Source organism: Trichosurus vulpecula, chromosome 3 (genome assembly GCF_011100635.1).
Source record: "Trichosurus vulpecula isolate mTriVul1 chromosome 3, mTriVul1.pri, whole genome shotgun sequence".
Classification (NCBI taxonomy): Eukaryota; Metazoa; Chordata; class Mammalia; order Diprotodontia; family Phalangeridae; genus Trichosurus; species Trichosurus vulpecula.
In genome coordinates, this window is record NC_050575.1 from 50,328,779 (window position 1) to 50,390,907 (window position 62,129).

At 41.4% G+C, this 62,129-nt stretch overlaps 2 protein-coding genes and 1 pseudogene across 2 annotated transcripts; 2 read left to right on the forward strand and 1 right to left on the reverse strand.

Annotated features, from left to right (window-relative positions):
• LOC118840680 overlaps positions 1 to 883 on the forward strand; it is a 1,432-nt pseudogene extending 549 nt beyond the window's left edge.
• Positions 884 to 23,739: 22,856 nt separating this feature from the next.
• Positions 23,740 to 38,362, forward strand: DELE1 (DAP3 binding cell death enhancer 1). The gene is made up of 13 exons (XM_036750544.1): positions 23,740 to 24,113; positions 24,741 to 24,855; positions 24,969 to 25,086; positions 26,840 to 26,984; positions 29,481 to 29,642; positions 29,853 to 29,926; positions 30,052 to 30,148; positions 33,955 to 34,097; positions 34,307 to 34,465; positions 34,551 to 34,643; positions 36,389 to 36,545; positions 37,542 to 37,781; positions 38,064 to 38,362. The coding sequence occupies exons 1-12, from the start codon at positions 24,083 to 24,085 to the stop codon at positions 37,778 to 37,780; spliced, it is 1,533 nt and encodes a 510-aa protein (XP_036606439.1). The 5' UTR covers positions 23,740 to 24,082; the 3' UTR covers position 37,781; positions 38,064 to 38,362.
• Positions 38,363 to 43,621: 5,259 nt separating this feature from the next.
• PCDH12 (protocadherin 12) lies at positions 43,622 to 58,077 on the reverse strand. Its single transcript, XM_036752062.1, has 5 exons — positions 58,049 to 58,077; positions 54,882 to 57,894; positions 52,333 to 52,430; positions 50,744 to 50,895; positions 43,622 to 45,107 (listed from the first exon to the last, which is right to left on the reverse strand). Exons 2-5 carry the CDS (start codon positions 57,747 to 57,749, stop codon positions 44,665 to 44,667), a joined length of 3,561 nt encoding a protein of 1,186 aa, XP_036607957.1. The 5' UTR covers positions 57,750 to 57,894; positions 58,049 to 58,077; the 3' UTR covers positions 43,622 to 44,664.
• Positions 58,078 to 62,129: the final 4,052 nt, after the last annotated feature.

Below are 62,129 nucleotides of genomic sequence, written 5' to 3' on the forward strand. Positions count from 1 at the left end.
TATGTTATTGGCAGCTGAATCAAGCACATTCCAATTTCTGGGAGAGATATAACATATTTTATTCAGCAGTTATTGACAGAACGAGAAGTAGGAATTCCTCCTGAACAATCCCTGGAAACAGCTAAGGCAGTAAAGGAACGTTACAGTTATGTCTGCCCAGATTTAGTCAAAGAATTTAACAAGTATGATACAGATGGGTCAAAGTGGATTAAACAGTATACTGGAATCAATGCAATCTCAAAAAAAGAATTTTCCATTGACGTTGGTTATGAACGGTTCCTGGGTCCAGAAATCTTCTTTCACCCAGAGTTTGCTAATCCAGATTTCACACAACCTATCTCAGAAGTAGTAGATGAAGTAATTCAGAATTGTCCCATTGATGTCAGATGTCCTCTCTACAAGAATATTGTCCTCTCTGGAGGTTCAACTATGTTCAGGGATTTTGGACGTCGACTACAACGGGATTTGAAAAGAACTGTTGATGCAAGGTTGAAGCTAAGTGAAGAATTAAGTGGTGGTAGACTGAAGCCCAAGCCTATTGATGTGCAAGTCATTACACACCACATGCAGCGATATGCGGTATGGTTTGGGGGATCAATGCTGGCTTCCACACCTGAGTTCTACCAAGTATGCCACACCAAAAAGGATTATGAAGAAATTGGACCTAGTATTTGCCGCCACAACCCAGTGTTTGGAGTCATGTCTTAAAATTGACTTCATAGTTATAACAGTTAGGGAAGTGGGGAAGAGCTCATCTTTCTGATTACCTGTTTTGTCTGGATGGCTGATATTAAGATAGCAAACTGACTTGACAAGAAAAAGACCAAACATAGTTCAACAGGAATATTTTAATAAATGTATCAACATACGAATGTAGAAGAAAGCCAAAATGATTAAAAGTGTTTTTCTTTAGATAGTATTTGAATCTGTGTGTAACAAAAAGAAGTGGGTTTTAGTTCTTTCTGTGACTGGATATTTTGTATATTAATGGATTATCCAAGATTTGATGGAATTTAATGGTATGTAGATAGCTCTATAATGCTTGAATTGTATACTACAAGTGTACAATGCAAGAGCTTGTTTATATTTCATACTTTTTTATACTTTGAGGAAAAAAATGTCAAAGAAAAACTGTCGTATTTGAGGAAAAGAGAGACCAACCCTAAGGTAAATTAAAAAAAAAAAACGGCCTCATGACACTTGCTTATACGCTCATGTTATTCTAGTTATTAAGATTTTCAACCATTCAAAAAAAATCTGGTTGTCTTTGCAAGTGCTTTTTGGAACTAAAGCTAGTATCTTGGATTAACTGATGCCTGCTAGTGCTTTCTGAATACTCTCATTCTGTTTCTTGCTTTAAAAAGAAAGTAAAGACAAGATTGTTGGAGCAAAAAAAAAATTAGATTGGAGCAAGTGGAAGCTAGTAATTTTATGAGAAATCAAGATATTATAAAACAGAACCAAAGGAATGTGAAAATGGAAGATAATGTCAAATACCTCATTGAAAAAACCACTGACCTGGAAAATAGATCCAGGAGAGATAGTTTAAAAATTATTGGACTACCTGAAAGCCATGATCAAAAAAAGAGCCTAGATATCATCTTTCAAGAAATTATCAAGGAGAACTGCCCTGATGTTCTAGAGCCACAGGGCAAAATAGAAATTGAAAGAATCCATCGATCGCCTCCTCAAATAGATCCCAAAAAGAAATCTCCCAGGAATATTGTCACCAAATTCCAGAGCTCCCAGATCAAGGAGAAAATACTGTAAGCAGCCAGAAAGAAACAATTTGAGTATTGTGGAAACCCAATCAGAATAACCCAAGATCTGGCAGCCTCTACATTAAGAGATCAAAGGGCTTGGAATACGATATTCTGGAGGTCAATAGAGCTAGGATTAAAACCTAGAATCACCTACCCAGCAAAACTGAGTATCATGCTCCAAGGCAAAATATGGATTTTCAATAAAATAGAGGACTTTCAAGCTTTCTCAGTGAAAAGACCAGAACTGAATAGAAAATTTGACTTTCAAACACAAGAATCAAGAGAAGCATGAAAAGGTAATCAAGAAAAAGAACAAGAAAAAGAAATTGCAAGGGACTTACTAAAGGTGAACTGTTTTGTTGACATTCTTATATGGAAAGATGATGTGTATGATTCATGAGACCTCAGTATTAGGGTAGCTGAAGGGAATATGCATACATATATGTTTATGTATATATATGGGTGAATGTGTATGTATGTATATATCTATGTGTGTATGTATATATATATATATATATATATATATATATAGAGAGAGAGAGAGAGAGAGAGAGAGAGAGGGAGAGAGCGGACACAGGGTGAGTTGAAGATGAAGGGAAGATATCTAAAAGAAATAAAATCAAATTAAGGGATGAGAGAGGAACATACTGAGAGAAGGAGATAAGGAGAGATGGAATGGGATGGATTATCTCCCATAAAGGTGGCAAGAGGAAGCAGTTCTGTGGGAGGAGGGGAGAGGGCGGATGAGGGGGGAATGAGTGAACATTGCTCTCATCAGATTTGGCCTAAGGAGGGAATACCATACATACCCAATTGGGAATCTTACCCCACAGGAAAGAAGAGGGAAGAAGATAAAAAAAATGGGATGATGGAGGGGAGGGCAGATGGGAGTGGAGGTAGTCAAAAACAAATGCTTTGGAAAGGGGACAGGGTCAAGGGAGAAAATTCAATAAAGGGGGATGGGTTGGGAAGCAGCAAAATATAATTAGTCTTTCACAACATGAGTATTGTGGAAGGGTTATACATAATGATACACATGTGGCCTATGTTGAATTGCTTGGCTTCTTAGGGAGGGTGGGTGGGAAGGGAAGAGGGGAGAGAATTTGGAACTCAAAGTTTTAAAAACAGATGTTCAAAAACAAACAAAAATGTTTTTGCATGCAACAAGAAAATAAGATACACAGGCAATGGGGCGTAAAAATTTATCTTGCCCTACAAGAAAGGAAGGGGAAAGGGGATGGGAGGGGAGTGGGGTGACAGAGGGGAGCGCTGACTGGGGAACAGGGCAACCAGAATATACGCCATCTTGGAGTGGGGGGGAGGGTAGAAATGGGGAGAAAATTTGTAATCCAAACTCTTGTGAAAATCAATGCTGAAAACTAAATATGTTAAATAAATTTAAAAATAAAAAAAAAATTAAAAATAAATAAATAAAAATAAAAAAAATCTAGGGTGCCTGTCAAACTTTAGTGACCTTCTTTCATTATCTATCACAAATGATGAAGTAGGTATTTGCCCCTGAATTTCCCATCAGTCACTGTTCTTTCCTCTTGGTAAGAAACATGTCCAGAACAAGTTTCACTCATCATTTCCCCCATTGTTACCTAGGTTTTTAGTTTTAATTAAAAAAAAAAGAAAAGAAAACATAAAACAAAAGACATCATTGGCAATTTTGGAGAGAGTAATTCCAGTTGTATGGTAAAGTTGGAAGCCATACTAAAAAGAGCGAGAGGAAAGGAAGTGGAACCACCTACAGCTTCCTCAAGAAGGGAGGAGAGATCAGGTTACTAATAGCTAAATTTTTGAGTATAAGGAGATAAAGGCAGTAGGGAAGCAGCCTATGGAGAGGGAGAGATGGAAGATAAGTGAGAGAGTAAAAATAATAGAGGGGACAATTTGCTGGAGAAGACAGGATAGAATGCTAGTGCTTTGGTTTGGTAAGGAGACAGGCCACCTCTTTATGTGAGATAAGGATGAAGGGGAAGATAATGGCAGAAGGCATCTGAGTCCCACAAAATGGAATCAGGTAGTAAAATGGATTAGAAAACAGAATCCAACATGTTGTTTACAAGAGACACATTTGAAACAGAAAGACACAGAGTTAAAATAAAGGGCTGGAGCAGAATCTCTTATGCTTCAGCTGAAGTAAAAAAAAAAAGGCAGGAGTAGCAATCATGATCTCAGATAAAGCAAAATTTAAAAAATAGGTCTAATTAAAAGATAATTAAGGAGACTATATTTTGTTAAAAGGTACCATAGACAAAGAAGTAATGTCAAAAATTTTTACAATAAGTTTATCCAGTACATTCTCCTCAAATACCCTGAATGTAGAACCTGAGTACAGAACTGGGTCAAATTCATAAAAATAATGGCCATTCTCCAAATGATAAATTGTCAAAAGATACAAACAGGCAGTTTTCAGAAAAAGAAATCAAATAGTCACATTAAAAAATGCTCTAAATCACTATTGATTAGAGAACGGCAAATTAAAATAACTCTGTAACACCTCACACCTATCAGAAATGACAAATGCTGGAGGGATGAGGGAGAAATTGTTACACCAATGAACTGCTGGTGATGTAGTGAACTCATCCAAACATTCTGGAGAAAAATTTGGAACTATACCCAAAGGGCTATAAAATTGTACATATTCTTTGACCCAGCAATACAAATACTAGGTCTGTATCCTAAAGAGATCAAAGAAAAAGGGAGATGACCTAAATGTACAATGTACCTATATGTACAAAAAATATTTATAGCAGCTCTTTTCTAATTCCAAAGAAATGGAAATCAAGGGGATTCTCATCAATTGGGGAAAGACTGAAAAGTTGTGGCATATGATTGTGGAGTACTTTTGCGCTACAAGAAATGATGAGAGGAATGGTTTCAAACAAACATGGCAAGACCTATATAAACTGATGCAAAGTGAAGTGAGAAGAACATCATTGTGCACAATAACGGAAATGTTATAACGATAATAAGCTGCAAAAGACATGGCTACCCTGATCAATACAATGATTCAAGACAATTCCAAAGGACTCATGGCAAAAAAAAATGTTATCCATTTCCAGAGAGAGAACTGATGAACTCTGAGTGCAAATTGAAGTATAATTTTCTCACTTTATTTTTCTTGCTTTAAAAAATATGGCTAAAACTATAAAAAATTTTTACAAACTGTTTCTTCTCTCACAATATGACTAATATGGAAATATGTTTTACATGATTGCACATATATGCCCTACATCAAATTTCTTACCATCTCAGGGAGGGGAGAGGGAAAGGAGAGAGGGGGAAAATTTGGAACTCAAAATTTTATTTAAAATGGATGTTAGAAACTGTCTTTACCTGTATTGGAAAAAATACTATTTTTAAAAATATGGCTAATACAGAAATATGTTTTGAATGATTTCACATATATAACTGATATCATATTGTTTACCTTCTCAGTGGGTGGGGTAGGGAATGGGAGGGAGACAGACAATTTAAAACTCAAAATTTTAAAAAGAAAAGAATATTAAAATAAACATTTTTCTAAAAGGAAGGCATCTGGGCAATGTGAAATGAGGAGGGAAGAAAAGGAAACTCTTGGCGAATGACATCAACTTTTTCAGTGAAATATGAGACAAGTTTCTCAACTGAAAGAGTGTGGGTAGGGGGATCCATGGGGAAGTTGGAGGATGGATAAAAAAAGTTTGGAAAAGCTGCTGTAGTGATGAGAATACATGGGATAGTGAATTGCTTAGGAAGATATAAAAGGATTGCCTCATGGAAATAAGGGCCTACTTGAGATTATATAATAAAAGTTTGTAATTGATCCAGTCAGCATAGCTTTGTGATTTTCTCCATCTCCGTTCAGCAACATGAAGCTAAAGCAGCAGATAGTGCAAATAATACAAGGCTGAGACTTGGTAGAGCAAGATTAGTGATCAGAAAAGGGAGCAAGTGACTCTGAAAGAAGAGGAGATAGTAGAGTTGAACTGATTCATCAAGCAGTCAAGATGGCTGGAGAAAGAATCGAGGGGTAGAAGCATCAGAGGTCAAGTGTGGCAGCAGTGGTGCAATTATATGATGAAGTAATTGACACAAAAAGACAAAGACATGGGGCTAGGTGAGTTATATAGTTAGGCTATAGATGGATTTTAATGGAGTTACTGACAGTATTTTATACAGGTTAATTGCTGAGTCATCTTGACTTCAAAGAAGAATACAATAAAGCTTTGGTTAAGTTTTTTATCTCCTTGTCCCTGGGAGAGAGACACTATTTTTCCTCAAGGATAACCAAATTGAAACATTTATGTTCTCTCCCATATGGATAACCAGACTGAAACATTTCTGTCATCTCCCATATAGATAATCAGCTACGAAGGCGGGTTTTCTTTGCCACGTCTTCTTATCCTGAAACTGGCCTTTGCCATGCATAGACCCATTCTCAATTGACCTTGCTGTGCAAAGATCTAAGAGACTTGCTTCACAGAGGTCTAATGAGGCCTAAACAGGATATAGCTGGCTCTCCACAGTCAAGGAAAGGTCAAAGAACATGGTTTGGAGGGGTGGAATGACAACAGGTCATGGTCAGATAAAGGAATTTTAGAATTCACGAACGTGGAACAACACAATGAATATATTCTTCTTAATTAAAATAACGCTGAAGAAGATTGCCATTACCACCTGCTTTGTGCTACATTGTAAGGACCATTGGGATTTTCCATCCTACTTGCAGCTGAAAACTACCTGTGTTGTCTCCCTAGAATGTGAGCTGCTTGGCCTTACTATTCTATTTGCATCCCCAGCACTTAGTAATCTCTTCCTAAATGCTTTTTCATTCATTCGTTGATCTATATATCTAGCTCTAGTCTCCAATCCCACATCACTCACTGCCTGTTGGACAGTTCAAATTGTAAACTGCTCAAACCAATATGTCCAAAACAAAATTCATATTTTCCCACCCAGCATTCCCCCAAACTTCTCTATTACTGTCAAGGGCAACACTTTCTTCTCATTTACTCAGTTTTAAAACCTCTTGTTCATCATCCTTTCCTCACTCACACTTACCCATCCCACATATCCAGGAAGCTACCAAATCCTGTCATTTCTTTATCCACTACATGCCTCACATATGTCCCCTCCTCCCAGTCACACTACCACCACCCTGTTTTGGGCTCTCATTTCTACTCCCTGCCTTTCCCCACTTCAAACCATCCTCCATGGAGCTGCCCAAGTGATTTTCCTAAACCATAGCCTTAATTGTGTCACCCCTTTTGTCAATAAACATTTCAAATTCCTCCATTTGATAGTTAACTTTCTTCATATCCTGACTCCTCTCTACCTTTCCAATCTGTTTATATCTTACTCCCCTTATCAAACTCTTCCATTCAGCCATGCTGAATGCTTGCTTCTCTATACCCACAGTACTCTAATACCCCCATTTCTACACTTTGCCCTGCTATCCTCCATGCTTAGAATGTATTCCCTCAGGCATCTTGGAATCCCTGGGTTTTCCTTCAAGATGCAACTCAAGTACCACTGTTAACATGAAGTCTTTTCCTGCTCTCCCCATGCCACTGTAGCCCTTCCAAGAGCTAATTGTGTTTTTGTATGTATATACACACATATGTACATACACATACATACACATATACATACAGATATATGCATATATGTGTGTGTATGTATATCTATATATAGGCATATATATAGATATATAGACATATACCTATATAGCCTAGTAACATATGGTGAACCTGCAAGACCAATTTACCATTACTTATGCTAACTAGCGCAGTGGAAACATTAATGACAATACACTTCTCAAAGCTAGTAATCAAACTTTATTAAACAAATATATGCAAACATCAATTTATATTGTATATCTCTTAGACAATAAAAACATTAACCTTGCTAGGAACAAGCCACCATTCTTATTTCCTAGGGTTTTCCAGTAAGCATGTCTCACACTGATACTCAATGATAAGGCTATTTACCAAATTTTCCCATTGGTGGTTTGTCTATCCTTTTAGGGGGTTCCATACGTTTACTAGTTGTTTATGAATACATGTGTTATTTACCAACCTATACCCTAATTATGTTTATCTTAATATGGAAAAAACGAATTATATAAAACAAACATCAAAACGTTTCATCACTAAATAGTGGCGCAGCACAAAATGGAGTCAGTTATGTCAAGGCAACAAACTTATTCTAATTATAATAATACTTATATACTTCTATGTCATCCTCCCACTTAGAATGCAAGCTCCTTGAGGTGCAAGGAACAGTAAGTAATCCACGTGAGTACAGACAGCATAGGCAGCTAGGCTGCACAGCGGTTAAGGCCCTAGACATTTGTCAAGAAGACCTAGTTCAAATGCAACCTCTGACACTTACTAGCTGGGTAATCCTGGGCAAGTCACTTAATCTTTGTCTGCCTCAGTTTCCTTGTCTGTGAAATGGGGATCATACTAGTATCTACCTCCCAGAATTGATGCAAAGATAAAATGAGATAGTACTTGTAAATCACTTTATAAATGTTGGTTATTGTATAGTTATAGCTATTGCTTAATAGCAAGTTTGCTGAAACCTAAAGGGTGTGCAGGGGAATAATGAGAAATCAGTTTGGAAAAACAGGTTGAAGTTAGATCAGGAAGGGCTTTAAATGGCTATTAGAGGAATTCGTTTTTTAATCCTAGGAGCAAGAAAGAGACACTACAGTTTCCTAAGCATAGCAGTAACAAGATCAAACCTGTGTTTCACTCAGTCAACAAATGTGAAAGGGATTATGCTAAGCACAGTGGGCACAAAAAGAAGTATAGACATCCCTATTCTCCTGAAATTTGCAACCAATTTGAGGTAATAGGCAGTGTCAAATTACAGATAAGTATCATAGGAGGTCGGGGATGGTGGTGGATTACGGTGGTCAAGGAAGGGTATCCCTTAAGTGAGAATTTAGCTGCATATTGAAGGGTGAGTAAGAATCAGGTGTAAGAGATTGTAGAGAAGGGAAATTATGTGAGCAAAACTGTTATGGGAACAGTGTATATCTGGGTACAATGAGTTAGAGTTCTTGGAGAATTTGTATAAGGAAGTAGGGAGAAAAATGTTAAAAAGGATACAAGTCACCTGGGTTGCAAAATAACGCAAGTGAAGGCCCAAAGGCTCAAAGGCAAGACATGCAAAGTTCTTTTTCTTCCTTTCTCCTTTTCCCTTCCTTCCTTCCTTCCTTCCTTCCTTTCCCTTCCCTCTCCCTCCTTCCCTCTCTCTTTCCCTTCTTTGTTCTCTTCCTCCCTCCTTCCTTCCTGCCTGCCTGCCTGCCTTCGTTTCTTCTTTCCTTCCTTTCTTCTTTGTTTCCTTCCTTTAACTAGGTTTCCCAATCTTGCCTAGGCTGGAAGTACAGGGGCCACTCACAGGTCCATTTTTCCAGCTTGCTCCAGTTCAGCCTTCCTTAGGCAGCCTGCTGGCCCTCCACTCCCAGGGACTCACCCTGTCAGTGCCAGACAGAGTGCGTATCCCCAACCACGTTAAGTCCTCCTGTAACTCAGAACTCCAGAACTCAAGCTATCCTCAGCCCCTGCCTCCCCAGCAGCAGGGACTACAGCCAATTGCCACCATACCAGGCTGCAAGGTTTTGTGTTTTTCAAGCAACATAAGCTGCAGCAAAACACAGTATCCTTCTGCAGCTCAAGGAAACATCTTGGATTCAGCCAGAATACTCATGCTATGTAACTTTTATAAAGGTTATTTGTGTTTAGTGGGTCTACCTGAAATCCATCACCCAGAATTACATCTTCCAAACGGTCTACCCTCAAATTTGTTTATACTAAATAATAATTGTCCCAGAAAAAAATCATAGCTGATATTTATATAGCACTTCAAAGTTTGGAAAACACTCCATGATCTATTATCTCTTTTGAGCAGCACAACAATTTAGCAAGATAAATGCTATAGATATCTACATTTTACAAATGAGCAAATTGAGGTTGAAAAAAGTTAAATGACTTGCCCATGGTCAAACAGATAACAAAGATTCTACCCCAAGTCTCTGTTGACTTCAGGACTAACACTCTTCCTATCACTCTGCCTCTCATAAATCACCATTACTTCTCCATACTTTTAAAACCTCTTACAATACAGTACCATACAGCAGAATATTGGTCCTTCATTACCTGAAATGAGTCATGAAGACAGACCAGATGACTTCCCCCCAAATATAACTACCTCACAGCAGGCCAGGGCCAGTAAATCCTAAAGCCAGGTGTTAAACCTATATGAAAATTACCTCCTACACTATAAAAGGCATTCACTATTTATGAGGCAGTTTGGGGTCCCGCCTTCTCTACTACTCAACATTCCAGAAAGGAGGAAAGGGAATAATAATGCTACTCCTCACAGAGTAGTGGATAGAGTCCTAGATTTTGAGTCAAGAAGAACTGGGTCCAAACCCCTCCCTCCCCTCCTGCCCCCCACTCCATTAGCAGTGTGACTATAAATCCAGCTCTAAATCTCTAATTATATATAGCCCTAGCCCTATCAGGGCTTCACCACTCCCCCTCTTCTGACACTCCTAATTCCGGGTTTGCTTGTGTATCTAAATGTTGACTACACTCTGGCTCTAGAGGCTTCTTTCTCCATTTACTCAACACATATTTACCAAGCTTTTACTCCATGCACACATTGTGCTGGGGCTAAGGGAAATAAAAACTAAAACGTCTCAGCCATGTAGAGTGTAGGCCTCTCAGAATTGGTAGGAACCTGAGAACATTCAAGTCACTATGTCCTTTACTCAAGAGAGTGCTGCTAAATGTTAAACTAGCTCTTCCCCCCAAAATGGATTTTTTTTGCTTTTTTGTTTTGGGCATTTCTATAGGCAGTCTAGAGAGTATATATCCAGAGAAAATAGTACCACCATATCCTTGTTGCTTATCATTGCTGTGTTAAGTCAAAGGAAACTTCCTTTTGTAAAATGTTCAATCAATTGTGTGTCTCATTTCTGAGCTGAGTGTTGTCAGAGCCACCTCCTACACCAACTTCTTCAACCCTACGCTACCCATGTTCTACTTTAACCACTTTCTACTTTAACCCCTTCTACTGTGCCCTCTGGAATCCCCTTTCCATAGGAAATGAACTTCCCTTCATTCTACACCTCTTCCTCTCGTATACTTTCCATCTACTTGCTTTTAGTGAGATCTGGCTTCCCCTAAATAACACTTCATGCCTGGCCATTCTTTGCAGTATTGGCTGTACCTTAACATGAACTGCCAACACTCTGGCTCTGAGGGGGATTTGGAATATTCCTTGCTACCCACTCTCACTACCTGACTCTACCTTTTCTGCTATCACTCAGCACTCAGTCACTCCTACTTTGGAATTCACCCTATGAAAATTTTCCATTCTATTCCAGTCCTGGTGACTGTTATATACTGGCCCCCAGGTCATTGTCTCCTCTACCAAGGAGTTCAGGTCCTAGCCCAGTGTTTTCCTCTCCTCCCTAACTCCTGTCCTTATTGTAGGAGGCTTTAAAACCGATGCTCCTGTAAATTCCCTATGCTCTCAATTTCTCAATCTCCTCAAATTCCGTGATCAATTACTACATTCCATCTCCACCATGCATAGGACTTGTCATATTGTGGATCTCACAATTACCTGCTATTGTCCTACTTCTTTGATCAAAAACAGTGACATTCTTCTAACCTGTTATCATTCCATCTTTCCCTATGCTTCACCCTTCCTAAATTTATTTTGTGTCATGCTTATCATGGTCTCCAACATTTCCACCTCTTAATACTTTCTCAGGTCATTACGTCTGCCTTGATTCCACTTTTTCCCCCTTCCCCATCCCAATCCTGTGGTTAACCAATTCAACTCTATACTCCTTTACTCTCTAATATTTTGCAGCTCATTCCTTGCTAAATCTAGTCCTGGACTACTTTCACCATTCATTTCTGCTTCTACTCATGTGCTGCTGAATAAAAATGGAGGAACTCACATAACCATGTTAATTGAATACACTCTAGGTTTATAATTATTTAACTTCAGTTGGGTCCTCACTGCAGCAAAGCATTCCCTTTATTCCTCCATAATTTCCTTTTACTCCCCACAGAAGCAATTCTAACCTTTCTCTTTTCTCCTTAAGCCTCCCACACCTCCTCCTCACTCCACGCTCTCACTTGAGAATGACTTCCTTTACTGGGAAAGTTAAGGCTATTTTCCATGAGCTCCCCAATCTTCTCTTCCCTTCATTTCAACCCCCCCTTGACATCATCTCCCACTCTCTCTCCCTATTAACAAGAGACCTAGTCTCTCAATAATAAAACATCCCTTCTCCTTGCCACCTTTGATTGAATTCCTGTTGGTTTTCAACAGCAAATTGCTCCATCAATCATTCCCTCACTATCTCTAATCTTAAAATTCTTCCTATTTAACGGTTCCTTCCCTACTGCCTTCATACATGACCAAGTTTTCCCACCATTAAAAAAAATCCCTCCTCATTAGCCTCTACTATCCACTCAAACTTTCATTCTATATCTCTCTTTCCTTTCTCAGGCAATTTCCTTGATAAAGCTGTCTCTACTCATTGCTTCTACTTACTCTTCTCTCAACCTCTTCTTAGTCCCCTATAACCAGGCTTTTGCCTCATCACTCAGCTGAGATTCTCTCAAAGTCACCAATCATCTCTTAATAACTCTCATAGTCTTCTCTCAATCCTTATCCTTTCTGACCTCTGCTGCATCTGACACTATTTACCACATGCTCTTTCTAAATATTCTCTCCTCTCTGGGTTTCTGTGACTCTACTCCCTTTACTCCTGATTCTTTGCTTGTTTGACTACTCTTCAGTTGCTCATTCATCATATCTATCATGCACCTTAATTGTAGGTGCTTCAGGTTCTGTTCTAAGCATTTTTTTCTCTTCTCTCTCTACATTCTCTTGGTGACCTATAAGCTCCCATGGGTTTGATTATCATCTCTGTGCCAATGACTCACAGATCCAGCCTCAGTTTCTCTCATTTAATCCTGCAACACTAACTGCCTATTGGACATTTACAATTGAGTGTCTCATAGAAATCTTAAAAGCAATATGCCCAAAATAGAATTCATTATCTACCATTTCTCTCACCCTGCCCTTCTTTCAAATTTCCCTATTTCTGTTGAAGGTACCATTAGTCTTCTATCTCCTAGGTTTGTAATCTTGGCATTATCCTCAATGATTTCACATATCCTCATTTCACATATCCTATCAATTGCTAAATCTTGTTTCTACTTCCTTAACATCACTCACATCTGACTTCTCTTTATTCACATAACCATGACCTTGGTTCATGCCCTGATAAGCTCTCATCTAGACTATGCAATGGCCTTCCTGACACAAGCCTCTCTTCATTTCAAACCAACTCCTACACAACTGCAAAAGTGCTTTTCTTTACTCAAAAAACGTTTCCCCTGTTCAATCAATTCCAGTGATTCCCTATTGCTTTTAAAATCAACTATAAACTCTCCTGTTTATAAACAGAAACTGATTCCAAGATATCTTTCCAGACTTATTATACATTACTTTCTTTCCTTAAGCTATGATCCAGGCAAAATGGTCCTTTCTCTGTTCTTCACACATAGCATTCCATCTCCTATCTTCCAACTCCATGCATTCATACTGCCATCCTTCATGCCTGGAATGCAGACCCTCCTCACCTCTACCTCACAGAATCCCTCTGTTCCTTTAAGTTAAATCTTTTACATCCATCACCTTCTACATGAAGCCTACTTTCCCCAGTAATTAATACCATCTCTCCCACTATCTTGTATTTAACTACCTTCTACTTATTAATATTTATTATCTTTAGTTTTTTATTTATTCATTTATACTTACCACCAAGTGACCAAAGTCTATGGAACTGTCAAATGGCTTAATGTCAGAAATAGATACGGTTTTATTAATGGAAATGACACCAAAGAAGATGCATCACCCTCTGCCTTGCTACTGTATCTTAAGGACCACTAAACTTTTCCATCTGTCTTAAAGCTGAAATCTCCTATGTATGATGTCATCATATTAGAATGTGAGTTCTTTGGGACCAGGGACTGTCTTGCTTTTCTAGCTGCATTCTCAGTAATTTGTAGTTGTTGTTTAGTCATTTCAGTCATGTCTGACATTCTGTGACCATATTTGGGGTTTTCTTGGCAAAGTTTCTGGAGTGGTTTGCCTTTTCCTTCTCCAGCTCATTTTTACAGATGAGGTAAACTGAGGCAAGCAGGGTTAAATGACTTGTCCAGAGTCACACAGCTAGTAAGCATCTGAGGTTGAATTTGAATTCATGAAGATGAGTCTTCTTGACTCTAGGCTGAGAGCTTTATCCACTATGCCACCTAGCTGCCATTCTCAGTATTTAATAAATATTTAATATTCATTCTTTTACTTACCTTTATTCTGTATATATGGATACATAAATACTTGTCTCCCATTAGAATATCTAAGAGTAGAGATTATGTGATTTTTTTTTGTATTTGTATCACTAGCATGTGATTGGTAACAAAGTAAGCCTTAATAAATGATTGTTGATTGAAACTTTTCATGATCCAAGATGCATTCCTCTAAACATTCCAGTTTATCAATGTTCTTTCGAAATGTAGCCATCAAAGCTGAACACAGTACTTCAAATGTGGTCAGACTAGAGTCAAATGAGACTGTCACCTCCTAATACCTCTCTTAATGCAATTTAAGATTATGTTAGCTTTCTGGGCTGCTATAGAACATTGCTGACAAATATTGAGTTTGCAAGCCACAAAAATCCTCAGGTCTTTTTTCAGAAGAACTGTTACCTAATATGCTTCCCTCATATCATGTACTTGTGGGATTAATTTCTTTTTAGCCTGTATAAGACTTTACATTTATTCTACTTTTTCTTGTTCTGAACTTAAATACCAAATAAAATGAAGATTTCCACATACATCATAGAACAGGAAGGAACTTTCTACTAACCTGTGAATCTCTATTGTGTAGAGCTTTTCAAATATAAAATCAATTTAACATGTAACTTTCAAAATTGCTCTGCTTTTCTGTGATTCCTTTTGACTTACCTTCTATTCTCTTCCATTTGGGGGGAGTATCCTAATGATAGGCCCTTCTCACTTCCCATTCATCCCCCAACTGAAAAGAGAAGTAAAACCTTTGAAACAAAAATACACAGGCAAGAGAATTTCCACATTGTCCATATCCAAAAATGTATGCCTCACTCTGAATCTATGAATCTTGAAACCATCACCACTGTTTCAGGAGATGGCTAGCATTCTTCATCACTGATATTTTGGAATTCTTAAGTCTTTCAAAATGATTTTGCTCACTCTATTCTGCATCAGTTCACACAAAACTTCCTACAATTCTCTGAAACTATATTTTTCATATTCCACTACAGTAATATATCATAATTTGTTCAGCATTTCCCAACCGATAATCTGTTCTTAAGTTTTTTCAAGTTATTATGCTCACCCCACTCTGGATCAGTTCATACAAGTCTTCCCAGGATTTTCTGAAACTGTCCCTTTCATCATTTCTTATAGCACAACAGTATTCCATTTCACTCATATACCGAAATTTGTTCAACCATTACCCAATTGATGGGGATTAATCTTCAATTTTTTGTCACTAAAAAAAGAGATGCTATAAATATTTTTGTAACCATGACTCCTTTCCCTCCTTCTTTGATCTCCAGGAATATCGCCTAGTGTATCAAAGGGCACGCACAGGTTAGTGGCTTCTTGGGCAAAGTTTAAATTGCTTTTCACAATGGCTAGACCAATTCACAGTCAAGTCCTCAAGCATTTATTAAGCACTGCCAGGCACTATGCTAAGTGCTAAGGATACATAGAAAGATAAAAGTCCCTTCTCTCAAGGAATGTATTAATCTAATGGGAAGATGACACGGAAACAGCTATATACAAACAAAATATATTACAAAATAAATTAATGACAGTTTCAGAGAGAAGGGACTAGCATTAAGGAGGACTGGGAAAGGCTTCTTGCAGAAGGTGGGATTTTGGCTCATATTTGAAGCAAGCCAGAGAAGCCAGGGTAGCTAGGAGGTGGAGATGAGGAGGGAAAACATTCTAGTCATGAGGGACTGCCAATGAAAATGCATGGAGGCAGGAGATGGAGTATAGTGTGTGCTCATTCAGGTGTTTGAAACATCAAGGAAGCCAGTGTTACTGGATTGTAGAGTACATGCAAGTGTAAGAGTGGAAAGGTAGGAAAGAGACCATGTTGTGAAGGGCTTTAAAAGCCAGGGTATTTTATGTTCGATCCTAGAAATAAGGGAGCCACTGGAGTTTACTGAATGGGGTTGCGGGGGGGGTTGACATGGAAAGACCTGAGCTTTAGGATGATCACTTTGACAGCTAATGGAGGATGGACTAGAATTCAAATAGACTGAAGTACCTGGATATGAGACAGATCTACCAACATTAGATTGCATTAATCTAGATATTCTCCCACAGGTCCTCTAATATTTGTCATTTTACTTTTTTTTTTCACCTTTGCCAATCAGTGGGTGTGAGCTGGAACCTCAGTTTACTTTAATTTGCTTTTCTCTGATTTTTAGTGATTTTATTACCTTGAATTTCATCCTTTGAAAATTTTATTCACATCCTTGCACTATTTATCAATTTTTTTTATAAATATGAATTAGTTCCATATGTATTTTGGAAATGAGACCATTATCCAAGAATCTCCCTGAAAAGATTTTCTCCCAGCTAACTTTATTGGTTTTACTTATGCAAAACCTTTTAACCATTAAGCAATCAAAACCATCTAAAATCTCTTTTCTGATGCTCTCTACCCCTTGCTCAATCATATACTGTTTCCCTACTCATAGAATAGAAAGGTAATTTCTTCCCTGCTCCTCTAATTTGTTCCTGATGTGACCTTTTACATTTAAGTCATTTACTCACTTGGGGTTATCTTGCTTGATACATCATGTGAGGTGTTAGTCCATATCTAATTTCTGCCAATCCCTATCAGATTTTATATTATTTGATTTGCCCAACAATCTAATCTGTCAAGATCTTTTTAAATCTTGTCATACAAAATCTTAGGACTCAGCTTTGAGTCATGTGCGAGTTCAAAGACCATGCCATCTCTGTTTTTATCTAAGTTACTGATAAAAGTGTTCAACAGCTCAGAGTCCAGTATAAATCTCTTTGGCAACTTCACTTGTAGCTTCCTCCACGGTGACATCAAATCATTCTGACTACTGTTTGTGTCCAGCTATTCAACCAATTCTGAATCCAGTTAGCCCATATTTCTGCCTCTTTTCCATAAGAATTTTACCAAATGCTTTCCTTAAAATCTAAGTAAACTATATCTACAGCATCCCTCTGAATCATGTAAATTTTATATTTGGAAGCATGGACTTCAACAGACATCTAGTGAAACTAAATTGCACAGTTTCAAAGATTCCTTTGAAAACCTTCCAGCTTATCTACCAGCTTAGTAGTCTTGCCCCCAAATAAACAAATAAATAGGGTTAGTTTGATGTGACCTGTTTGATAAAGTCAAGCTTACTTTTGATGATCACTACTTCCTTTTCTAAATATTGACTAACTACCTCTTTAATAATATCTTCTAGAACTGTGCCACAAATTGAAGTTAAACTCAATGGATTATAGTTTGCAGACTTTACTTCTCTGTTTTGAAACTCTGAAATTTGTCATTCTCTAACCTTGTAATAACCTATTCCATTCTCCAACTCTCTCAGATGTTACTGACAGTATTTTAGCAATCATATTTGTCAGTTTTTTCAGTAACCTAAGGTCAAGGTCAGGTGATTTGTATTCATCAAGGGCAGCTGCCGAGCACTCTCTTACCATTTGTTGATCTTGGATTATCAGCAGTCTATTAGCTATTTTTGTTTTGTTTTGTCCTTTTCAGTCCAAAGATCATTCTCTTCGGCAGAGAAAACAGAAGCTAAATTAAAGCTTTAGCTCAGTCATGTTCATCCCATGCACCCTGAGTAGCAATTCTAGCTCTTATTATATTTTCCACCAAATACCTTAAATTTTTTTTCCCCTTAATCTTAGGTTTTCTTGCCCACTTCAGCTTATTCTGAGCTTTCGCACTCTCGACATTATTCTCAATAAGACCATGCCATACTCTTGTATTTGTCCTGCAACTTGCCCTTGCTTCTGCCTTCTTTACTTTGTTTTAATCTAAATTGGTGGACGTATTCACACAAGGTGTCTTTCTACAAAGGGAAGAAGGTCCAAAAAAGAAGGGTGGAGACATTGCCACAGCTTTTATAGACTACATAGAAAAAAACCTTCCCTACAGAAGTTAGTCCTTCCTAACGCTCAGTTATTGTTTTATTTGTTTTCATCAGCCAAGATCTGCTTTCTCACCTTCTCACTCTAATACTCCCCCACCCCCAATCCAGTTGAGAACACATGAAAAACAAAACCCATTACAAACGTATAATCAATCAAAACAAATTTCCACATTACCCAGGTCAAAAAAAATTTGTCTTACTCTGCATTTCAAGTCCTTCACCTCTCTCTTAAGAGGAGGGAAACATGCTTCTTCAATAGCATTTTGGAGTCCTGGTTGGTCATTATGCTAGTAAGAGTTCAGCACAATAGTATTCTGTCACATTTATATACCATATCTTATTCATATATTCCAAAATTTATAAGCATCCATTCAGATTCCCATCCTTTGCTGCCTCCAAAAGAATTGTATTTCTGTATATCTTTAGTGTTTTGCTTAGGACTAATCCCTCCCTTAATCTACACTTCCTCCAATTTCTCCTCTCCCTCCTATTTTCCTGTTTAGTGAAATGTATTTCTGTACCCAACAATGTGTGGTATATGTGTATACTTCTTCTTTTAACCAGTTCATATAAGAGTGTGGTTGAAGTGGTAGTCACTTCCTTTCATCACCTTCTTTTTGGATAGATGCCTACTTGTGCACCCTAATTATAATTTTCCCTATCCTTCCTTTGTCTCTCCTGCTTCCACTGTATGGCTCTTCCCTTCTTTTTCCATTCTTTCTTTTTTGAGGCGGGAAGTGAGGCAATCTGGGTTAAGTGACTTGCACAAGGTCACACAGCTAGTAAGCTGAGGTCATATTTGAACTCAGATCCTCCTAACTCCAGGGCTGGGTGTTCTATTCACTGAACCACATAGCTGCCCCTCTTTTCTTAAGATCATTAAGACATAACTGAAACTCTACCAGGCATTGTCTGATCTGACTACTTCTAAATATCCTAATGATAGTAGAGTTCAGAGGGAGCAGTATCATTTCGCCATATTTGAATGTAAGCAGTTTATTCTTGTTTAATTCTTCATCATCATTCATCTATGCTTACCATTTTATGTTTCCCTTCATTCCTCAGTTTGAACTTAAAAGTTTCCCTACAGTTCTGGTCTTTTCATCAGGAATGCTTGGAAATCCTCTATTTCATTAAAGGTCCATTTCCCCCCATGTCATTGTAAGCAGTTTTGCTGGACAAGTTATTAGCTACTATAAGCCCCTATAATTTGGCTTCTGGAATATCAAATTCCAAATTCTCCACTCCTTTATAGTAGTGGCTGCTATGTTTATAATTCTTACTATAGGTCTTCAGTACTTGATTTCTTTCTGACAGTGTATGTATATATACACATATACATATATATAAGTATATACACACATATATATGTCTATGTATATATGTATGTGTATTATCATTGGTCACCATTTGTATGTGCATGTGTATACACATACATACACACACACACTGTGACCACTGGATTCTTTCTATTTAGATTTTACCCTTAGGTTCTAAGAGATCTTGGCAGTTTTCTTTTAAGATTTCTTGAAATACGATACCTAGATGGAAGAGGGGTGGGAGGGAAGGAGAAATCTGGAGCTCAAATTTTAAAAAAATGAATGTTAAATTTTTTTACATATAATTGGGAAATATTTAACAAAATAAATACAAATATTTTTTAAAAAATGAAGTCTAGCCTCTTTTTTGGTCATGGCATTCAGATAGTCCAGTGATTTTTAGAATTTTTTCTCATGGTCTGTTTTTCAGAACAGTTGTTTTTGCTATGAGATCCCTTATACTTTCTTTTGTTTGGTCAGCCTTTTGATTTCATTTTAATATTTCTTGTTGCTTCATGGCAACATTGGCTTCCATTTGGTCCACTCTGATTGTCAAGGAGTTTGTTGCTTGGACAAGGTTTGGTACCCCTTGTGCCAAACTATTTTGTTTCCTATATCTTTCTTCCATAGTTATTTCTTTTCCAATTTTTTCCTGAAATACTTTCATTCCCCTTATAAAAACGCTTATCTCTTGCTTCATTTTTTTAAGGTTGAGTTTGTGCCCCAGTGATGTTTTTTTCTGAGGTATTACTTGTAGATGTTTTGGAGTTATTCTGTTCTGTTTGTGTCTTGTGTGTCTCTGCTCATTATAACAGGACACTTTTTTTGTTTGCCCATTTTTCCAATCTACTTCCTAACTTTGCACTTCATTTTAGGGTCTGGACTTCACCTCACTTCTGGAGGGAAGGTCTGAGCTGGTTCTGTTTCTGCTTTCTTGGGAGTATTGAGTGTTGTGTTGGATTTCAGGAATAGGCTAAGGCCCTACAAGCGTTCAGTGCTCCTTAAGTTGTCTGGTCCAGGGCAAAGTCTGATTACGGTAACCTTGGTGGTCTGAGCTCCCCAAGTTACTGACCTGGGTTTGGTTCTGTTTTTACACTAGATTAAACTTCTCCCCTCTCAGCTAACTGGAAAACATTTGATTCAGAGTGGCAGAATTATAGGTTCCCCTTTGTTCTGGGATTCCTGCCCTGATCATTTCTCTGTAGGCTGGGCTAGATGTTGGAAATGGGGTCACTTGAAGTCTGAGCCACACTGCTTGCTACTAGCTTCTGAACTTTCTCCTTTCTCTGTATACTTCTTAGGCTCTTCCTATCTAGGAACACCACCTCCCTCCACAGGACTCTTCAGTCCAACTTGAATCTGTGACCCAGAACTAGGTAGTAGACAAAAAAGCTGCCAGTTGGCACCTGTCCCTGGCACAGTGCTCCTGCATGGGTCTGGAACCTTGTCTTCCCCTCATGTACAACCTTTCCCTGGGCACTGGGATGCTTGAATGCAACATGCTCAGTGTAGCCCTATCTCCTTATGGCGAGATGGCCTGGACAAATGATTCACTCTTTTTCTGCATCTCCCCAAACAAGGTTTAGTGCAATTTTTGGAGGAGTTTGTCTGGGGGAGTTCACTGTACTACTTCCTAACACTCCAACATCTTTGCTCCCCCACACTAATAATTTGCAATTCTTTTGAGAATTGTTTGTTGCTATTTTTGAGGAATAGCTCTTGATCCTATCTGTGTATTTAATTCCTCACATATCTTGAATATCAGACCCTTATCAGAAATACTTGATACAAAAGTGTTTTCTCCCAATCATTTCCTTTTTCTATCCTAGTTGTACTGATCTTGCTCACAAAAGCTTTTTAATTTCATGACATCAAAATTATCCATTTTCTCTTTTATATCCTTTAAGCCTTGTTTAAAAATTTACCCTCCAGTTAAGTTGTAAAATATTATCTCCATCTACTTTCCTCTAATTTTTATGTGACCTTTTATATTTAAGTTGATCATCCATTTGGAACTCTTGTTATATAGCATCAAATACCAGTGTAAATCCATCTTTTACCAAACTGCTTTCCAGTTTGCCCAGCTGTTATCAAATAGTTCTTCCCCAAATAATTTATGTTCTTAGGTTACTGAACACTGCTGGGCTATTGAGTTCAATTATTTCTGATTCTTGCTTTGTCTAGCCTGTTTCACTGATCTACTTCTCTATTTTTTGACCATTGACAAAGCAATTTTTATGATAACTACTCTGCAACATAATTTAAGGTCTGGAATTTTTTTTTTTTATTTTCTAGACCTTTTGTTCCTCCAAATGAATTCGGTTTATTATTTCACCTAGCCACATCCCTCTTTCTTCCGCACCTGGTAGTTTGATTGGTTAAGACCATTAAATTATAAATTCAAATTTTAATTCTTGAGAGCTTCCCATCCATTACAGAGAAGCCATGTACCACACCTTGAAGATATTCCAGCAGATCTCAAGCTACCTCTTTTCTTGTGCCAGTAGTGACTATCAGAATTTTATTTCCTGGTATCCTAACATATGCCTTCCTCTTTTAGATTGATTTCATTTACTCTTCATATGCCTATGTAATTAGTTATTTTCATGTCTCCTCCATTACAATGTGTATACTCCTTGAGGGCAGAAATTTTTTTTCTATCTTAAGCACTTAGCACAGTGCCTGGCACCCTAGTGGCACTAAATAAATTTGTTGAATGACTGAATTTTGTAGAACCTTTGAAATCTATACTCCAAAAAACTACAATGTCTTGTCGGACAATTCTCAACAGTTCTTTTCTTGTCTATCACAAAATTTAAGATAGGAAATTTTGGGCTCTTTGTTGTACTTATTCTATAAGAAGAATCTTTCCGATCCCTAACAATGTTTCCAACATTTCCAATGCAGCAAATTGTTTCTCACTATTGGTTAAAAGCAAATCCAGAATAGAACTTCCCATTTGTTCTTCTCCTATATAGAGTTTGAGGTTCCAGTGGGCCACCCAAGTGAAGATGCCCAGCAACAAGGAGGAAGAGATTCAGAACTGGGGGTTCAAGTGTAGCATTAGTAGTAAATACATAGATTTGGTAGTCATATGAAAAGAGGCAATAGATGAACAGAAGGAGCTGATATGATGCACAGGAGAGGGAGCGTTTAAATGGAATAGAGGGTGAGAGCAAAGCAATGAAGATCAGAATTACAGAGCGGAGGACTATGAAACAATCAAAGAAAGCAGGGGAGGGCAGTGTCGCTGAAGGCTAGGGAGAAAAAGTATCCAGAAGTGGGGAAGAGGGTAGGGATCAGAAGGGTAAATACTGAAAGGGCATTACCTCACTCTAAGAGAGGACATGAAAAGGCTTTAGCCTAAAAGGGCCAGGGTTTCCCATTGCATCCTGGGCCATCTCCATTAGTCCTGATGAATATCAGGCCACTGGACCCAGATGGTTCTGGAGGAGAAAGTGAGACTGGTGACCTTGCACAGCCCTCCCTCATTCAAATCAAAGTCAACTCCAAGTCATTTCATCAGTTCCCCGATGCCATGGTCCTCTTCGAAAACTATGAACAAACACAGCAACAAAATGGACAGAGAAGTAAAAAAGTGCCAAAACAGAAAAAGTCACCAGATTTAGACACCTACACAACTCAATTCAGCAAGTGTTTGTTTAATGATCATATTCAGAAGGGAAATTAAAAATTAGATTAAAAATAGTAGTTGCTCCTCTCAGAGCTTAGTTAGTAGGGGAAAACATTAAAACGTATGCTTATATTACACTGTATTTGCAGAGTAACTACAACAGAGATGCAAAACGAAGTGTTTTCTTAGCTGCTCAGGAGAAGATTCTTACTGTCAAATAAACCAGGGAAAGTTTTCTGGAGAAGATGGCATTCGAATTAAGCTTGACAGATAATTAGGAATTCAAGGAGCGAAGGTGAAAGGAGACCATTCCAGATACACGCACGATTACCAGAAAAACTGGAGCTTTGTAAATACATACGAAAAGCACGACGTGCTGCTGAGAGAGAGATCCGTTACAGCTTTGGATGGGGGGCGGGGAAAGAAGATAAAGGGAGGCGTCTTTTTCCCAACTGACTTGCTCCTACTGACCTCGGAGAAAACAAAGGAAGTTTCCTAGAGGAGATGGCATTTGGATTGGGCTTGAAAATATAAACTGGAATTAAGGTCTGGGAGAAAAGTAACTACAATCATTAGGACTCTGACTTAGGACTAGAGACTCTAACATTGAGCACGAGACTCCTCACGGGACCTGCTACTTCATCTGTAACTTCAATCGTTCCCATGACCACGCCCCCGTCCGCTCGGCTCTATTAAATCAAGGCCCTTCTTCCCACCACCCGACTGGGTTGTCGGCGACACTACTTTACCCAGTCCCTTCGACAACCCCTCCTCTCTGCAGAAGAGACGGAGGTGGAGGGAGAATGTTGCCTGGGGAATGAAACTAAGGCTGAGGCCTCCTAAACTAGACCTGGCCCAGAATCACCTCTGAAACTGGCCTGGTGCCCTCCCCACTTTCCCTTCCTCTCTGTGGAGCCCTTCCTTCCGGTCGGGCTTCCACGCCCTGATTGGCTGGCTGCGCCACTTCCGGCTGTTCTCCTGCCCCGGGAGGCGCCACGATTATGCTGCTATTTCTGCGTATCGACTGTGTTCTCTCCGCACCCCGCTTTGTGGTTGTGACAACATGTGGCGACTCCCAGGGATGCTGGGCCGAGGTGAGGGGACTCCGAGCAGAAGCAGGGATCTTATCTCCGTCATGTCGCGGAGGCCGAACAGCCGTAGGACGAGTCAGAATGGAAAACGTGGCGAAAGGCCGAGAGGGCTCCCGCCATGATGGAACGGGCGGGGCCTTAAGGAAGGGGCGGGGATAGCCGCGTAGGGGTGGAGTTAAGCTGGGATATGCATTTACCTTTGTGACCTTGGGCAAGTCACTTGACTTTTTTTCTCACTACACCATTTTGTAAATTTTAAATACACTGTGATGTTATCATTATCATTAGTGAGCATAGCCAAGCATCAGTCAACCAAATGAGATATTTGCAAAACCTGTGCATAATGGAGGGGAAGCTTTCAAGAATTAAATTTTGATTTTCCAGTTTAGTGGTCTTAAGTAATCAAACCTAAGTGTCAAGAAAGACAAGATGGAGGGAGGCTAGGTCTAGGAAAGAAAGCTAGTGAATCAAGAAGAGATCGTTAGGCCTTTGGGGTTTGGGGTCACTTTTCCCAGCTCTCTTAGGGTACCACTGCTGCTGCCCTTCCCTTGTGTCATTCAGGAGCCAGGGACCAGTGGAAGCAGGGGGTTATCCTTGAGTTGCTGACTGTCCACATCTCCCTCTTCTTAGCCCTACAGCACCTGCCTAAGCACAGCCTTCGTGGTGTGACTCCTGGGGCTCCCAGCCAGGAAGAACCACAAATCACTTGGTCATCACAGTCCATCCCTGTGCCCATCCGTAATAAGTAAGTATAAGAGCTTCTTCCAAGGAACCTACCACTCAGCCCCCTACCCTTCCCAGGACCCTACTCCCACCTGCCTAACAGACTGTGAAGGTTTCCTTTTGATTTCTGTTTAGGCATGAGCCCCTTGCCCTGGGTGTGGGCAGTGGTCCAAGGTACCAAAGCTGGAAAAATGCATTCCAGTGGATCTCAAGCTGCCTGTCCGGTCACAGAATGTGGGATGCTGTCTCATGGGTATGCCTTCCCTGAATCTGTCCAGGATGTATCTAGGGTCTAGGTTTTGAGATACAGCCAAGAGATGAAATGATGGGGTCATCATTATGAGTAGACAAGTAGTAGTTTATCATCTGGATCAAAGGAAATAATGCATGTAAAGCACTTTGCAAACCTTAAAGCATTTTATAATATAATAGAAGTAGTCACTATTAGACTAAGTAATTGGGGGTAGGGAGGAGCAGTTTTTGAGATAGTTGTTAAAGTGACTCACCACCTTCATCTTCTACGCCAGTTCAGTTTTATTCTTCCTCTCCTTTCTTTTTATTATTGGCACTTAATACTTGCAGATTGATTAGCCTAGGTGCTAGACATTCCAAGAAGTTTTTAAAAGCCTATCCCCAAGGGGACTTTGAGTCTAGTTTGGGAAACTAACCCTAAACATAAAAACAATAATTAATAACACAAGATAGTATATGCTGAGTGGTACAAATCAGTACTACAAGAGTTCTTCCCCTATCAGAAGAAGAAAATTTTAAAGGGAATGACTCTGATCTCCCTTGTATCCTGACAGTGCCTAGCCAGTACTGGTACGTCCTTAATAAACATGTATTGATTTCAAGACTTTATGCCTAATGAAGTAAAAAGGTTGTTTGAATAGCGTGTCTGGCCTCTAGGGTCTATGACAACAATGTGGAATGAATTAGGTACATGTGCAGAAAACACATTCTTCAGCTGGAGATAAGAGAAGTCCCCTGGCTTCATAGACATAGTAGAGAGTAAAGTTGTGTCAGGTGATGTTTGAGCCCAATCTTAAGCAAAGACACATCTATTCCCCTTCCTTCCACCTCCCTCAACCAAGGCCCTAGTGTTGAGCCTGAGGCCATTCACTTCAATCCTTTATTGAGTTCCTGCTCCATGCAATGCATTATCCAATGTCAGGGGTTCTTGACCTGCTCTATTTCACGGGTTCTAGAAACTTGGAAGGGGAAGTCAAAAATACATGATTATTTTCGTTTACCTCTAACTGAAATTTAGTATTTCCTTCAATTATGAATGTAGGCAACAAATATTATACTGAGGACTCCAGAAGGCTTTACCAGACTGCCAAGAGCTCCATGATGCAAAACAAGATGAAGAAGCCCCGTCCTAGAAGATGTCCCTATTACTTTTGTAATCCAGGCCAGAGTCCATCCACATCAATTCCATTTTCTGAAACTCCCCTGTGGGCTGTATCTGCTTGCAACAGCAACTCCTCTCTCCTGTAGTCCATTTCTCTCTAGGAAGTTGGAGCCCCAGGGACTCATGAATAGTATCTCCCTTTGAGGAATAAGATGGGTTAGGAAACTTATTCACCCACCTACCCACCCTTTTTTTCCTTCAGTTAAGCAAGGTTAGTACTGCGCTCAGGGTTACAGAGCAAGCCAGTATTATAGCTGGCACTGGAACCCTAACACAAAGCCCAGCACTCTGTTCACTAATTTAAGCAATCAAGGACAGGAGCCTTATGCGTAAACCGACAGGGAGAATGTGTCTGGCCTTCAAGGCACAGGAGTAGCTGCCTTATTTCCTTACATTTTCGAAAGTTGTCTCAACTGTTATTGAGTCACATCTGTCATGTAAAGATATTTGTAAGGAAGTCATCCTTCAGGGTTGTCCTAACAGGAAATCATGATCTGTCACAGTAACCTAGATTACACAGGGGCCAGTTTATTCCTCTTATTGCTTGTACCCAGTTGGGTTTCTGACAGGGTTTTTTTTTTTTCTTTCTCAGGGAACCCTGGCCATCCTGGCCCTGCAACTGGCCAAGCAAATCCAATTTCAGGCCTCATTACCTGGTTTCCAGAGACAAGAACAGTGCTGTTGGCATGGTCACCTGGACCAGATCCGTTTCTCGCCTTTGCTGTGCCAAGACTTATGTAAGTTATCTCTTGGACAGGCAGAAGGAGTGGTTCTGGAGTTCCTCTTGGCCAGGATGTAGCTATAGGACACACCCCAGGAAAAGAGCCATCAGCTCGTCCTCATTAGGAGGTCAGAAATGAGGTCAGAGGAAAGTGAATGTGGTAAAGTTATATCCGCCCAGGGCGTAGGACAGTTCCACCCTTGGAAGTTCTTCTATCCTGCCCAGCCAAGAGAGGGAGCTGAACAGAGGATACTGACAGCCTCCTTTGTTTTGTTGCTGTTTTAAAAGATTTCTTTATATTAAAGTTTATTTTTTTCAATCATCAAGCATTTATTTTTTTCTACCTCCTGCCTCCCACCCCCAAGAAAACAAAACCTCCATAATGTAGACATCGTCATGCAAAATAAATTTCCGCAGTGTCTATGTATCTTATTCTGCATATTAGCCTATAACTTCTCTGTTACAAGGTGGACAGCATTCTCAACCACCGATTCTTTGGAGTCTCAATAGATCATTGTATTGATTAGAGTTCTTAAGTTTTTCAAAATTGTTTGTTTTTATGATGTTAATATTATAGTATGCCTGGCCTTCTTTGGAAAATAGCTTTCTATCAACTCCCAGGGCTTCCCAATTTTTTTTGCTTTATTTTATGGCACACTTATTTTTAGTTTTTCACACCACAATAGTTGGTGTGGGACAAACCCAGTGTTTCTTAGGTCAGGAACAGAAATCAGCCCTCTTCTGCCCCCACCATTTCAATCCTCAGCCGGTGGCCCCTATACCTTAAGGAGTATCCCTTACAATCAGATTATAGTTAGGCAAATAATTTGAATGGTCCTCTGGAATTTGTTGTAATTAGATCTGACTTAGAGTTGAAATGATAAGGGATGAGCTCCCTGAGGGAACAAGTGTGTGAGAAAAAGCCACGGGTCCCATCCAGTGTTTTAGTCAAGAAGCAGGTGCAGTGGTGCGTCCTGTCCCCCTTCTCCCTCCCCCCCACCCACTACCCTCCATCTTAGCTCTCTTGTTTGGTCTATATTCTTCTTGAAGGTCCAGTACAAACAGAGGAAGTAGGAAGCCCTTAACCCACAACCTTCCAGCCAGTGCTCCCTCCCCTTTCCCTGCCTAGCTGCACATTGAACCCCTCCCCTTTGGGAGGAAGTCTGTAGTCTCCACTGCACGTCAGGCCTCCAGGCCACTCCTTGCTTCTCACTGGTGATCACCTAGGTCTCTTCATATATCCCTTCACACCCCTCTCCAGCTTGCCAAACATGGCCACTCACACTGCTTGGATAAATGGGAGAGTCACCGACTACAATCTCTTATAGGTGGAAGGCCACCATTTGATCTTAGTAACATCTGACCTCCCACTATGCTCTGAGGTCTACTAGACCTTACCGTCTGCCCCTCCACTGTGTTTCTTAGACCCTAGGCATTGCCATCTGCCCTGCCAGTACACTCTAAGAATCCCCAGGCCTTACTGTTTGCCCTGTAGCAACCCCTTAGTACTCTTCCATTCATTTGTAACAGAACACTCATACATGTGTTTTCTCTCCCAGTTAGAATGTGAGCTCCTTGAGAGGGCTGATTGGCTCTCTTTTCTATTTGTATCCTTAATGCTTAGCATATAGTAAGCTCTTAATAAATTCATTTTCATTCAGAGGGAGCCTTTTGGGCCCATTCACAGATAATGATTTTAACATGACAAGTTGGAAAGTGAGGAGAAGGAGGGAAATGGTAGGTTCCCAAAACTATAGACTAGTCAACTTCACAGCAATCTTTAGCAAAATTCTAGAACAGTCTGTGAGCATTTAAAAACTAAATAAATAATCATCACATCTGTCAGTATGGGTTCACTAAAAAAAAGTCATGCCAAACTAACCTGATTTCTTTTTTCATAAGTTTACTAAATAAGGGGAATGCCAAAAAATGTTTATTTTGAATTCTTCAAAACAGGTAGCCTTGTCCCTCATGATCTGTGGAGACCTCAGAGAAATGTGGACTAGGTATAATTGAATGGATTCAGAACTTTGAACAGTTGTACCCAAAGAACATTTATTAATGGACATATGTCTTTCTGCATGGTTGGGGGAAAGGTTTCTCTGTTAGTGTGAACGAGGAAATGGACTTTCTCTATATGACTCTGGAGTGTAGAACTAGTATTAGATACAAGTTATGGACAGACGGGTTTGGGCTCAGTATTAGGAAGTGTTCTGACAGCTATCCAAAAATGATCAACAGGGATATGATAGAAAGGATTCCTGCCTTGGGAGGACAATTTGCATAAATAGCCTCTAAGACCCCTTCCAATGGTGATTTCTTAGGAGGAGACAGAGAAGGAGCGGTCAGAGATAGGAAGTACCAGGAGAGCCTAGGCATCATAGAGTCATCAGAATACAAGGTTAAATTCTGCCCAAGTATCCTTAAAACACAATGAAAAGCTGCAGTCCAGCCCTGGGCAGGACTTTACACATGTTTTATGCCTTACCACTTTTTCCCTGGCATTTCCTAGGGTTGAAGAAAAACATTCTTCCTACAAGTAATTCCCCAGCCCCCTGCCGTACTTGCCTGAAGGAACCCACAGAAGAGCAAAAAGGACAGGACCATCAGGCTGAGAGCCTTGCTTCCCATAGCTCCACGAGGACAGCCAGACTTAGGGGTCCCTGTGAAGCAGGTAATGAACTAGTGTCTCTTGGGGTCAGTCAAAAGAGATTAGAGAGTTGGGAAAGTCTGCGCTGGTGAATGTTTGCTGCTGAATGCCCCAGGACAGGGCAGCGGGCATCCCTTTGTAACAGTATGCTTCCTGGACTCTGGGAGACAGGGTGGATCAGAGCAAAGGACTTGTTCCCTTTGCTGTATAGCTGTGTGTCTGGTGTTTCCCCAGAACCTGTTGGCATTGCTTTTTTGGATGCGACTGGAGCAGGCCAGTGTCACGCCACCGGAGAGAGACTGGTATTGGTGAGATGTTGCCACTCAGAGGCTTATATTTGTCCCCTGAACAGGGATTTGGGGCATTCTCAGGGCCTGGGGAGAGATCTGTCTTGACTGTCTCAAACTGACCCTTCTGGCTGTTTGTTGCTCAGGAGCAGGAGAAAACAGAGCCTCTTTCCTTAGAGGAAGCCATGTTGTCCTTGCAGCAGCAGTTCCAGCTCAGTGTTTCCATCGCGCTCAATTTCCTGGGTAACTGATTGCCACCCTGGGATGAGGTGGGGATATTGAAAAAGGGAGAGGACACAGAAGGTAATTGAATGGTTTTTTGGTGTAACAGAAATGTTGAAACTCTGAATAGGGGAGTAAATTCCCTGGTACAAGTCATAGAAAAGCAGGGGCCATGGAGTGGAACTACATACAACCTCCAGAAGTACTCAGAGAGCCTGTGCCCACACCTAAAACAGACAAGTCGGTGAACCCTGCCCTAAAGTGACTAAACATGGATCGTAGTCTCAGAATCCCTAGGAAACCAAGGAGCCATCCTGTTCAATGGGGTTAAATCCGTAGATAAAGCATTGGGATAGAGGCTGCCTCTTCCTTCCTGTCTTGTCCCCTTCTCCCCCCAACTCCCTTCTTTGTGCCTGAAAAGGGTGGGCTTTTATCAATCCTGCCAAAAGAGCTTAGAATAAGTAGGATAGTAGCTGGAGTTAAATTGGTAGTTAAAATGAATCTGGCTTTTACATCATCACCTCTGAGTGATTCGAGTGGAGGCTAATCTCTTTAGATCATAACATGAAACTGTTAAGTAACAGTGGCAGGCATTATATGATTAAGTGCCAAAAAGCAATGGCACAGATGGGAAAGACTAGGAATTCAGAGAAGAATTGAGTGGAAATTGTTTAGAGAAATTGAGACTTGAGCTGAGCTATAGTTGAAGAAGAAAGAAAAAGCATCCCAGGCATTCATCAGCATGAATAAGAGTTTGCCTTTGGAAGGACTGTGGTCTGTTCCTTCTTTGCTTTCTCTCTTTTTTTTTTTAATTTTTTTTTATTTAGTTTTCAGCATTGATTTTCACAAGAGTTTGAATTACAAATTTTCTCCCCATTTCTACCCTCCCCCCCATTCCAAGATGGCGTATATTCTGGTTGCCCTGTTCCCCAGTCAGCCCTCCCTTCTGTCACCCCATTCCCCTCCCATCCACTTTTCCCTTCCTTTCTTGTAGGGCAAGATAAATTTCTATGCCCCATTGCCTGTGTATCTTATTTTCTAGTTGCATGCAAAAACTTTTTTTTTTGTTTTTGAACATCTGTTTTTAAAACTTTGAGTTCCAAATTCTCTCCACTCTTCCCTTCCCACCCACCCTCCCTAAGAAGTCAAGCAATTCAACATAGGCCACATGCATATCATTATGTATAACGCTTCCACAATGCTCATGTTGTGAAAAACTAACTATATTTTGCTCCTTCCTAACTTATCCCCCTTTATTGAATTTTCTCCCTTGACCCTGTCCCCTTTCGAAAGTGTTTGTTTTTGATTACCTCCACCCCCATCTGCCCTCCCTTCTATCATCCCCCCCTTTTTTTCATCTTCTTCCTCCTTTTTTCCTGTGGGGTAAGATACCCAAATGAGTATGTATGGTATTCCCTCCTCAGGTCAAATTTGATGAGAGCAAGATTCACTCATTCCTCCTCACCTGCCTTCTCTTCCCCTCCTACAGAACTGCTTTTTCTTGCCACTTTTATGCGAGATAATTTACCCCATTCTATCTCTCCCTATCTCCCTCTCTCAATATATTCCTCTCTCATCCCTTAATTTGATTTTATTTCTTTTAGATATCTTCCCTTCATCTTCAACTCACCCTGTATCCGCTCTCTCCCTCTCTCTCTCTCTCTCTCTATATATACACATACATATATACATACATACACATTCACTTATACATATATATACATAAACACACACACACACACACACACACATATATATATATGTGTATGTATATGTATATGCACATTCCCTTCAGCTACCCTAATACTGAGGTCTCATGAATCATACACATCATCTTTCCATGTAGGAATGTAAACAAAACAGTTCAACTTTAGTAAGTCCCTTGCAATTTCTTTTTCTTGTTCTTTTTCTTGATTACCTTTTCATGCTTCTCTTGATTCTTGTGTTTGAAAGTCAAATTTTCTATTCAGCTCTAGTCTTTTCACTGAGAAAGCTTGAAAGTCCTCTATTTTATTAAAAGTCCAAATTTTGCCTTGGAGCATGATACTCACTTTTGCTGGGTAGGTGATTCTAGGTTTTAATCCTAGCTCCATTGACCCCCGGAATATCGTATTCCAAGCCCTTTGATCTCTTAATGTAGAAGCTGCCAGATCTTGGGTTATTCTGATTGGGTTTCCACAATACTCAAATTGTTTCTTTCTGGCTGCTTGCAGTATTTTCTCCTTGATCTGGGAGCTCTGGAATTTGGCGACAATATTCCTGGGAGATTTCTTTTTGGGATCTATTTGAGGAGGCGATCGGTGGATTCTTTCAATTTCTATTTTGCCCTGTGGCTCTAAAATATCAGGGCAGTTCTCCTTGATAATTTCTTGAAAGATGATGTCTAGGCTCTTTTTTTGATCATGGCTTTCGGGTAATCCAATAATTTTAAAATTATCTCTCCTGGATCTATTTTCCGGGTCAGTGGTTTTTCCAATGAGATATTTGACATTGTCTTCCATTTTTTCATTCCTTTGGTTCTGTTTGATAATATCTTGATTTCTCATCAAGTCACTAGCTTCCACTTGCTCCAGTCTAATTTTTAAGGTAGTATTTTCTTCAGTGGTCTTTTGGACCTCCTTTTCCATTTGGCTAGTTCTGCTTTTCAAGGCATTCTTCTCCTCATTGGCTTTTTGGAGCTCTTTTGCCATTTGAGTTAGTCTGTTTTTTAAGGTGTTGTTTTCTTCAGTATATTTTTCAATATTTTTTGGGGTCTCCTTTAGCAAGTCATTGACTTGCTTTTCATGGTTTTCTCGCATCCTTCTCATTTCTCTTCCCAATTTTTCCTCTACTTCTCTAACTTACTTTTCCAAATCCTTATTGAGCTCTTCCATGGCCTGAGACCAGTTCATGTTTTTCTTGGAGGCTTTTGTTGTAGGCTCTTTGACTTTGTTGACTTCTTCTGGCTGTATGTTTTGGTCTTCTTTGTCACCAAAGAAAGATTCCAGAGTCTGAGACTGAATCTGGGTGCATTTTCACTGCCTGGCCATATTCCCAGCCAACTAACTTGACCCTTGAGTTTTTCAGCAGGGTATGACTGCTTGTAGAGTTAAGAGAACTATGTTCCACACCTGGGGGGATGTGCCAGGTCTGCCACACCAGCACTCCTCCTTCCCTAAGAACCCCCAACCTGGACTGGACTTAGATCTTCAGCAGGCTCTTCACTCCTGCTCTGATCCGTCACTTAATTCCTCCCACCAGGTGGGCCTGGGGCTGGAAGTAACTGCAGCTGTAGTTCTGTAGCTGCCCCACTTCCGCTACCCCCGGGGCAGTGGCCTAACCGGGAACTCCTACTCCGGCAGCTTTTACCACTAACCTTCTCTGTTGTCTTTGGTGTTTGTGGGTTGAGAAGTCTGGTAACTGTTGCAGCTCACTGATTCAGGGTGCTAGGGCACGCTCCGCCTGGCTCCTGATCTGGTTGGTCCGTGCAGCGCATGCTGGGCTCCGCTCCCAGCTCCATGCGGGATAGACCTCACCCAGAGGCCATCCAGGCTGTCCTGCACTGGAGCCCTGCTTCCCTCTGCTATTTTCTGGGTTCTGCAGTTCTAGAATTGGTTCAGAGCCGTTTTTTATCGGTTTTTGGAGGGGCTCGGCCGGGAGCTCACGCTAGTCCCTGCTTTCCAGCCACCATCTTGGCTCTGCCCCACTCTTTACTTTCTCTTACACTTTTAGGATCAGGAGTAAGGAAGGGACCTATCATCAGGCAGTTTGTGCTCTGGGCCCATGGGGTCTTTGGCAAATGTTGTGGGAATTTCACAGTGTCCTTTCTGCTCTATGATCTCTGATAGGGACTGAAAATATAAGAAGTGGCAATTGTGAAGCAGCATACTCTTACTTCCAGAATGCTGCAGACCGGGGCTATAGCAAAGCTCAGTTCAATGTGGGCCTGTGTCATGAGCATGGAAAAGGGACCCAGAAAGATATCAACAAGGTAAGTGAAGCCTTCTGATTGATCCCCACTCCCCCTCTGTGCCAAGTTGCTAAGAGGGATCAAAGCTGGGTGGAAAAGTCTGATCTCACTATGGGGAACAGCTCTGACACAGCTGAAAATAAAGAACAGCCCAGGGAGAGTCTCTCACCCAATAACAAGGGAGCCTTCCAGAGATGAAACTGAATGTGGTGCCTGTCCATTTGTGCCAGGCAGTTTTTTATTACCAGCTTGCTGCCCAGAAGGGCCACCAAATGGCTCAGTACCGCTATGCCAGGTCCTTGCTGAGTGACCAGACCCCAGCAAAGGCAGCTGATAAGCAGAGAGCAGTGGCCATGTTGAAGCAAGCAGCTGATGCCGGCCTGAAAGAGGTGAGGCTCCTGTCTGAAGGTGAGGGGATCCCTGAGGGCAAGTAGGGCAGGGATTGAGATGTCCCCTCTCCTGGCTCTGCCTTAGGCTCAAGCCTATCTGGGGGTGCTGTTTACCAAGGAACCATTCCAGGATGAACGAAAAGCTGTGAAGTACCTCTTGCTTGCAGCCAGTAATGGGGTAAGCAGGGAGTGACAAAGGGGCCTGGGAGGGCAGGAGAAGGAAGGGCAAGGGGGAGTGGGAAAGAGCACTGGCAGTCAGGGCCAAGCTTCAGGGACACCCAGTGAATCAGCTTGTCCTGCAGTCTCCCCATGCCCAAGGCTCTTTTTTCCTTCATTTCTTGGTCAGCAGCCAGGCGCTTTGCCCTCATTCTTAGGCAAGAGAATTTTTTTCAGTTTCATTTTGTGAAGGCATTTTAGGTTACCAACCGCTATCTCCTTCTGTTCCTGTCTTTGCTCTCAAAGAACCATACGAAACCTCCTCTAGGTTGAAATGGACTTGAATTTTAATGTGCAAGTGTGAGGAGCCTCTCTGGCTGTGTAAGTTAGGAAGAAACACCAAGAAGACGGACTGACAGGGAGCTGTTTGTCACCTCGGCCAATCACAGTGCAGCGAGAGCCTCTTATGTAACCATGGCAGCAGTGCTCAAGGCTAGGACTCTCCTAACAGGTCCTTGGTATTGGTCCAGGCATCTATTCTACGATATAACAGAGTCTCAGGGGACATTATTTGACTCAGAAGATATTTAAGTACCTTTAAGAAGGTATGCAGAACCAAATATTGAGTATTTATTGTGTGGCTAGAAGATAGAGTGGTGTTTTGTAAGTACTTTGTTTTTTCGTCTGGTTAGGCATTCATTGGCTAGAAAAGTCTCAATAAGGAAGCTCCTCCCAAAGCCAATATGCCACTGTCCTGTAACTTGAAGAATGGTCATAGAGAATTGCTTAGGGACAGTGGGAGGGTAAGTTCAATAGCATATTGGGGCTTTAATGAGCAAGTATCCATGGTCACACAGTATGGGTCAAAGATAGGACCTAAACCCCCATGCCATCTTTCAATACTCTACACTGCCTTTCATATAGCACATATTATAAAATATATATTATAAAATAGACTCCATTGGTGGCCTAAATAGAGGGAAGGGGAAGCTAGATGATATAGTGTATGGATTGCTGAAGACCAAAATTCAAATCTTGCCTCAGATACTAAGTAGTTGTGTGACCCTAGGCAAAGCCTTTAACCATCCTCCGTTTCTTCATCTGTAAAATGGGGATAATAATAGTATCCACCTCATGGGATTCTTATGAACATCAAGTGAAATGGCTTGCCTAGAGTGCTTCGGAAGCCGTAAAGTACTATGTAAGGCTAGTTAGTAAATTAGGTGAGTTTAGGAGAGGTTTTTTTTTTTTTTCAAACGTTAATTCTTATAAAATTGACGTCATGCAACATTAGAGGAGCTTTCATTTCCAGCATCCTACCTATAAGCCCCACAGTACCTCTTAGAATGTTTAGAGTGTTCACCCATAATCTGTGTGTGTTCAATTCATTCCCTATCAAAATAAACATAGCTGGCTGACTTTCTTCTCCAGATTTTCCATGATTCAGGTTGGCTGCTTTATCCTTCATTCCCTTTTCTATTCAGTAAGCACAGTTCTGGTGGGGGATGCTCCACAATCCACAGGCATTCAGTACCTCTCTGGGTAACCTCTGGCTCCGTCTTCTTTGGGCTGGGCTAGCTCTAATCTCAGATTCTCCTTGATAATCTGATTTCTTTTTGTGGTGATGGTTCATTGATGGTGTCAGTGCTGGGGCTTGGTTTTGGCTTTATACAACATGGGTGAAAGGTGCTGGCTCCCAAACCCTTTGTTCTCTTCTGTTTTAATATGACCTGCGTCTACGGTCTTGTGTATGTGTGTCTTTTTTAGGATTCTCAGAGCAAGTACCACATGGGGATTTGCTATGAAAAAGGCTTTGGAGTCCAGAAGAACCTAGGAGAGGCCATGAGATATTACCAGCAGTCAGCTGCTCTAGGGAATGAGCCAGCTCAGGAGAGGCTGAAGATGCTCTTAGCACAACTGGAAGGTACACTTATGCCCTTCTGCATGTCTCACCCACAATTCCTTAAAGGAACTAGGGTGAATCATTGGATCCAGCCCACATGGCATGCTCAGAATGACAGATGCTTCCCTTTCCCAAAAAACAGCTATCCCTATACAAAGGCAGTTATCCCTAATGGTGGAGAAGATAGTGGCCACTAGTAGTTCCTTCTTTCTGTCAGTTTTTTTTTACTATTTTACTTCATACCTCATACTTTGATAGTATTGCAGGTTTTCCATATGTAGACATAGTTCACTTGATTTCTATAATCCCTACAAGGAATTATCCTATTTTTCCAAACAAAGGATGCTGTAGGTTGTAGGTCTGAGGTCACTTACCTAGTCAGTGACAGAGTCGGGACTGGAATACTGATCTTCTGACTCTAATCCAGTAATCTTTCCACTATACTGCTCAGTGTTCCAGTCCATGGTGGGAAAGCTGGACACCGTGTTAGGATTTGCTGTTGCACCCTGTATCTTCCTTCTCTGAGTGTAGTGGAGAATTATAGAGTGGAATGTCATTGATAAGGCATCCTCTTAAGTGTCAGGAGGATTGGGGGTAGAATTGGTATGCTGGGGGAAGTACATCTGTGTTATGTCCCTTAGGGTTCCACACATTAGGTGGTATTGTGGCTAGAGCACTAGGCTTCAAGTCAGAAGACCCTAGTTTGAGTCTTGCCTCAGACACTTACTAGTAGCATTACCTTGGACAGTGAGGTTACACCTCAGTTTCTTCGGCCTCTAAGGTCCTTTCCAACCCCAAATCTATGATGCCGTGATTCTTTTTTGTACTTTATAGTCTTAGTTGCCTGTAGTACCAAGAGGTTACTCAACCATTATGTGTCAGAAGTAGGTCTTGAACCCAGGTATTCCTGCCTCTGAGGCCCCATCTACTGTGCCACACTGCCTCTCAAAAAAACAAAAACAAAAAACCCCAAGATCCTATTCATTCAATGATAGTTCTTATCTCTCTTCGTCACAGCTTTTGGGCACAATAATTCAACACTTAAAGGTTTGAGGTCCTTCTCTAGCCCTTCTGTTTGTACTCTGAATACAGCCCTGAATGGGGCTACCCACCTTCCCCATGCTTGGAGCACAGGAAGCCTTGGACTTCTTAGCAGAATTGATCATCTGGGATCCATCCCTGCAGCATCTAGTGTGACAGAACCCCCGAGTCCACACCCTTTGGAGATGCATCTAGTAAAACTGGGATTTGGATAAGGTAAGAACATAGTTATAGAGAAGCCTCCAAGAGGATAACCTTGGGGTGGTTTGAGGGGATAGCAACCATAATATAAAATAACCTTTTGCTCTCTTGTGAGGAAATTGTAATTGAGGATAGTACTCTCTGGTATGGGCTGGTTCGAGGTTTACTCCAGAGAGTTGGGAGTGATTCCCACCAACTATTTTCAGAGCTTGGCAAAGTAATGTATATAGAATCTTTTCCAATCCTAGAACAATAAAGATTCACTTCTGTTGGGCTTGTGTTTTTTTGTTTTGAAAGAGGATTTCCAATCACAGCTGCACCCTGAACATATGTATCTGTTTGGCCCCACAACCATCACTTAGTCCCAAAGATGGAAGCTGTGGGGATCCTTCACTAGCCTTGGGCCCAAAGGAGTTGGTGTGCCCAATCAGATCCTTCTGTGAAGACCCTGAAGAATCTCTATTTTTCCATGGGAAGAGGAAGACTGAGTGTGAGTTCTGTGAACAAGAGAGAGTGGTTTTCCATGGCCTCACTTGGGACCTTATATAACATTAAAATCTCTAATATTTAATAAAATCAGCCAATTAATACCAAAACTAGGTTTTCTTATCATTTCATCCCCTTTGAATGTGAATGGGAGATGAATGGGGGCAAAAGAGAGAGGGCAGCCCAACCTCCATAGCTCAAATCTTTCCATTAGATAGTTTAAAGTTATATGACTAGATATTGTTCCAAAGAGAATGCTTAGAAAGGAATGGATCAACCTTATTCCGTTGACTTCCTTATTTCTTGTTAATAGCCCAAATTAATGATTTTACTAATAACTTCTCTTTTTAATGATATTCATCTGGGTTTAATGAAACATGTTTAGGTAAAATCAAAGGAATATGGATGGGTAGATGGCTGAACAATTGATATCTAGATAAATAGAGAACATTTTACAAGTTCACAAGGTTTCAGAAAAAAAAAAGATTGAGATATATTGGCAAAATAATCCTCCTTTACATTCCCCTGTGTTGCTTCAGCTTCATTTGTCTATCAATCCCTTCATTGAACTTTAACATAGACCTCTTTCAAAAGGCCCCTCCCACACCTAATATCTCCCAGAGTTTTCTGTGGTTCCCATGGCTTTCTGGCAATACTCACTCCTTGGCTTCCCCAGCTGCTCTTCTGACAGAATATTATGGAATAAGTCTTCTCACAGAATATCAGCTGCATTGGGGAGTGGGGTTATCATCATTGGATAGACACTGCTGCAGCCCCTCCCCCATGGCTGCATTACAAAGATCATCAAGACTATAACAATTGAGATTTATGTAGTACTTCAGGTTTGCAAAGCTTACAATTTGCTTACAATTTTTTACTTACTATCTTACAATTATCTCATTTGATTTTTCACTAGGTAGATACTACAGGATATTATCCCAATCTAAATGAGACTTAGGGAGTTAAATGACTAGCTTATGATTACACAGCTGGTAAATCTCAGAAACAGAAGATCTTTTCTGACTAAATCCAGTGCCCTTTCTGCACCCCTCTGCTGCCTTCATCCAAATGGGTTTAGATAGCACAGACAAGCCAGAGACCTTTTAGCATTAAAGCCCCATTATCTGATGAGTCACCACCAGACCTTTGAAAGGAAGGCTGGGGCTGAGCAGCCTGGTCAGCAAAGCCTGGACTGGACTTTGGGTGACGGTTCTCTGGCTGACTTAATTAGTCCCCTGTGCCTTAGCTTATATTCGTCATGTGCCCACAGCTTGGCACACTTAACTGTAAAAAAATTTTAAAAACTAAACTCTGCCCCACCTGCCTAAATCCTTATGATTGACCTTCTTTTGCCTTTCCAGTTCCTTTGGGGTTTGATTTTCTCAGGAGCCCAAGGCTGACTGACTGGCCTGTGTGTCCTGTGACAAAGTGTCCTTGCTCAGACTCCTGAATCCCTTCTAACCCACATTTGTTTAAGTTGAAATCCTACTCTCTTCCATAGTTCATGTGATGTCTTGAAACATTTTTGTCTTTCCCGTGACATTTGTCACACTTGGCATTACATTGAATTTGTCTCCCCAATTGGGCCTCAAGTTTCTTGAGGCTATAGAGAGACATCACTATGAGGTTACACCTTGCAACCATCCATCAATCAACCAATAAACACTTATTAGCATCTACCATGTGCCAGACACTGTGCTAAGTGCTGCGAATACAAAAAAGGCAAAAGACAGTCCCTGCCCTCGGAGTTTCTGATCTTATGGGATGGGCAAAAGTGAAAAAATATGACTGGCAGTTGTTGGATTGTAGGAGGATGGTAGCAACAATATTCACTGCTTGTGGAGTTGTAAATTGGTCCAACCATTCTGGAAAACAATTTGGAGCTATGAAAACACCAACTCTGTGGCTCATTCATCATTGTGCGCCTCTGGGTACCTGGCACTGAGCCTTGCACACAACCAGCGCTCAATCAATGTTTGTTGGATGAATGACTGTGCTTTTAGCTGAGAGAAGGTAGAAATGAGGTTAATAATGTACAGATTACTGTCAAGTTAAAATTTGGTCACAAGAATGACGGCATACCGGTCTTTGAGCTGGCTCCAGGTGCCATCCATTGTACTGCCTGTGCTTGGTGATAGTTGAATAGTGATAAAATACTACCTATGGCTTGCCTTCCCAGGGGAGAATGAGTACTGTCCTGGTAGAATCTTACGGAGTATTGTTGTCCAGAATTTTTGCTGTGACATCTTTACCTTTCTGTGACCCATATTTGTCATGAACTTGAACTATTTTGTGCTGAAATACATTGCAGCCTACTCTCTCCCTGTACAAGGAGGGGGTTAGTTTAAGATGTTTCCACAAGACGGGAGAGGAGGGGGCTAGGTGGCACAGTGGGTAGAGCTCTGCCCCTGGAGTCAGGAAGACCCGAGTTCACATCTGGCCTCAGACACTAGCTATGTGACCTGGGCAAGTTACTTAACCTGTTTGCCTCAGTTTCCATAACTGTAAAATGGGGGATAATAACAGCACTTTCCTCACAGGGTTGTTGGGAGGATTAAAAGAAATAATATTTTTAAAAAAAAACCAAATTGAAACATTTACCATAGTGCCTGGCAAGTAGTAGATTCTATATAAATCCTTAATTCCCTTCCCTCAGGGTATGTGTCCTCTGTCCCTCTCCCTCAATTCCCAACGGAATAGATTTTTTAAAAGCACAGCTCAACCCATTTGCTTGCTGTGCTCCCGTGGCCCACAAGAGGTCAGAGTTGAGAAAGCACACTGCTAGAATGATTCAGCCATTGTGTTCTCCAACACCATGTGTCACCTCTGCACACATCCCCAACCCCCCCACCCCCACCCCCAGGAGCCTCCTATACACAGGAAATCTATGCAGCTGAGTAGGTAATATGATCTAATGCCAGCACTGGGCTGAGGTTCAGAAGACCTGAGACCTGATCCAGGCACAGCCTCTTTGGAGAAACTACATGAAGTTATAGAGTTTAGTTATCTCATCTGTAACATAAAATGCCACTTTACATATGCAAAGTATAATTATCTTTCTTCCTCCTGACTAGGAGAATGGTTATACCATTCTCTGATCATAAGTTCTGTACCCCTAATGAGGAAGAGCAGAGGAAGGGCTCATGTCCAGAGGGCATGCGGCTAATGGAATTAAGCAATTGAGCTGCCTGGAAATTTCTAGGACAATGATGGGTTTTAAGATTTGCTATTTCGTGGTTCTCTATATCTTGGGGGAAGAGGGGGAGGGAGGCCTAAGGAGGAAGGGAACAACTAAATCTGTGATTTCATTAAGATAGGGAAGACCCAGGGAACAAACTCCTACTAATGGAAATTAAGACCTGATCTGTAGTTTATAGTCTTAGAGAGTTGTATGGGAGCAAAGAGAGATTAGGTGTTTTGCCCAAGGTCACATAGCCAGCATGTGTCAGGGGCAGAATTTGAACCCAGGTCTTTCCAACACCCAGACCTGCTCTCTGTACTTCTCTACATATAATGTCTCTCTATTCAGGGGTGGGGAACCTGTGGACTCAAGGCCACATGTAGCCCTCTAGGTCCTCAAGGGCCCTTTGACTAAATCCAAACTTCATAGAACAAATCACCTTAATAAAAGGATTTGTTCTGTAAAACTTAAACTCAGTCAAAAGGCCACACCTAAGGACATAGAGGGCCATGTGTGGCCTCAAGGCCACAGGTTTCCCACCCCTGACCTACATGTACAAAAACACACACACACACACACACACACACACACACTCACAACATAATTTCCTTTTTGGTTCAACACAATAAACTTTTAAGTACCTACTATGTACTTAGTACGGTGTCAGACACCATGCTAAGCACTGGAGATACTAAAAGAGAAAAAAGACAGTCCCTACCCTCAAGGAGCTCACAATCTAATGAGGGAGACAACATGCAAACAAATATATGCAAAGCAAGGTATATACAGAATAAATAGGAAATAATCGACAGAGAGGAGGCACTAGAATTAGGAGAGGTTGGGGAAGGCTTCCTGTAGAAGATGGGATTTTAGGACTTAAAGGAAGCCAAAGATGTCAGTGGTCAGGGCAGAAGAGGAACAGCATTCTAGGCATGGGGACTGCCAGAGAAAATGCCCAGATGGAGTGTCTTGTTTGGGGAACAGCCAGGAAGCCAGTGTCACTGGATCAAAGAGTGCATGTTGCAGACACTGAAAGGTAGGAGGAGGTGAGGTTATAAAGAGCTCTGAATGCTAAACAGAGCATTTCATACTTGATCCTGGAGGCCATAGGGAGCCTCTGGAGTTTATTGAGGAGAGGCATAGCATGAGGCACTTGTGCTTTAGGAAAATCACTTTAGTGCATGAGGTGATAATGGTCTGCCCTAGAGTGGTGGCAGCATCAGAGGAGAGCAGGGGGCGTTAATGGAGAGATGTTGCAAAGGTGGAATTGACAGGCCTTGACAACAACTTGGATATGGGGGGTGAGAGACAGTGAGGAATCCAGGATGACTCCTGGGCTGCAAGCCTGAAGGACTGAAGATGGTGTTAATCTCTACAGTAATAGAAAAGTTGTGGGGTGGTGGGAGGGTTTGGGGGGGAAACTTGAGTTTGAGTTTAAGATATCTGGACATCCAGTTCAAGATGTCTGAAAGGCAGCTGGAAATGAGAGACTGGAGGTCAGCAGAGAGTTTGGGTCAAGACAGATAGATTGGAGAATCATCAGCATAAAGATGGTAATTAAATTCATAGGAGCTGATGAGATCACCAAGTGAAGTAGTATAGAGGGAAAAGAGAAGAGGGCCCAGGATAGAATCCTGAGGGACATCGGTGGTTAGAGGGCATGATCTTGAAGAGGATCCAGCAAAGGAGACAGAGGAGAAGGCAGATAGGACCACTTGGGTGAGAACCAGGAGAGAGTGATGTCTCAAAAACCTAGAGAGAGAAGAATTTCAAGGAGACAGTGGTCAACGATGTCATCCCTGCAGAGAGGTCAAGGAGAAGGAGAATAGAGAAGAGACAAAGGTTGAGTTTTTCAAAGAAAGCTTTACTAGTTAACTATTTCCTTTGACAGATTTCCTCCTATCAATAGGGATTTCATGGTAGTCTCTGTAGAGACTGAAGTGAGCTAGATTATGGAAGACTGGACAAAGATTAAAACCCAGCATATGAGAAAAGATGACTTACTCATGCACACAAATATTCTGAACCATGAAAATAAAGTGTCATCAGAGGCCAATTCGTTGCCTAATCATAGAGCTCTTGACCCAGCCCCTCCCAACATCCAACAATCCAAATTAAGCTCATCTTCAACATATTAAATCTCAACCTCAGCTTCTGATAAGATAATTCACAGATCCATTAAACCAAGTTGCTTCGGAAGTATTTTATTTTTAAGAGGTCTCCAGAGTGAAGCTTAGGCAAGTTCACTGCTGGCAATAGCCCAAATTATTGACTATTTCTCATCTCCTGAAGTGAGAAGAGTTTAATCTCAGGTGTCCTGTTATATATAGACATCAGTATTGCCCCTTTAAATTGCCACATCAAGGAGGACCAACAGGCTGAAGGCAGAAGGCATCTCTAGAGAAGGGATATTTAGTGGCAGCTGATTGGAATGTTAGGCTCTGGTGGATGCATAGACAATATATGTATGTGTACATAACAGTACATACCACTTTGAGGGGAAGTCATAAGAGTCTTCTCCTTTACTTCCCAAACCAACTTGGACCAAGCTGGTCAAAAGATTTTTGGAGGGGATGGGCAAAGTGAACACTTTTTCTTCCCCCACTTTTTATGTTTGAAGGGAGGTGACAACCAGAAATTTATGCTACCTTATCAATGGGCCAATTAACACTGAAGAACCCCCCTCCCCCCCAGAATTCAGGGCCCTGTACATGGGTGGCTCAGTTTGTATCAGATGAGGGGTAACTCACATACTCTTTTTCATGAGAATGTCCATTTACACATACTTGCTGGTAATATCTCTTAAGCATTTCTACTTCTAGGGACTCTTTCTTTGCCTTCTATATGTTTTTTACCAGCAAACACCCAATCTCTGCTTCAATCTAGCACCCATTCTTCAGACAAGTTGTTCAATAGGTTGAGCCCTTTAAAGAAGTCTACTTTGGTCCACTTGCTACACTGGGAATCCTGGAGATGGGCCAGGTGCCTTCCTTGGAGCAGCTTTTGGATGTAGAGTCAGCCAGGATTTTTCTGTCTACCTCAGGTTAGGTTCCTTCATGGTGAGGTTAGAGATTTCAGGACCTACCAACGGGACCCAGGATTCAGACTCATCACCGAGCACCAAACCCAACAAGTCTTAAGGTATGGACTGAACACACAATACGCCAATACTCCCCCAGACTCTGGGATGGGTGGCTTAGGTTCCTCCAGCCAGAGGGCCCCTATCTAAGCTCACAGGCCCCTGCTGCTATTACTGCTGCTAGTCCTGCTCTTGGTTCCTTTCTTTCCACTTGTACCTATGGCTTCAGAGCCCAGGGCCCCACTTCCAGCAAGGTCTAATCCCAGAGTCTTGCCACAGGCTGATAGGCGCTGCAGCACTTCAGAAGCAGCCATGGGGGCATTGCTGTTTTGGGACAGCAGCATCTCAAACAGGGAACTCATTTCTGAGAGGAAGGTGCTGGCCAGCTGGGTCCCCATGGAGTTCACCTCAGAACCAGCCGATTTACCAAACGTCTGGAAGGTTCTTGGCTCTTCCATGGCAGTGATTTCTCTGCCCTGGCTAGTGGCTGGGGAGTCTGGGGAGAAGACATTGTCTCTGTAGTTGGTGTTAAGAGGCAGGGACAGCCTCGCCATCCAAGCTGGATCTGGGACATTCAGCCGATCGAGGGCCAGGCCTGTCAGTCAGAGAGAAACCACAACCATGCTGTGAGACAACAAAGTGCCAAGTAGGACAAGGGAGGAGCTGTAGGTCAGGAAAAGGGTACTGAACAGTACAAAGTGGGGAAAGGAAGTGACTGGAGAGGATGAGAGAAAGAAAGGAAGGAAAAGAGCCCAGATAGGTAAAGTGTTTGGGACAGGAAAAGTCAATGGAGAGCAGAGCTATGGGGAAGAGGCAAGTCGAGACCGGGTTAGTTGAGAATGTGAAACTAGGATTCAGTAAAACAACAATGTGACTTTTGTGTTGGTTATGAGTTTCAGGCTTACTTGTTTGTTCCCTCTTCATGCCACCCTCTACCACTCCTGTGCAACCAGGTCTCCTACCCCCTTAAAAAGAACTTTTCTCTCTTCTGGGTATTGTAAAGTTACTTGGAACTACTTCCATTAAACAGATCAAAGCATGCAATTTTTCACTTTCTTTTACTCTTTTTCTTTTATTAGAGTCGTCTTGTACAAAATTACTAATATGGAAATGTTGCACATGTATAACCTCTGTCTGATTGCTTGCCATCTCAGGGAGGAGGGAAGAATAGAATTTGGAACTCAAAACTTTTAAAAAATATTTAAAAAATTGTTTTAACATGTAATTGGTAAAAAAGATATATGTATATATATATATACATACATATATATGTGTATATGTATGTGTACATATGTGTGTATACATATATATATTTATATATGTATACACACACACATAATGTCTGCCTTCATTAGCTTTGCTTTGACTAATAGTGTTCATTCATTCCCCTACTCTGTGAAGGTCCCCTGTGTGATGGCAAACTAGGCTATCTTTTGCCTCAGTTCTTACCTAGCCTTTAATTCCTGAATGGGCATTGCCCCAGACAAACTGAGATCTGGGAAAGACCTTAGCTTAAAAAGGCCAAGGTCTCCCACTGCATCTGGGGCCATGGCCAGCCATCTTGACTCTGATGACTGGAGGAGAGAGTGAGGCTGATGACTCTGCACAGCTCTGTCTCATTCAAATCCAATTCACTTGCAAGTCAAGACATCACCCTTCTGATGTCATTCGTCCTCTTTGAGAGCAAAGGATGATCAATAACAACACCAGTACAATGAAGGTCCCTTCCTCTTTCCTGTGTGCTAACTCTCTCTAAGCCTTGCTTCCATCTCTTCCCATCCTGGGCAATGTCCCACACCTGTATTTGTTTGCCAGCCCAGCTGATTATCTCCTTCTGCATAAAGGCACTAGGATTTGCTTTAAAATCAATCAGAGACAAAAATGAAACAGTCCCTGTCCTCAAAGAATTGACATTCTATCAAGGGAAATAACATATGCTCATATAAGTAAATGCAGAACACATAGAAAGTAAATAGAAGGTAATTTCAGTGTGCAGAGGAGGAATCAGGAAAGGCCTCATGGAGGAAATGGCATTCAAACTAGAAGGTGGGGATTTCAAGAAATGAGGAGGGAGGACATTCCAGGCACAGAGATGAGTGATGGAATGTCTAGAGTGAGTACATAAAGGGAGTAAGGTGCAATAGATCCTGGAAAGGCCAGATGGAGCCGGACAGTAAAGGACTCCAACTGCCTAACAGAAGAATCTGTATTTTTTGCTACAGGCAATAGGAAGCTACTGGAGCTTTCCAAATAGGGGAGTGATGAGATTAGATCTTGGCTTTTAGGAATGTGACTTTAGGAACTACATAGAGAATAGATTGGAGAGGGGAGAGGGGAGGGACATGAGGTAAGGAGACAGACTAGGATAGGGGTGGGGAACCTGTGGCCTCAAGGCCACATGTAGCCCTCTAGGTCCTCAAGTATGATGCAGTCAAAGGGCTGCTCTTGAAGATCTAGAGGGCCACATGTGGCCTCAAGGCCACAGGTTCCCTACCCCTGAACTAGGAGAGATTAATCATGAGTTTTGTAAGAGTTCCTTTATCTAGTTCATAGATCACTTTTTTCATTTATAACAAAAGATAACTTTGATTTGGGGGTTTTGTTCAAGTGTGTGTTGTTTCTTTGGTGGAATATCCCAGCAAGTACAGTTCTTCTGTTAAATTTAGTAACTCTAGTCCCAAACACTGGGGTTTCATTATTTCCTTGAGATTTTTGACCGATTCATTCCTCCAGATGAATTTCCTTAGTATTTCTTCTATAAAATAATCCTTTGGTAGTTTGATTGGCACTGAATTAGTAAATTAACTGTCATTTTCATTGTATTGGCTCAACCTACCCATGAGCATTTCAGATTTCTCCAATTATTTGGGCCTGTTTATTTCTGTAATTGGTGTTTTATGATTGTATTCATACCACATACTAGGGTTTTCCTGGCTGAAAACTTACACAAGTTTCTTTCTTTTTTGCTACTCTATTACTCTGGCCTATAATACCTCATTTGTAGCCTAGGCCCTGAACCAAGAGGAAACACTCCCTAGAACTCTGAGGACAATTCAAAGACCTCCCTTTCATTGCAGAAACTGGTGCTAAATGGAAATGTGCTATACATGAGCAAGGAGCCTGCTCAGGGGGATTATAATTGAAAGAATATCCACTACCCTTCCAAGGCTGAGTGGTGCCATGGAAACAATATCAGATCTGGAGTCAGAGGGTGTGTGTTTCAATTCTGACACTACTACTTGCTACCTATGTGATCTTGAACAAGTTACTTATACCCTCTGGACTATAGATTTCTCATCTGTAAAATAAGGTGGTTGGACTATATGACCTCTGTCATCCCTTCCGGCTCTAGATCTAGGATCCTAAGACTCCAACTCCTCCATACAAACCACCTCTTATGTACCAAAAATACTCCATTACTTGTCTTCTCTCCATAAAGGACTCTGGAAATGGGGAAAGCTAGCTCCTTCCCAGACTAAGGTGACACTGTCAATGATTGTGTTTCATGTAAAGTTGGCACCCAAAATGTGAAATGTTCCATGTGGCTTCCTGAGCCAGTGCAGTGTTTGAAGTGGTCTTTGAGACCATAAGGGGCCATTTCCTTCCCCCGACCCAGTTTGATTAGGGTGAACAAAAATCTTTCTTACCAAAAATAGGAAAAGATAGACAACGTGAGCTTCAGAATAGCAGTGTCCATATGAGAAAAAGAGAAAATGTTATATTCAGAAAAATTCCGTTCAAGCCTCAGTTTAGCCCCCAAATTCAGCATCTTCACTGCCAATGAAGGTTCCAATAACTACTCCTCATCCTAGATCTAGAAGCCTTTCTGCCCAGGCCTAGAGCTGAGAGATGGAATTGTCTCTGTCACACAAATATTTCCTGTACAGAACATCACTACCATTCAGGCCTGCCTACAAATTTGATAATGTCGAGTACTTCTCTTCTGAGCTAAATACATGTACTGTCTATCTGCAGCAGATGCTGGGCTCTGCTAAAGAGAACTCAGGACTAAAATGATCTTTTTAGATTTGCATCCCCTTCTGCAGAGCTAAGCAATGTCCTTAGGGACTGCTGGTTAACTATAAGTCTAATAGGAGAACAAGAATAAAGAGAAAAATGGGAAGAGAGAGAAAAAAGAAAAAGATAGGATGAAGAATTATGTAGAGAGTCACCATCGGTTTTACTTTTAATCAGTCAGTTATTTGGTACAACATAAACATAGTTATAACCCCAGAGCTAAAAACATGTGGAATTTCACTAGAACTCAGATCCACTACTTTTTGTTGTCATTGGTGATTCAAGGACACTTCTGAGTTGAAAGTCAGGAGGTAGATGGGCAAATATCCCTTCCTGGTAGATTTCTGCCCTTTAGCTTCTCCTCCCCACTCACCTTTAGCAACAGTCACATTGGTTGCAATGACTTCTAAAGCTAGACACAGGGAACGGGTCCCTGGACCAGACAAGAATGAGAAGAGAGAGACAGAACAGTGAGAAACAAGAAAGAGCCAGAGTGGTGACTGACATCATTAGACTTCAGCTCAGATTTCTGAAGAGAAGGAGTTACTTTATAGTGACCAGATAGTGTCCAAAATATACAAATTTTGCATAAAATTGCTGCTGCTGTACTCCACAATACTTAATATTTTGCTGCTTACTATCATAGTATCATAGCTCTAGAACTGGAAAGGACCTTTGTGGTCATCTAGTCAGTTCAACTCACTCATTCTACAAATGAGGAAACTAAGGCCTAAGTGACTTGGTCAAGGTGCATTAATATTAAGTAGCAGAGCCAGAATTCAAGCTAAGCTTCTCTGACTCAAGGGCCAGGGTTCTTTACATTGTATCATGCGGCAATTTGCTAACACCATTTAATTTTTTTAAAAATTCAATTTAATAAACATTTACATGCTAGGCACTGTGCTAAGCACTAGGGATACAAAAAGGGGCAAAAGACAGTCCCTGCCATCATGGGAAGCTAAGTGCCACAATAGATAAAGTGTCAGGCCTGAAGACATGGGTTCAAATCTGGCCTCAGGCACTTACTAGCTGTCTGACCCCCAAGTTGCTTAACCCTGTTTACCTCAGTTTTCTCATCCGGAAGATGAGATAAAGAAGGAAATGATGAACTACTCAGTATCTTTGCCAAGAAAATCCCAAATGGGGTCACGAAGTGTTGGACACAACTGAAATGACTGAACAAGTCCTCATAGAGTTTACAATGTAATAGGGAAAATGACATGCAAACAAATATATATAAATTAAGGTATATACAGGATAAATAGAAAATAATTAACAGAGGGAAGGCACCAGAATTAAAGGGACTTGAGGAAGGCTTCCTGTAGGAGGTGAGATTTAAAGGTGAAAAGCACCAAAAACATAAAATAAGATATTAAGGCAGCAAAAGCATTAAGCTTTTTAAAAGCATTAACTTTAGACTTTTGTTGTGAAGAGGTCACTGCCAGCCCTGAAACACTGAGTCATTAATCCCAGCATGACCTTGGAATAGGAATACAAGTAGCGAAGGGCATTTTCCATTAGACTAGAAACTCCATGAGGGTAGGGACTATCTTTTGCCTCTTTTTGTATCTATCCCTGTCATTCAGCACAGTGACAGGAACATAGTAGGTGATTAATATATGCTTATCGATTGATTGATTCTCTGCCATCTCTATAACCCTTTTTGATTCTGTCCTCTGCCACCATGTCCTGACCACCCTGGAGGAGGCGAGATAGAACTGAAAAGGACCTGAAACACCCTCAGGATGTTTGAAGTCTTATAAAAGAAACTAATAACCAAGTGCCTAACTAATAACAGCTGTACAGGTACACGCATCCCTTAAAGAACACAGCTGGCTAATGTTCCTCTCAGGGAAAAGGACAATTAGCAAATTCACAAATTATAGTTATTGTCGAGGCAAATTTGCAAAATTCAAATATACTCATGAAAGGCAAAGAACAAATTAATCTATTCGCTGCTGCTTTTAGTTTCCAATCAAAATATAACTTAATTTAAACTTACTTAAATGAGTAATTACCTTGCTTGACGTTTAAAAGGGAATACAACTAATGGTTTTGCTAATTGTTCTTCCCAACTGCGGCCACAATAGTCTTTCACATAGTAAGTGTTCAATAAATATTCGTTGAATTTGAGTTCTGAGAAAAGAAGATCCCGAAGGGATGGAATTAATCAGAGTCAAATGGGGTTAGTGTTGATCAAAAGAAGCCCTTTACCTGTTTGTGGATCAAACAAGTTCTCTAATTCTTCCTCCAAGAGTTGTTTCATTGAGAGGTCCAGGTCATTGTCTGAATTCCCATCCTCCACTTCATGTTCTCCATGGTCACCCTCCCTGGCACTTTGCCAATCTGTCTCCAATCCTGCATTTCTGCAAAGGAAACCAAATCAGCACAGGAAGTGACAGACTTCCTAGAGTTCTCTCTTTCTTTTTCTCACTGTAGAATTCAATCTGACAAATATTTAAATGCCTACTATCTATGCAAGGCTCCCTTTTGGTTCCTTCTCCAGTATATTCTGTTCATGGTTTCAGAACCTACTCTAAGCCAGAAGTGTAAATTCAGAATAGCTACAACTTTGGTTTCTCACTTAGAAAGTATATCCAAGTCTACTTGATGTGCTGCTGTCTTCCATGGTCTTGTCCCCATGACCCAGCTCAAAAGCTTTCAAAGGCTTTCTATTGCTGACTCAATAAATTCCAAATTCCTTAGGATAGTATTCCCTGCCCTGTACAGCCTGGCCCCAGGCTACCTTTTTAGCCTTATCTCCTACTATTTTCCATATTGTACTATATGTTCCAGTCAATCTATATGACTCACTAGTTTCTACAGTTACCACATATTTTCCTACTCTTACCCATGCTTTTCCTTCTACCTGGAAGGCTCTTTTTTCAGAAATACATTTACTCCACCTCTACTCCATTTTACCATTTAGAAATTCTGTGCATTCTTCAAGGTCCAATTCAATGTTGCCTCCTCTAAGAAGCCTTTCCTGATCCCTCTAGTACACTCATATGGTACTTTGCTTGTACCTCTTTTATGGCACTTATCATACTCTGCCTTGTATTATGTTCATCTGTACTCATATCTCTTCCCATTAGATTCTGTTTCTTGAGGGCAGCTCCATCTCTGCGTGTTCCGTAGTGCCTGCCCTACCAGACACTCAATAAGTGCCTATTGAATTGAATTAAATTTCTACTTCTTCCTCTCAATCACATATATTCTCCAAGTGAAACCTGAGAAAGATCATTTCCTAGGGCTGTTTCCATGTGGAATAGCTGATGCCCAGGAGCAGGGCCATTTTCAGAGGAGGCTAAATCTAGCTCACTAATGAGTCGTGAGTCCTCAGAAATAGTGAAACTCACTCAAGGGGACAAACACACACTTAACACAAACTATTATTCCTATCCTTTAAGCTAGGCTTAGGTGACAAAACAAGAAGGGAATAAGTTTATTAATACAAAACAAAACATATCCTGTGTACAAAAGGAGCCCAAACACCTCTGTAATCAGCAGACAAATTAGAGCATCAGAAATGAAATCATTTCCTTCACAGCTCTAAGACCTAAATATAGTGGCAAAAGCATAGCCCAGCTTGGGACTGAAGGATGGCAGAGGGTGGGGGACCAAGCCTGGAATTCTGACCCAAAAGAGCAAAGACTGAAGATCAAGGGACATTGGAAATCACTGACCTGTGAGAATGAGACCAAGAAAGGCTGGGGTTGGGAGGATGGCCAGAGAAAGAGAGACGGGCCCAAGGTTTTTGAAGACACTTCCTTGCGCAGAGCTGAAGGTTACGTGTTGCTTACCTGACACTACCGGTCTTGGCTGAGTATTTGTTTCCTCTGTGGTTTGGTTTGGGTTGAAATTGGCCCTGGTGCAGCAAGGACAGCAGCTGGGATATTTGCTGTAAGACAGGAAAAATCTGTTGACTCTACACAATTCCTACCAAGCACATTTCCTTGCCGGATGTTTCCTTCAATACTGTGCTTTCTTTTTATAGTGTTTCCTCCGGCTTCAGATGTTTGCGTGATTAGGATGGGGGACAATGGAGAAATGACAGAGACCTAGGCAGGCAGATTCCCCAAGCTTCCTTACTTTACCCAGGAAAGCCATAAGCTAAAGGAAAGGGGAGCCGAGAAAACATGTTATCCTGCCCTTTCTTTGTTCATCTTTCTTCTACACACACACATACACACCACAGAGCCCCCTGCAAGGTGACTAGAAGTAATGGTCCTCACCAATTAGGGAGATCGAGGTGGGATGTATGATGGAGGAGGAAAGACATTTCTTGAAAACAAACCTTTAAAAAAAAATCTCAGGCACTAGTAAATTGCCGCACAAGATTTCTTTGCAAATGTTGTTTAGTTAATTGCTGTCTTAAGAACAGATGAGGGAGTTCAGATAGGCTAAGTGCCATGCACACATGTATACTGATATAACAGAATAATAAAGCAACAGTAATGAAAAAAAAGGGAAGGAAAAGAAAGCAAGCCTAATGTTATTTTGGCAAAAATGAGTTGTGTGTTTGTTTTCACCAACATTTAAGCATCTACCTGACCAAAAGGCTGTAGTGCTGAGGAAAGGAGAGCAGACTGGGACCCAGGATACCTGGGTTCCCTCTCATCTCTGTCATCCCTTTGTTGTGTGATGTTAGACAAGGGATTTAACTTCCCTCAGCTTTGGGGTTGGCCTCCTCATCTATAAAACAGGATTCATGATACTGGTTTTATCTCCCTCACAGGGATGAAGATTAATGAGCTATATTTTTTTAAAGTGCTATACAAATGCAAAAAGTTTTTCTAATTTTTGTTACTAGGATCAGTGCTTCAGCCTTAAGGGAGGTTCTCTGGCTAACTGGTTGTCTTTCATCTGAACTCAGCTCCTTGGACCCAAAGGAAGAGAGGTCTGAGGATTCCCAATGTCAAATGTGATTTGGAAGTCAGACCCTTGAAAGGGGAAAAGAGAAGCCTCTAGGCTGGGATTTGACTGTGACTGTGAGGTTTTTAAAGAAGTAAGGGTCAGTAGGTCAGTGTCCCATTTCCTGGAGCGCACTGGACCCCAGCCCCAAAGAGCCAGGCCCATTCATCAGCTGCAGCTGGAGAAAAAGCTATCTATTCTAAAAGTGCTATCAGCAGCAAGCCATTTCCTCCCCGTCTTATCTATTTGTATGACAGATAAGAAAACAGCAGGATGACAAGCCACTTAACACAGTAAAATGTCTCTTTAATGCCTCCTCCCTTCTTTCCAGCCTCCTCATTAAGTAACAACCCCCAAGACAAAGTCTGCCCTTGTCTTTGAGCGGCTTGGGAGGGCCATTTTGATGTCTGGGGCCCATGTGAAAACTACCCAAAAGGGAGACTGGCTATTTGCCTGGTAGTCTGTGAGTCTGAATTTTTGGCAAGTTCTTGGGGGAAATAGCTCTGTCCTTGGAGGCCAGGGAATTTGCCTGGTCTACTTGGCACCACAGGAATATATCTGATCCATTTTGTGAATGTAATGTGGTGTGGAGGAAAGAGCCTTGGCTTAGGAAGTCCTAGATTTGCTATTAACTAGCTGAATGACCTTGGATGACTCTTTCCCTCCTGAGCATCAATCTCCCTAACTGTTAAATGATGGCAAGTTTACCTGACTTCACAAGAGAGTTGTGAGGATCAGATGAAATCTGAAGGGGTTTGGTTCATTCCATAAACATAAGGCACCATGAATATGATTTAGTATCATAGATTTACAGAGCACCTAGTCTAATCCTTTCACTACATAAATGAGGAAACTGAGGCCCAGGAAGGTTAAGTCACTTGCCAAAAGTCATATAAGAAGCAGAGCCAAGAATGGACCCCAGGTCCTTTGACTCCAAATCTAGCAGCCTTTCCAGGACTCTCTTTTCCTGGACTTAATGGATTAGATTGCCTTCCTTTCTCCTATCTCTTCCCTGCCCTTGTCAAAAAAACAAAACAACAAAACAAAAACAAGCCTTCAATTTCAAGTCCAAATTATTCATCTTTGTTTAGTTTAGTTTTTTTTTTTAATTTTGTAATTGGTTGGAAATAACTACAACTTAAACATAGAGAAATTATAAATTCAGCAGACCAATTCAGTGCTCTAGTATCTAGAGCATATCATCCATACTAGGCAGATCCACATATCCAATGAGCTTGCACCATTTGAATTGCGTAGCAGCTTTACTTAAGGGAATCCTCATTGTCAGTCATTTTCTGTCTGCTACATACTATATAATACCAAAGAGTTAGGTCAAATATGAAACACCCTACACCTGAGACAGAAGCCATAGCCATACTTTTTTTTTACACGGATTAAATTTGTTTCTCCTCTAAGAGTGTGATTGTGTTGGCAATACCTGAACTGGAGGGGAGTCGATGGTGAGCTCTTCCATGGGGTTTCGTTCTGTGAAGGCAGCCACAGACAGTCGGACCAGGCTGCGCAGGATCTGGTGGGGGTGATGCTCTTTGTCTGGGTCAGCTTTGGCATTCAGATTTCGCTGCCTCCTAAGAGTTGTAGTTGAGGCTGGAAGGGCTGGCACTGATGGACTGCCCCCCTGCTCTAGAGATGGCTTCATCTGGGGGCTCCCCACATTCTTTGAGGCCTTGGGATAAGGTTGGCATGTTGTTGGCTGGGGATCTGGAAGGCTCAGATTTTCTCGAGAGGCATTTCTCTGCCTGGGATGGTGGAAAAGGAGATTGTAGGTGTCTTGTAATACCTCTCTATCCTCAGGGGAAGTTCCCTGGTTCCTTTGGTTCCTAAGTGTCCTGTACAATGTTGGGGTTAGATATGGAGCCTGCAGTGGAGAGTCCCAGCCTGTTTCTGGGACATTTTCCTTTCCTTCATCTTTATGGGGTAGCCCAGCCTCACTCAGCTCTTCTGCCTGGCCCCTGAGCACTGGCACTAGGTGAATGTCAGTTTTCTGGATTTGTTTCTGGGGTCTCTTGGGCTGGTGTCGGTAGGTTGACTCTGCTTCTCTGCAGTTATAAGCTCTGTTATCTTTATGGTCAGTTCTACAGATGGACACAATCAGAACAAGAATCAACAAGAAGATGGCCAGCAACACGGCCAAGCAAATCACTGTCACTGCTGAGATGCTCAAGGGGCTAGATTCTTGTGCCAGGTTTTTCAGGTGATCAAGGCTGTTGGTGAAAGTGACTTTCACCAGAGCTCTGGTCTCCAAGGGGGGACTTCCTTGATCAGTGACAACAACCATCAGTTCCCATTCACTGCCAATGAGGCTGCTGGCATTGCTGGCATTGATGTATAGGTGTCCCATGTGCGGGTCAAGGAAGAAGAGGCGAGCATCATTTCCACTCCAAATAGCATAGAGAAGATTTCCATTGTCTCCAGAATCTGCATCAATGGCTACAATGGTGACTAAGAGAAACAGCTGTGACCTAGAAGCCGCCGAAGAAGACGTGCCAGAGTTGGATACTCTAAAGGGGTCAGGGGTCTCTGAAGAGACCATAAGGTGACCAGTGGAAGAGTTCACAAACACAGAAACAGAGGCTGCCCCACCACTAAGGACAGGCTGTACCACTGTGGGAGGATTGTCATTGGTATCAAGGAGGCTGACCCTCACAGAGGCACTAGAAACAAGCTGAGGTTGACCTTTATCTTCTGCTATTACCAGAAATTGAAAACTTGTCATTTGTTCATAGTCCAGTGTGGTAGATGCTGAGATCTCCCCAGTGTCAGAGTCAATAGCTACCAGATGGGAAAAAGGAGATTCCTGGATGCGGTAGGTGACTTTTCCATTGAGGTCCAAGTCAGCATCATGTGCCTGAACAGTGATGAGATGGGAAGAAGGCAGATTATTCTCCCTAATGGATATGTTGTACTTGCTCAGCTCAAACATGGGTGCGTTGTCATTTATGTCACTGATCTGAATAGTGATCTCTTTCTTGGCTGATAAGGGCTGCTCTCCCTGGTCTTGGGCCAACAGTGTCAAGTTGTATTCAGGCCACCTTTCCCTATCCAGAATGGCATTGGTCAGGAGCATATAAGTGTTACCATTGGTTCTTTTTAGTTGAAAATGTCCCTGTCCTTGGCTGAGGGAGCAGTGAACCAGGCCATTATCCCCAGAATCCAGGTCGCTGGCTATCACCAGGGCGATGAAGCTGTCCCTGGGAAGAGCTTCGGATATCACAGATGGTTGAGAGGCCCATGTAATATGTATGCTTGGGGAATTGTCGTTGACATCTAGAATCTTGATGAGGACTTTGCAGTGAGCTGGAATAGGGTTGGGACCCAAGTCCCTGGCCTGTACATCTATCTCATAAGCAGGGGTTTTTTCATAGTCCAGGGGCTGACTCAGAATAATCTGACCTGTCTTGGCATCAATACTAAAGGTATCTTGCACATCTGGTGGCACATGCTTGCTGAGGGAAAACTCAACCTCCCCATTTGGTCCTTCATCAGGGTCAGTAGCCGTGAGGTTTATGAGAAGGGTCCCAGGGGCAGCATCTTCCCCAACTTCTAAAGCCAAGGAGCTCTCTGCAAACATAGGACTGTTGTCATTGGAATCCAAAACGCTGACCTTAACTAAGCTGGTGCCCGACTTGGGGGGATCCCCATTGTCAAAGGCTGTTAATACCAAGTCAAAGGATGCATGCAGCTCCCGGTCCAGCTCCTTAATCACCACAAGCTCTGCATGTTTGCTTTCATCAGGCCCCAGGATCACCTCCAGAGCAAAGTGCTCACTGGGAGAAAGTGAATACGAGTACAACGTATTGGGGCCGGTGTCAGGATCCCAGGCCCGGTCCAAGGGAATTCTGGTCCGAAGAGAAGCACTTTCAGAGATCTCCAGCTCCTGCTCTGCTTTGGGGAAGCGGGGGTGGTGATCATTGATGTCCAGCACCTGGATCTCCACATGGATCAAAGCTAAACCCGCTGTGACCAGCACATCAAAAGATATCAGACAAGGATCTTTCTGTTTGCAAAGCTGCTCTCGGTCAAGCCTCCTCCCGGTGCTGAGTAAACCGTCTTTAGAACCAACCTGAATGGGAAGCACCTGAAGTGGCTGCAAAATCTGGAAAGCCCCTTCTTGCCTGCTTCTCTCCTCCCAGCCCAGTTCTTTTGATAGTTTTCCTATCACTGTTCCATATGGCACTTCTTCTGAAACTTGGTATTTTACAGTGAGAGTGGCTATCTCCTGACTATCTGCTGAAAGAAAAAAGAACCAGCACAAACCAGAGAACTGAAGCCGTAAAAAGAATGCCATGCTTACCACCCTGTCAGATGGGATTTGGAAGGGGATAAAGTCCCTTAGGGGCTGGAAAAGTCCTCAGGTGTTTCCTGGGGGAAGTGTTTGGTCTTGTCCTCTTGCCACCAAACTTGCTAGCATGATCAGGTCCCATATTCAGATGCTGAAAAAAATAGAAAGATTTCCAGGCCAGTCCATCTTCATTTGAAGAGAGCTGTGAACCCCAAGTTTGGAAAGAATCAAAGAAGGCTTCACTTTTGCACCACTGGACACTTGTGCAAAGGATGGAGAAAGTCCAGTTTAAAAGGGGATTTTACCATGTGAATTGGGATGTAGGGGATTCAGACTCCAAACAGTTGCGAGAGCAAGGAAACAGAGAGGCTGCTTTTTCCTATGGAAACCCCACCTACAGGAAAGGGAGGCCTGTGAGTTGAAATGTCAGTTAGAGAAATAGCATTTCCCATGAAGGCTGAACATGAGAATCCAGCACCAGCAGCTCAGGAGATCCTCCTCTGGGAAGGTGCTGTCCAATAACTGCTCTGCCACTGCCAGAAATCAATCCCTTTCCCTAGAGGGAAGGGCTACATGGAGCTATCCTTTCCTAGTCCCCAGCTGTTCCCATCTGCATGCCATGCCCCACAGTGTGGTCACAGCTGCCAATCCTGCCCTCCCCACAGACCCACTCCCTCACCTTTTCCCCACTGTGGCACACTGAACTCTTGCTTTATAAGATGTACTGACATGACTCTATGTCGGGGCACTAACTACCACACTGTTTATTTAATGCCTTTCTCCCTTTATTGCCCTTCCCCCAACTCCTAATCACATAGTTTCATTGTTCCCCCCTGTCCTGTTTTTATTTTTGTCTGGGGGATTCCCCCGTCTTCCACTTTACCATCTTTTCTCATGCTATTTTTAATCTGTTGTCTTTCTCCCTCTTCCCCTTAATCCCATGTATGACCAACTCTTCCATTGACCTCTAGTCCCCCCCCAACTCCTACAAATATTTTCATCGACTTTTGTGTAGGTACACCCCACCCTTCACCTTCCTCCCACCCTTGAGGGAAGGGAAGGAGGGGAGTAAGCATTTATATGTCACCAGGTACCAGGTAGTACTACACTAAGATCTGAGAGGGTAGGTGCCATTATTACCCCCCATTTTTACAGTTGAGGAGACTGGGGTTAAGTGACTTGCCCAGGGTTACACCGCCAATAAATGTCTGAGGCTCGATCTGAACTCAGGTTCCTGACTTCAGGCCTAGAACTTTATCCACCACACCACTGGCTTCTAAGCAAGTTAGATGGTTGTGTTGAGGGGTGAGTTGAATAGAAAGTAAGGAGTATGTATAACTTTGCATTGTTCCTAAGAGATCAGGTTATTTTTCATGACTTTCCTCCTCAATCTGGGATTTCAAGTGTCATAGGGATTGATTGACATGGTAGTGATCCCTCTCTAAACTTCCTGGATTCCATGTGTCATATACACATAGTAAAGATGGTTTTGCTCCTTTTCCTTTTGTTTTGCTTTCTTGCCTGGGGTGAGACCATTTTTCATTTCTTCCTCCAGTCCAAGAAAGTGCAGATGCCCATTGCTACCTCCCTAACCATTTTTGGCACAATGATTATACATCTTGGATTTTCTTTTAAAAAGTCCTGATTCCAAGAAAAGGAAATGTACATTTATGAGGCTTTTCAAAAGGAAGATCTTATGTCATACCATGTGTTCCAATTCTTGGTTTCAGCTATATGAATCATTTTAATTGTAAGAAACAAGAAAAGGCAGCCTGCCATACACTCTTGCATCCCAGAAAGAGCTAGGGAGCAGACAGTGCTGAGTGTTCACTGCCATCTGCTGACCACAGGCTTTTACAACACTCCCACGATGTTGCCCAATTGCCATCTGGTGGCCAAAGACTTAGAAAGAGGACTTGAGATGAAGATGAGTTCCAGAAATGTTGTAGGTAAAGCTAGAATTGTTTTAATAAGCAAAAAGCCTTCCCAGAGAACTGCTTTGAAGGAAATAGTACTCATTTCTATGTAGAAGTTCCAGTATGCTTATTTTTTAATCAGCCTAATCACTTGATAATCATATGCTTTTGTGTGAGTAATATCACCACATACTTATTATCTAGAGATATTATTTACTGTTGCTGGTGTCAGTGGGAAAAACCTATCTCAGTTCCTTACAAGTTTTCCTCAGATAATGAATAAAATATTAAACCTCAAACACAAGATGGTCATATACCATTTTCTCTCATTTTAACTTTTTAAACTGTAGAACAAATAAGCATGTTAGTTTTACAGCCCATATTTCCACCCCCACTTTTTACATCTCTCATTAAATAAGTTATTTGATACATATATGTGTTGTTGTTTTTTATATATTCTGTGCTTTGTATTTTTGATAGGTCTTCTATTTATGGGATGTGGTGAAGCATTTGGATATGTGTGCAGTTAATTTCATTTGTCAAAATGGGGGAAAAATTTTAATAGCTTGAATTTGCTTAATATATAATAATAGGCCAGGCAGGCAGGCAACAAGCATTAATTAAGCACCTATTACGTGCCAGGTGCCATATTAAGTGTTTAGGATTCAAAGAAAGGCCCACCCACGGGAGTCCTTGCCCTCAAGGAGCTCACTGTCTGATGGGAGAAACAACATTCGAACAACTGCAGACAATCCTCAACTTTCTTGGGGACAACATTCCAAGAAAACCAAGTGAAAATTAAAAAAATTTAATGTTAATACATTGAACCTATGAGAAATAGGGGCTTAGGTTTCTGCGACCACCAAAAACTGTAATCTTTTGCTAGAGATGGCTAAAAATACACTTTTCTGCATACAATTCTTTATAACAAAATAATAATTCTGATAATATTCACTTTTCCTAACACAGTAACCATGAAATAACCCATAAAATGCAGTATACAAAATAAAATTAGTAACATGAAAAACTTTTGTTGTTGTTAGTAATTCCCTAGAATTCTGTGACCTTTTGTAAAAAGCTAACATTTCAATTTCTTAAAATTCCAAAAAAACCCTATTGATTTCAGACAATATACACTTTTCATATTATACAAAATTCATAGTACCATAAATAGCATTAAACTTTATGTGATATTGTTCAGTCACTTCCAACTCTTTGTGACCCCATTTGGGGTTTTCTTGGCATGGAGTGGTTTCCTATTCCTTCTCCAGCTCATTTTACAGATGATGAAACTGAGGCAAACAGAAATAAGTGACTTGCCCAGGGTCACATAGCTAGTAAGTATCAGAGGCTGGATTTGAACTCAGGAAGATGAATCTTCCTGTCTCCATGCCTGGCATTCCATCTGCTGCACCACCTAGCTGCCTTCACCATAAATACTGTACAGTAAACAAAATTCTTAAAACTAAAATATTTTTTAACCTGAATTTTATCTTCCACTATGTCAGATGGAAGTGTGAGGACATTATACTGTATACTATACTGCTGTAAGCCTCTATGCCTTGGACATTCTCTGAAAACCAAGGGAGAAGTTGCTAGGATTTTAGTTGCTGCTACGGGAAGAGGCTGAGACTGGTGAGGTCTAGACATCACCTCCGAAATTCTGTCTGCCACAGCCATCAGGACCCACTGGCTTGAAAAAATGTCAGCTATGGCTGTTTCATGCTCTGTTTGAAATCCTCAGGGGTCTCAGAGTATGGAAGCAGTTGTATGTGCATAGTTTGCCAACTGGAAAATGTGGTTACTAAAAAAATCACAAGAATGCTTGAAGTCAAGAAAGTTAAAACTAGGATTGATTGTATGAACAGACAGTTACATACAGGACAATCGGGAGAAAATCAACAGAAGGAAGGCACTAACGTTGAGGGTGATAAGGAAAGGCTTCTTGTCAAACATGGGATTTTAGCTGAGACTTGAAGGAAGCCAGGAGACAGAGATGAGGAGAGAGAGAATTCCAGGCATGAAGAACAGCCACTGAAAATGCCTGGAGTCAGGAGATGGAGTATCATATGCAAGGAATAGCAAGGAGACCAGTGTCATTGGATCAATGAGTATGTAGAGGGAAGACTGGGAAGGTAGGAATGGGCCAAGTTGCGAAAGTCTTTAAATTACAAACAGAGGATTTTATATTTAATCTCTGAGGCAATGGGAAGCTACAGTGATGGGAAGCTTATTATTGAATGAGGGTGTGACATAGTCAGCCCTGTGCTTTAGGGAGTTCAGATTGACAGTCGAGTGAAGGATGGACTAGACTGCAGAGGCAAACTATCCAGCAGGCTATTGCTGCAGTCCTTGTGTGAGGTGAGGAGAGCCTGTACCAGGGTGGTATCAGTGTTAAGAGAAGAGAAGGGGGAGTATACAAGGGAGTTTATTTATTTTTAAAAATTTTTCTTTTTTCTTTTTCATCCTC

Bases quoted from the DNA above. Each gene is read 5' to 3' on its own strand.
- DELE1 (XM_036750544.1), top strand. From the start codon at position 24,083: ATGTGGCGACTCCCAGGGATGCTGGGCCGAG. The intron at 29,927-30,051 runs GTGAGATGTTGC...TTTGTTGCTCAG, and splicing joins CCGGAGAGAGACTGGTATTG to GAGCAGGAGAAAACAGAGCC. The intron at 34,466-34,550 runs GTGAGGCTCCTG...GCTCTGCCTTAG, and splicing joins CTGATGCCGGCCTGAAAGAG to GCTCAAGCCTATCTGGGGGT.
- PCDH12 (XM_036752062.1), bottom strand. From the start codon at position 57,749: ATGGCATTCTTTTTACGGCTTCAGTTCTCTGGTTTGTGCTGGTTCTTT. The intron at 52,431-54,881 runs GTATTGCCAACA...CCTGTCTTACAG, and splicing joins TCGACTCCCCTCCAGTTCAG to CAAATATCCCAGCTGCTGTC. The intron at 45,108-50,743 runs GTAAAGGGCTTC...TCTGACTGACAG, and splicing joins CTTGTTTGATCCACAAACAG to GCCTGGCCCTCGATCGGCTG.